Source organism: Mauremys mutica, chromosome 12 (genome assembly GCF_020497125.1).
Source record: "Mauremys mutica isolate MM-2020 ecotype Southern chromosome 12, ASM2049712v1, whole genome shotgun sequence".
Classification (NCBI taxonomy): domain Eukaryota; kingdom Metazoa; phylum Chordata; order Testudines; family Geoemydidae; genus Mauremys; species Mauremys mutica.
In genome coordinates, this window is record NC_059083.1 from 49,905,282 (window position 1) to 49,977,370 (window position 72,089).

Here is a 72,089-nt window from a genome sequence, read left to right on the forward strand (position 1 = left end):
CCTTTTTATTAAAACTGTCTTTTCTACAGTCAGACACTGTGCTTGTGAGAGGGGAACTGTTGCCTCTAGAGCTGCCCAAGGGGTCCCAGGTTACTGGGTTGGGGCTCAAGACGGTTTTATGTTGCATTGTTGGAAAGGAGCTCCTAGATATTGAACCCTGCCCCTGTTGCTGACGACTCCAACTGGAAGAAGGGTTCCATAAGGAATCAATACGTCACTTTGGGCAATGTTCACAATAAAGATTTGGAGACACAAAATTAGTCAGCTGAATGATAGGTTGAAGTGGGATCCTTTTTTAAAAGTTCACACACTATCACCTTAAAAACAAACCAACCAACCCAAAAATTGGTTGAGATTAATGTTTTCCCAATCTATTTTGCTACCAAACTAATAATAAATAAATCAAGTGGTTTGTTGCTGAAAAGCTGAAACAATAATTTTATTTGGGTTCATATGATAAAACTTGGGTTAAAAAAATGAGAACGTCATGCTTGTATACCAACTTCTCGAAAGCAGATATATGGAGATTTGTGTGATGCAGAAACGGAATGGATCTATAGACTATATCAAAATAATTTAAGGAAATGTAGCGGGGGACTGCCCTTTAGTGGATGGAGCTAGATCCTATAAAAAGTGCCCTCTTCGACTAGTATCTAATTCAAGTATTCCAGAACTCAGATACTGGTCTGTGCTTTGAGCAGAATGACCCCAGATTTACCTATTCTCTTTTCATAGGCCTGGTCTACACTAGGCGTTTAAATCGGTTTTAGGAGCGTAAAACCGATTTAACACCACAACCGTCCACACTAGGAGGCACCTTATATTGATTTTAATGGCTCTTTAAATCGGTTTCTGTACTCCTCCCCGACGAGAGGAGTAGCGCTAATATCGGGATTAACATATCGGAATAGGGTTAGTGTGGACGCAAATCGACGGTATTGGCCTCCGGGCGGTATCCCACAGTGCACCACTGTGACCGCTCTGGACAGCATTCTGAACTCTGATGCACTGGCCAGGTAGACAGGAAAAGCCCCGCGAACTTTTGAAATTCATTTCCTGCTTCCCCAGTGTGGAGAGCTCATCAGCACAGATGACCACGCACAGCTCATCTGCACAGGTAACAATGCAGTCTCCTGAGAATCGAAAAAGAGCCCCAGCATGGACTGCACGGGAGGTACTGGATCTGATCGCTATATGGGGAGAGGATTCAGTGCTAACAGAACTGCGTTCCAAAAGACGAAATGAAAAAGTATTTGAAAGAATTTCTAAGGCTATGACGGATAAAGGCCACAGCAGGGACTCAGTGCAGTGCAGAGTGAAAGTTAAGGAGCTCAGACAAGCCTACCAGAAAACCAAAGAAGCAAACGGAAGGTCCGGGGCAGGTCGAAAAACATGCCGCTTCTATGCTGAGCTGCATGCAATTTTAGGGGGCTGCGCCACAAGTACCCCACGCCTGACCGTGGATTCCGAGGTGGGGGTTGTAATCTCTGCCATGGCTGAGGATTATGCAGACGGGGAAGATGAAGATGAAGAAGAGGAGGACGACCTAGCAGAGAGCACACAGCACTCCGTGAGCCCCAGCAGCCAGGAGCTTTTTATCACCCTGACGGAATTACCCTCCTCCCAGCCCTCCCAAGCAACTATCCCAGACAATGACGCCATGGAAGGGACCTCTGGTGAGTGTACCTTTGTAAATAGCAAACATTGTTTTTTAAGCAAGCGTTTTTTAATGATTGATTTGCCCTGAGGACTTGGAATGCATTCGCAGACAGTATAGTTACTTAGAAAAGTTTGTTAACATGTCCTGGGATTGAGAGGAAATCCTCCAGGGACATCTCGATGAATCGCTCCTGTAGGTACTCCAGAAGCCTTTGCAGAAGGTTTCTGGGCAAGGCAGCCTTGTTCCGCCCACCATGGTAGGACACTTTACCATGCCATGCATGTAGCAAGTAATCAGGTATCATTGCATGGCAAAGCATAGCAGCGTATGGTCCCGGTGATTGCTGGCATTCAAGAAGCATCCGTTCTTTATCTTGTTGTGTTATCCTCAGCAAAGTGATATCGTTCAGGATAACCTGGTTAAAAATCAGGAATTTAAGTAAGGGGGATGGCCATTTTCCTACTGGGTTCGTGGACTGCAGCAGCTTAAAAAAAAATCCTTTCCTCCACGTAGCCAAGCGGGAGGAGGGGAGGAATGAAATGCCGATGATCTTTTTTGTGTTTGGTCAGCGGGGCTTCCCCAAGCTACCAGCCACGCAGTGGGTGGGGGGGGTGGGAAGGGTGTTGATTAGCAGGGAGCTAGCGTGGTATTAGCCATGCGTTGGGGGAGGGGTAAATCACTACAGAAGCCGAAAGACAGTGGCTTACCATGGCCGCATGCAAGCTGAATTCTGATGCCCGGACCTGTGTCTGTGAGATCTGTAACTCCAGAGCTGCAGGCACTCAGTATTAAGATGAAAAATGCGACCTTGTAGGGAAATCACATGTGCTATGTAAGGTGAATAGTGCTGTTCACTGTGAAAGAGTATAACCATTGTTCTGTAAAATGTATCTTTTCAAATATTTCTCTCCCTCATGCAGCTGCAAATTTTTCAAGTGTCCCTCCTCCATCCCAAAGGCTAGCACAGATAAGGCGGAGGAAAAAGTAGATGCGAGATGAAATATTCTCGGATATTATGGAAGTTACACGCAATGAAAGAGCTCATCTGAATGAGTGGAAGGACGTGGTATCAAATTACAGGAAAGAGTCCAGTGAACGTGAGGACAGGAGGGACACCCGAGATGAGAGGTGGCGGCAGGAAGACCGGCAGGAAAATCAGAGGTGGCGGGATGAAACTCTGGGGCTACTGCGTGATCAAACTGACATGCTCCGGCGTCGGGTGGAGCTTCAGGAACGGCAGCAGGATCACAGAGTGCCACTGCAGCCCTTGTATAACCACCCTCAACCCTCACCATGTTCCATATCCTCCTCACCCAGACGTGTAAGAACGCGTGGCGGGAGGCTCCGTGCACCCGCCCACTCCTCCCCCGTGGACAGCCCAACCAGAAGGCTGTCGTTAAAGTGAAATTTTTTTAATGGCCTTCTCCATCCTTCCTATCCTCCTCCCAAACCATACCCTTACTTCTCTCCCTCTTTTTATAATGAATTAATAAAGAATTCATGATTTTTAAACGAGAGTGACTTTATTTGCATAAGTAAGCTGTACTCGAAGGGGGAGGGGGAGTTGCTTACAGGGAATGAGTCAATCAAGGGGGTTGGGTGTTCATCAACAAACACAGCAGTCACACTGTACCCTGACCATTGATGAAGCTCGTTTTCAAAGCTTCTCTGATGCGCACCGCTTCCTGATGTGCTCTTCTAATCTCCCTGGTGTCTGGCTGCGCGTAATCAGCGGCCAGGTGATTTGCCTCAGCCTCCCACCCCGCCATAAAGGTCTCCCCCTTACTCTCACAGAGATTGTGGAGAATACAGCAAGCAGCAATAACATAGGGGACATTGGTTTGGCTGAGGTCTGAGCGAGTCAGTAATGTCTGCCAGCGCGCCTTTAAACGGCCAAATGCACATTCCACCACCATTCTGCACTTGCTCAGCCTGTAATTGAACAGATCCTGACCACTGTCCAGGCTGCCTGTGTATGGCTTCATGAGCCATGGCATCAAGGGGTAGGCTGGGTCCCCCAGGATAATGACAGGCATTTCAACATCCCCAACTGTTATTTTCTGGTCTGGGAAGTAATTCCCTTGCTGCAGCCGTTTAAACAGAGTAGTGCTTCTGAAGACGCGAGCGTCATGAACCCTCTCTGGCCATCCCACGTGGATGTTTGTGAAACGTCCCTTGTGATCCACCAGTGCTTGCAGCACCATTGAAAAGTACCCCTTGCGGTTTACGTACTGGGTGCCCTGGCGCTGCGGTGCCAAGATAGGGATATGGGTTCCATCTATCGCCCCACCACAGTTAGGGAATCCCAGTGCAGCAAAGCCATCCACTATGGCCTGCACTTTTCCCAGAGTCACAACCTTTCATAGCAGCAGCTTAGTGATTGCTTTGGCTACTTGCATCACAGCAGCCCCCACAGTAGATTTTCCAACTCCAAATTGATTCCCGACTGACCGGTAGCTGTCTGGGGTTGCAAGCTTTCACAGGGCTATCGCCATTCGCTTCTCTACTGTGAGGGCTGCTCTCATCTTGGTATTATGGCGTTTCAGGGCAGGGGCAAGCAAGTCACAAAGTTCCATGAAAGTGCCCTTACGCATGCGAAAGTTTCGCAGCCACTGGGAATCGTCCCACACCTGCAACACAATGCGGTCCCACCAGTCAGTGCTTGTTTCCCGGGCCCAAAATCGGCGTTCAATGGATAGAATCTGCCCCATTACCATCAGGATCTCCAAAGCGCAGATTGAGAGAATTATGTGTCTACGTCCTCATCACTGTCATCGCCGCGCTGCCGTATCCGCCTCCTCCTCACCTCGGTTTGAAGGTCCTGGTTCAGCATATACTGCACGAGAGTGCGCGAGGTGTTTAAAACATCCACGATTGCGGTATTGAGCTGAGCAGAGTCCATGCTTGCTGTGTTATGGCGTCCGCACAGTTCACCAAGCAAAAAAGGCACGAAACGGTTGTCTGCTGCTTTCAGGGAGGGAGGGGTGAGGCTGTACCCAGAACCACCCGCGACAATGATTTTTGCCCCATCAGGCACTGGGATCTCAACCCGGAAATTCCAAGGGGCGGGGGAGGCTGCGGGAACTATGGGATAGCTACGGGATAGCTACCCACAGTGCAACGCTCCAGAAATCGACGCTAGCCTCGGACCGTGGACACACACCACCGATTTAATGTGTTTAGTGTGGCCGCGCGCAATCGATTTTATACAATCTGTTTTGCTAAACCGGTTTATGTAAATTCGGAATAATCCCGTAGTGTAGACGTACCAAACTAATAATAAATAAATCAAGTGGTTTGTTGCTGAAAAGCTGAAACAATAATTTTATTTGGGTTCATATGATAAAACTTGGGTTAAAAAAATGAGAACATCATGCTTGTATACCAACTTCTCGAAAGCAGATATATGGAGATTTGTGTGATGCAGAAACGGAATGGATCTATAGACTATATTAAAATAATTTAAGGAAATGTAGGGGGGGACTGCCCTCTAGTGTATGGAGCTAGATCCTATAAAAAGTGCCCTCTTCAACTAGTATCTAATTCAAGTATTCCAGAACTCAGATACTGGTCTGTGCTTTGAGCAGAATGACCCCAGATTTACCTATTCTCTTTTCATAGGAACATAGGAATTGCCAGACTGGATCAGACACTAGGTCCATCTAGTCTAATATCCTGCCTGACAGAGGCCATACCCAGATGTTTAAGAGGAAGGTGGAAGAATCCCATAGGAGGTAGAGGTGGGTTAATCTGCTCCCCATATAGCTCTCACCTTGGTCTCTGTTACATAGAGATTGGATCAAGCCCTGAAACATGATGTTTAATATCCCTTTCAGAATGTTGGTTGTCATTAATTATGATAACTTTGGACATTACTTATATCCATGTAAATATCCAATCCCTGACATTCCATAAGTGATCTCTCTCCTGCCATCCATCTCCACCCTCTGACAAACAGAGGCCAGGGACACCATTCCTTACCCATCCCGGCTAGTCCATTAATTACCCATTAATGGACTTAACCTCCATGAATTTATCCAGTTCTCTTTTAAACCCTGTGATAGTCCTAGCCTTCATAACATCCTCAGGCAAGGAGTTTCATACGTTGACTGTGCACTGTGTGAAGAACTTCCTTTTATTTGTTTTAAATCTGCTGCCCATTAATTTCATTTGGTGGCCTCTAGTTCTTATATTATGGGAACAACTAAATAACTTTTCCTTATTTATTTTCTCCACATCACTCATGATTTTATATACTTCTATCATATCCCCCCTTAGTCTCCTCTTTTCCAACGTGAAATGTCCTAGCCTCTTTAATCTCTCCTCATACAGGACCCATTCCAAACTCCGAATCATTTTAGTTGCCCTTCTCTGAACCTTTTCTAATGCCAGTATATCTTTTTTGAGATGAGGAGACCACATCTGTACACAGTATTCGAAATGTGGGCGTAGCATCAATTTATATAAGGGCAATGAGATATTCTCCATCTTATTCTCTATGCCCTTTTTAATGATCCTTAACATCCTGTTTGCTTTTTTGACCACCGCTGTACACTGCGTAGACGTCTTCAGGGAACTATCCACGATGACTCCAAGATCTTTTTCCTGATTCGTTGTAGCTAAATTAGCCCCCATCATGTTGTAGGTATATTTAGGGTTATTTTTTTAGAATGTGCATTACTTTACATTTATCCACATTACATTTCATTTGCCATTTTGTTGCCCTATCACTTAGTTTTGTGAGAAATTTTGAAGTTCTTCACAGTCTGCTTTGGTCTTAACTATCCTGAGTAGTTTAGTATCATCTGCAAACTTTGCCACTTCACTGTTTACCGCTTTCTCCAGATCATTTATAAATAAGTTGAATAGGATTGGTCCTAGGAATGATCCTTGGGGAACACCACTAGTTACTCCTCTCCATTCTGAGAATTTACCATTTATACCTACCCTTTGTTCCCTGTCTTTTAACCAGTTCTCAATCCATGGAAGGACCTTCCCTCTTATCCCATGACTATGTAATTTATCCCTTTGGTGAGGGATCTTGTCAAAGGTTTTCTGGAAATCAAAGAACACTACATCCACTGGATCCCCCTTGTCCACATGTTTGTTGACCCCTTCAAAGAACTCTAATAGATTAGTACGACATGATTTCCCATTAGAGAAACCATGTTGACTTTTGCCCAACAATTTATGTTTTTCTATGTATCTGACAATTTTATTCTTTACTATTTTTTCAACTAATTTACCCGGTACTGACATTAGACTTACTGGTCTGTAATTGACGGTATCAACTCTAGAGCTCTTTTTAAATATTGGCGTTACATTAGCTAACTTCCAGTCATTGGGTACAGAAACCGATTTAAAGGACAGGTTAGAAACCATAGTTAATAGTTCTGCAACTTCTCATTTGAGTTCTTTCAGAACTTTTGGGTGAATGCCACCTGGTCCCGGTGACTTATTACTGTTAAGTTTATCAATTAATTCCAAAACCTCCTCTAGTGACACCTCAATCTGTGACAATTCCTCAGAGTTGCTGCTTACAAAAGCCGGCTCTGGTTTGGAAATCTCGCTAACATCCTCAGCCATGAAGATTGAAGCAAAGAATTCATTGAGTTTCTCCGCAATGACTTTATCATCTTTAAGTGCTCCTTTTGTATCTCGATTGTCTAGGGGCCCCACTGGTTGCTTAGCAGGCTTCCTGCTTCTGATGTACTTAAAAAACATTTTGTTATTACCTTTTGAATTTTTGGCTCAAATGGTGATGCTTTGAAGTTTAATAATAACCATGACATGCCAACAGGTTAGTTACCTTAGAACAAACGATATGCAGTGACTCGGTATTTAGTGCTGCTTTTCAGTTAAAATGTGAGTTTGAATACACTGTCTCTCTCCATCTCTCTTGAATCAGTAAGACCAGGGATTGGGGAGACTAGTTAGGCAGCCTCCAAATGTCCAGGTTCCATTCTGTCACCAGGAAAGGGCTCAAAAAGAACTGTTTATGAAAAAGGATACATTTATGGAAAACCCTTTCCAAACTGTCATCTCTACAATCTCCCTGGCACTTTTGCAGGTACAGTTTTGAGAACTCCTCAGTGCCGCTTGGGATGAACATTATCCAAATCTAAGAAGTTTATTTTAAAACAGGGTTGCCCCAAAAAGTGGGCACCGTGCATCACCCCAGTAGCTTCAGGACAGAGAAGACTGGACATTTCCTTTCCCATTTCAAACTATTTATTTTCTGTTCCTTTGGGAGATGCAGGAACCTCTCAGAAATGAGAATCCAACACACAGAATGGTCAGGCAACCCATAGGGCAAATATTAGGAAAGATAATGGATCTATAGGGAAGTTATTGCAATAGTTATTAGGACACAGAGCAGAGGGATGTTGCACCAAAAATATGTAAACACATGATGCAACAGCATTAGAAAGAAGCACAGCAACACTCGTCAGAGAGGTCATAGATAGAAGTACCCTGCCTTGCCCAGCTCCCATTCACTGGTAATGACCCAGCTTTCACCCTTAGTGTCCTAGACTGAAAGTATTGTGGGGGGAAAGGTCCTTGCACACTAGTCCTCCTCCTAGCTTACGGTCTGACATCCCTAAAAGAGGGGAGACATTGCTTGTTGTCTGTGGCCACCTGTTTTTCCAGGATTGGTGTATATAGTGTAAACAAATGAGTTACACTAAGAGGCCACATCACTGGAATCTCCTCCAGTGGGAAACTGTTACGGTCTAGGTGATTTCCCCAGGTACAACTGGAACTGTGAGACCTGCTCTGCCCCCTGAACACACTAACCTGGGGTGTCTGTCACAATGCGCTGCTAGTGACAAGCAGCAAACCCCTCCAGGTGCTGTTATCACTCAGTCCAGCAGCAGGTGGAGCCCTACACCCAACTAGATTGCATGAATGCTCCCACAGACACTCATGAATCTCACAGAGATCCCGGATCCCACCAGCTCCCAGCCTTGTACCTCAGGGTTATACCGTCTTGGACAGAATAATGCCAATTTATTAAGTGATTCATCACTTACTTCAAAGGAAAGTAGACATGCACAGCCTTTGCCACCTGAGCAGGTTTACCAAACTCTTCAGACAAACTCACTGGTGAGGATAAACATAAAAGTAAGTTTACTGGCCACAAAAGATAGATTTTAAGTGGTTATAGATTCATAGATTCTAGGACTGAAAGGAACCTCGAGAGGTCATCGAGTCCAGTCCCCTGCCCTCATGGCAGGTCTAAATAACGTCTACACCATCCGTGATAGACATTTATCTAACCTACTCTTAAATATCTCCAGAGATGGAGATTCCACAACCTCTCTAGGCAATTTATTCCAGTGTTTAACCACCCTGACAGTTAGGAACTTTTTCCTAATGTCTAACCTAAACCTCCATTGCTGCTTCTTGTTCTATCCTTAGAGACTAAGATGACAAGTTTTCTCCCTCCTCCTTATGACACCCTTTTAGATACCTGAAAACTGCTTTCATGTCCCCTCTCAGTCTTCTCTTTTCCAAACTAAACAAACCCAGTTCTTTCAGCCTTCCTTCATAGGTCATGTTCTCTAGAACTTTAATCATTCTTGTTGCTCTTCTCTGGACCCTCTCCAATTTCTCCACATCTTTCTTGAAGTGAGGTGCCCAGAACTGGACACAATACTACAGTTGAGGTCTAACCAGCACAGAGTAGAGCGGAAGAATGACTTCTTGTCTCTTGCTCACAACACACCTGTTAATGCATTCCAGAATCATGTTTGCTTTTTTTGCAACAGCATCACATTGTTGACTCATATTTAGCTTGTGGTCCACTATAACACCTATATCCTTTTCTGCCGTACTCCTTCCTAGACAATGTCTTCCCATTCTGTATGTGTGAAACTGATTGTTCCTTCCTAAGTGGAGCACTTTACATTTGTCTTTATTAAACTTCATCCTGTTTACCTCAGACCATTTCTCCAATTTGTCCAGATCATTTTGAATTATGACCCTATCCTCCAAAGCAGTTGCAATCCCTCCCAGTTTGGTATTGTCTGCAAACTTTCTATGCCAATATCTAAGTCGTTGATGAAGATATTGAACAGAGCCGGTCCCAAAACAGAACCCAGGGGAACCCCACTTGTACCTTTCCAACAGGATTGTAAACCATTTATAACTACTCTCTGAGAGCAGTTATCCATCCAGTTATGCAGCCACCTTATAGTAGCCCCATCTAAGCTGTATTTGCCTAGTTTATTGATAAGAATATCATGTGAGACTGTATCAAATGCCTTACTAAAGTCTAGCTATACCACATCCACCACTTCTCCCTTATCCACAAGACTTGTTATCCTATCAAAGAAAGCTACCAGATTGGTTTGACATGATTTGTTCTTTACAAATCCATGCTGGCTATTCCCTATCACCTTTCCACCTTCCAAGTGTTTGCAGGTGATTTCCTTAACCACTTGCTCCATTATCTTCCCAGGCACATAAGTTAAACTAACTGTTCTGTAGTTTCCTGGGTTGTTTTTATTTCCCTTTTTATAGATGGGCATTATATTTGTCCTTTTCCAGTCTTCTGGAATCTCTCTTTTCTCCCATGATTTTCCAAAGATAATAACTAGAGGCTCAGATACCTCCTCTATTTTCTCCTTGAGTATTCTAGGATACATTTCATCAGGCCCTGGTGACTTCCAGGCATCTAACTTTTCTAAGTGATTTTTAACTTGTTCTTTTTTTACTTTATCTTCTAAACCTACCCCCTTCCCATTAGCATTCACTATGTTAGGCATTCCTTCAGACTTCTCTGTGAATACCGAAACAAAGAAGTCATTAAGCATCTCTGCCATTTCCAAGTTTCCTGTTACTGTTTCTCCCTCCTCACTGAACAGTGGGCCCACCCTGTCCTTGGTCTTCCTCTTGCTTCTAATGTATTGATTAAAAAGTCTTCTTGTTTCCCTTTATTCCTGTGGCTAGTTTGAGCTCATTTTGTTCCTCTGTCTTTCTAATCTTTCCTCTGCATTCCTGTGTTGTTTACCTATATTCATCTTTCGTAATTTGTCCTAGTTTCCATTTTGTATATTACTCCTTTTAATTTTTTAGATCGTGCAAGATGTCGTGGTTAAGCCAAGGTGGTCTTTTGCCACATTTTCTATCTTTCCTACCCAGTGGAATAGCTTGCTTTCAGGCCCTTAATCGTGTCCCTTTGAAAAACTGCCAACTCTCCTCAGTTGTTTTTCCTCTCAGTCCTGATTCCCATGGGACCTTACCTATCAGCTCTCTGAGCTTACCAAAATCCGCCTTCCAAAAATCCATTGTCTCTATTTTGCTGTAGTCCTTCTACCCTTCCTTAGAATTGTGAACTCTATCATTTCATGATCACTTTCACCCAAGAGGCCTTCCACTTTCAAATTCTCAACAAGTTCCTCCCCATTTGTTAAAATCAAATCTAGAACAGCTTCCCTGCAGTAGCTTTTTCAACCTTCTGAAATAAAAAATTGTCTGCAATGCAGTCCAAGATCTTATTGGATAGTCTGTGCCCCACTGTGTTATTTTCCCAACATATATCTGGATAGTTGAAGTCCCCCATCACCACCAAATCTTGGGCTTTGGATGATTTTGTTAGTTGTTTAAAAAAAAGCCTCATCCACCTCCTTAGGTGGCCTGTAGTAGACTCCTAGCATGACATCGCCCTTGTTTTTTTCCCCTTTTAGCCTAACCCAGAGACTCCCAACACCTCTGTCTCCTATGTCCATTTCTATCTCAACCCAAGTTTGTACAATTTTAATATGTAAGGTAACACCTCCTCCCTTTTTCCCCTGTCTGTCCTTCCTGAGCAAGCTGTACCCATCCACCCCAACATTCCAATCATGTGTATTATCCCACCAAGTTTCGGTGATGCCAATAATGTCATAGTTGTATTTATTTATTAGTACTTCCAGTTCTTCCTGCTTATTACCCATACTTCTCACATTTGTATATGTGCATCTAAGATACTGGTTTGATCTTGCCTCCCAGTTTTGCCCTGACCCTCCTTTCTCTCTGCCATTATAGCCCACGCTCACTCCTATTTCTGACCCATCTCCCAGGTCTCCATGTTCTCCGCTGACCTGTGGGCTTTGCTCACCTGTCCCCGTCAAACCTAGTTTAAAGCCCTCCTCACTAGGTTAGCCAGTCTGTGTCCAAATAGGGTCTTTCCCCTCCTCGAAAGGTGAATGCCATCTCTGCGTAGCAGTCCTTCCTGGAATATCATCCAGTGAGCGAGGAACCCAAAGCCCCACTGGCGACACCATCTTCGCAGCCAGTCATTCACCTCCACGATGCACCTGTCTCTGCTTAAGCCCGTACCTTTGACATGAAGGATCAAAGAGAACACCACCTGTGCTCCAAACTCCTTCACCCGTACTCCCAGAGCCCTGTAGTCACTCTTGATCCACTCAGTGTCACACCTCGCAATATTGTTTGTGCCCACATGGATGAGTAGCATAGGGTAGCAAGATGCTGAGTTCCACTACTGCTCAGAAGAAGGGTGAGAGTATTGTCAAATAAGCATTTGTAATTAAGAATAACAAAAGTTCCTTGGGAGAAATATGTCCATGGGGAGGGGGGAGAGCCTTTCATCCAAATCTTTCATTTGCAAACGATGGATTAAATCTACTTTACATTTTGTTTCCTATGTGTTTGTTAAACTGCATGGCTTCAGCACCCAGTCTGGCAGGCCTGACCTTCTTAGCCATTGTTACTCATGTAGTTGCCTTCAATGGAACTGACATGACTAAAGATGACGGAGTAGAGTCAGTCTCTGCACAGTCATGCCCTCCAAGGACGCTGCATTAGATTTCAGCCATGCAGAGTAATGATCTCATACAGCAGAAAGGCTGGGTGGAGGAGGTTGGTTGCAACAGGACAACTGTTTGCACTGTCTGCACACAAAAAAAACACTAATTCCCCAGGCTCAGCCTCTCCAGAGGATGAATCAAGGGAGAGGCAGCTTTCCATGGAGAAGGATACAAGTATCAGCAGACATCTGCACTTTGTAAATAGAGCAGGAAGAGTATGTTCTAAGACAAAGTGCGGCAGCTGCTCGTCCATTCAAGGAGATGCAGTTCTCTCTACTGAGAAAATCCAGCTTCTGCAGAAAGACAAAAGAGAAGAACCTCAGTTGAGGATCCTGAGTCCTGGCGGCCAAACACTGAAAAATAACTCATCGCTTCAAGCTTGGGCTGTGCTGTGGTTACAGGTGAGCACCATCTTCCTGACTGCATTTCTATACCAACAGCAAACAGGGGCATCAATGTGCTTTGTGAATATTAGAGGGACAAGATGGGTGAGGTAATATCTTTTATTGGATAAACTTCTGTTGGTGAACAAGAGAAGCTTTTGAGCTACACAGAGCTCTTCTTCAGGTGAATGTTTCCAGTCTTAGCCACTCCTTCCCACAGCAGTGCCAGTCAGTGTTTATAGCACCATTTAATAGAGATGGAGCTTGAGATCCATGTCTTGTGACAGGTCCTCAGTTGGGGATCTGCCCCACTGATACAAATGGAGATACCTTGATTTACACCAGTTGAGGATCTGGCTTAGTGTGTTCTCAAATGGGGTGCCAAGTGGTGACAGAGTCTTACTAGCCTGGATCACACATGCCAGATTGTTTCTAGACTCTGAGTTCAGGGTCAGCATCCTTTTTCTCCAACCCGTCAGTGCAGTTCTTTTTCTTATGTTATCATCCCACAATCAGTATGGAGTGGGGTGGGGTCACTCCCCTGTTAGTGTTGCACGTGAGCCTGGTTTTGACCCTTCCTAAGATCCACCCTCCAAAGAGTTGTATTTTATTACTGCTATATAATCCATATCAGGAAACAGAAAATGTGCTGCCAGTCTCTGACCACATCACCATCACCACCACAGAAACGAAGGGAGAATTTACTCCACTTCATAATTTACAACATAAACTGATCTCTTGTGAGGGGATAAAAATTGTTCCTTTTCCTACAGGGCATAGAAATGCTGAATATACCAGGATATATGTTGTGACGTTATTGACACGAAGTGTGACTGTATAAACCATTGTTGTAACCAAGATTCTGTAGTAGCACTAAATCTTGTACAAAGGAGATTAAGTGGGTGTCTATGAGGAGGTTAGATTTGCTCGTTATGATTATGCTACCTGTTTGCATGTATCATGTTTATATTTAAAGTTATAAGTATTGGCTCTGTACTGTCTGTATTTCAAACTTGTGCTATGATTCTGGGTGACACCTCACACAATTTGCATCATCCTGGCCTGCTTGATGACCCATTAAGGACCATCAGCTATACAACTGACCCATTCAGAGAAGGCAGATACAGCTTGTGACTCAGAAAGGCATACAGGGAAATGCCTATGGACAGAACTCTAAGGTTTTTCCATGCCAGGTGCTGGGTAGCTTGTATTTGAGACAAAGGAAGCACAAGCCACATATCAAAAGGTTTATAAAAGGCAGGCTCATCATCTCCATTTTGTCTTCATTCCTGCTTCTTACCTCTGGAAGAACTTTGCTACAAACTGAAGCTCTGAACGGAGGAATGAATGACGCATCCAAGCTGTGGATGTACTCCAGAGACTTGATTTGAATCTGCAGTTTATTCCATCACTGCTAAAATCCTGAACCAAGAACTTTGCCATTACTGTATGTAATTGATTCCACTTAACCAATTTTAGATCTCATCTATATTTCTTTCTTTTTTATGATTAAACCTTTAGATTTTAGATTCTAAAGGATTGGCAACAGTGTGATTTGTGGGTAAGAACTGATGTGTATATTGACCTGGGTCTGGGGCTTGGTCCTTTGGGGTCAGGAGAACCTTTCTTCTTTTACTGGGATATTGGTTTTCATAACCAGTCATCACCATACGGAGTGATGCTGGTGGGGAAACAGGAGTATCTAAGGGAATTCCTTTTTTGACTTCTGGTTTAGCCAGTGAGGTAAAACCAAAGTCCTCTCTGTTTGGCTGCTTTGGCATCCTTAATAGTAAAGGAACTCCAGCTTTGGGCTGTAACTGCCCTGCTCAAAGCAATCTTATCCTGAATTGATACTCTCAGTTGTGTCCTGCCAGAGGCTGCGTTATTCCATATACTTAGATTAATTTCCATTAAATCTAACAAGGGATCAGTGTATATCGACACTAGACTGCAATGAAAAATCTGAGTCCAAGATTTGAATTGATGTACTTATTGGTTTTGACTCCTAAGACCTGGCATGATTCTGGCTATTGACAGAAGTGAAATAAAGAACTTAAGCATCATTCGTAAGCTCTGATATGTCACAGGATGGGATATGATAGATAGCCAAGTTCTGATATGACAGATCAGACCAATTCTCTATCAGAGATATGGGCTGTTATATTATTCATTGCTCTCATATGGCAGAGGGAGGTCTACATGGGTACCAGTGATCTGTCCAGGGAATATACTGAATATTTATGGTATTAATTCACAAGATTTAATTAACATTTCATGCTATGTTTTTCCAATTCAATTGCCCAGCTTTTTATTTTTTTTTGTTCCTAGACTCAACCCATGGAAGGCACAGATTGGAGAAACCAAATGACCATCACAGAATTAATCCTCCTGGGATTCGGGGAGCTCCCTGACCTGAAAATTCTTCTCTTTCTAATGTTCCTAGTGATCTACATAGCAACCGTGGCTGGGAACACTCTCATTGTGGTGCTTGTTGTGACTGATCACCATCTTCACACCCCCATGTACCTGTTTCTGGTTAACTTGTCCTACATGGAGATCTGCTATACCTCGACCTTCCTCCCCAGGTTACTGGCCAGTCTGCTGACTGGGGACAGAACCATCTCAGTCAGTGGCTGCTTCACACAACTGTATTTCTCAGGCTCTCTGGCAGCTACGGAATGCTATCTCCTAGCAGCAATGTCCTATGATCGGTATTTAGTGATATGTAAACCTCTGCACTATGCAACTCTTATGAATAACCGGTTTTGCCTCCAGTTGGCTGCTGGGTCATGGTTAAATGGTTTCTTGGCTATTACAATCTTTGTCTTATTCCCATCACAGTTAATATTCTGTGACCCAAATGAAATTGACCATTTCTATTGTGATCCCATCCCACTGATAGAACTCTCCTGCAGTGACGCACACCTAAGCATATTGGTGGATTTCATACTAGCCTGTGTATTCACCTTGCCTCCATTCCTACTAACCCTGACGTCCTATGTGTTTATCCTTGACAGTATCCTGATAATCCCTTCCATTACCGGGAGACAAAAGATCTTTTCCACCTTCTCCTCTCACCTCACTGTGGTGACAATTTTCTATGGAACCATAATCATTGTCTACATGCTTCCAAAACGTGATACACTCAGAGATCTGAAGAAAGTGCTCTCTCTTTGCTTCACGGTCCTAACTGCCCTGGTAAACCCCCTCATCTACAGCCTGAGAAACAGAGAGGTCAAGGAAGCCTTAAGCAAAGCAGTCAGTAAATGTGGCTTTCACAAAAACATGCAAAGACTATGAGACAATAATTTAGCCTGAGGTTTGAAAGCTGCCTGGGTGATTGAAGAAATGAGCCTGTGATGCACTGTACCTCAAAGTAGCACCCTGTAACCCCTATATTCATCTTTTGTATTTGGTTGTGATATTTAATAAAAAGCATGCCTGCTGAAACTCAATCTTCTGTTAAAATAGGTATATCATTGTATATGGCGGTATGAGATTTTGCTATATGGTTGTTATTAAAATATGTTGGGAGTCTGTGAGTCCCCCACTGTTAGTTCTCTAGTGACAACAAAGGAGCTGACCCACACTCAGGTGGGCGTTAAACGACCATCAGCAGCCCACCAGGGGAATTGACCAGCAGGGGAATTGTAAACAAGACATTCACAAATCTGTAAGACAGTTGTGCAAGCATCACACAATGGGAATTGCTGAACTCTATGACTTAGCAAGGCCCACCAGGACATGTCTGGGCCAGTATTTTTCCAGAGTATAAAATAAGGGACAGTGGCATCATGAGACCACCTCTCTCCTCCCCCACCTATTCTGGAGGCAACAAGAATACTGGGAAGAGAAACACTTTGAACTGGGGAGGTTGATCCCAGGCTGAGAGGGGAACTCAGCCTGTGTATTAAAAACTGTAACTTGGCTGCAGCATCCAGCGGGGTGAGAAAAGCTGTTTGAATCAAATCCTACTGATTCTGATAAAGTTTAGGATTTATAATGTGTTTTTAATTTTTTCTTATTTATTTTAATATTTAATCTTAACCAATGAGCTTGCATTGTTCCGGAAAAGGTCTTGAGCAGTGTAAGATGGTACATTTCTGGGGTGCAAGGCTTGGGGCATTTGCTGGTGTCTCCCTCTGTATAGTTCATGAGTAGCTTGGAGAGCATTCATGCAACTCAATTGAGTGTGTCTGTGTATGCTTGTGTGAGTGATAAAGCAATGTGGGGGAGAGGTGGTTGCTGCTTCTCACTATTAAAGCATCATGACAGACAGCTGAGGCTGGAGAGATAAGGGGGCACAGCGGTCTCACAGCTCCAGGCTGTACACCGGCGATCCCATCACATAGCCCCATTAAAATTAAGTTGAAAACTCCCATTGTCCATCTAAGTGGAAGGGCCAGGGAGGGACGTGGCCAAAATCATGTTCTCATCATGAAGTTTTCAAATGGACACCAGGAGCAGTGGAGTCAATCTTAACCATTTTTTATATATCTGTAAAAAAGCCATTATTATCAAAATAAATGTTGGTATTTTTGTTGTCCAAACTCTTGGTGCAGCCTTTGTGGGGTCATAAGCTTAGGAAATCTGCCACCTCTGAAATTGTGCCTATTTCCATCCCCATCATACCCCCTGCAAACCAACCACCTTCATTACACTCACACAGGCCAGATACAAACATGTCAGTTCAGTGACATCTGAACACTTTGCCAGGAACAGCTTCATAGCTCTTACCTGGGCTACGCGTGGCTGTGACCAGCTCCAGCAAAGCAATAGCTCCAGGTTCACATTGCCCTTGGAGGGGGGGAGGTTGGGCAAACAAAGAGGTAGACTCACAGAGCAGGGCACCTCTAGAACTGAGGCCATTTCTGGGATCGAGTCTGTCAAATGGTTACTGACGAGGGACTCTGCATGCAGCTCTGCAGGGCACGAGCTGCTCTGCTGCCACCAATTGCACAGAGCAGTCGAAAGGGTGGGGACCTGTTACAATGAGTGTCCCCAAAACTCACTGCAACGAATGCATGTCCCAAAAGGGCTAGTTCTCAGGACATGGTGTCCAGCCAGCCCCAGATGTTTTGGACAGCTCTACTACATGCAGGGTCCGGTCTTTGGGCCATGACACAGCCTATGAAAAGAGGAAGCAGCTATCGCCTAGCAAGGAGCAGCACTGCCAAACACGGCAGTGCTGGCTCAGCTACTCTGAGCATGTCAGGGTTTGGCCAGGGGCAGGGTAGCTGGGCAGCTGCAGGACTTTAGCGCTGTGGAAAGGATTTTCCAAGTGACCTAACAGAGTTAAGCATTCATCTCCCATTGCAAAAGGCTTTAGGTGCATATCTCACTTGGATGTCTCTTAGAATCTCAACCTGGAGAACCACTGGGCTGCTGTCTCTGTATTTTCTATCTATGTATTTCCACTGGAAACAGGCTCCCCAGCAACAGAAACGCACTGAATTAATGGTAAACCCCGATAAACCTTTGAGATCCACTAATGTTGTATGTGTAGTTGTGGCCGCTATTGTTGCAAACATGCTGTTGTGTGATTTGGTTCCCAATGGTTAAAATTTTGAACTGGGCACACCTAGCAATAGGTAAGAAATGAGGGAAGATGCAGTTATGCTGCCTGGGACCACTAGAGGGAAGAAGAATGGGAAAGGTGCAGCCCAGTGGACAGCAGCTAAAGTGGAAGGGCAAGAAAGCAAAATTTATGTAGTCAAATGACCAAGGGAGGGAAGTGGAAAGGGAGGTGAAGCTGTATAACACTGTATAAGTGGTGAGCAAAGAGCACTGAAGAGAAAAGGAACTCTGTGCTTTGTAATGAACAGGGGACAGTAGGAGATGTTAGTGACTGAGAAATGAGCTGTTATATTCAGGGGCAGCTCTAGAAATCAGGCTGCCCCAAGCAGCGCGGTGCGCTGCGCCGCCCTTCCCCGGTCCTGCGGCGGGTCCCCTCTTCCCGCGGCTCCGGTTAAGCTCCCGCAGGCATGCCTGCGGGAGCTCAACCGGAGCCGTGGGAAGAAGGGACCCGGCGCAGTCATGCCTGCGGCAGGTCCGCTCGTCCCGGGCTCCGGTGGACCTGCTGCAGTCATGCCTGCGGGAGGTCCAGCCAAGCCGCGGGACGAGCGCCCCCTCCGCAGTCATGCCTGCGGCAGGTCCACTCGTCCCGGGGCTCCGGTGGACCTCCCGCAGGCATGACTGCGGCAGGTCCGCCGGCCCAGCCTCCCGCCCTCCCCGGCGGCAGGGGACGCCCCCTACATTTTGCCGCCCTAGGCACCAGCTTGTTTTGCTGGTGCCTAGAGCCGCCCCTGGTTATATTAAATAATGTCCACCAGGTAACAGAGTCAAAAATGGGAAAGAGGCAGCTATAGTAAGAAGAATCCACTAGAGGAGAGCAGAGTAACAGGCTGTCATGCTGGGAAATCGACATTAGATAGCAGCAGATTAGAAGAAATGAGGGGGTGGGGTGACTAGTGACCTATGGATTTCAGTAGCCAACAAAATCATGGGAAAGTTATACTGTAAAATGGCCAATAGGTGGCAGCATAGAATCATTGGGTTAGAAGGGACCTCAAGGGTCATTTAGTCTAACCCCCTGTGACGATGCGGTTCTGGCGGGACCCAACTGAGAGTGCCAAATTAGGACCAATTGCTTAAACAGGGCAGTCACAGCCCTAGGCTGGGGTTTTTCCACCTCTAAGGCAAACCAAACCAGCCAGACAAAAGGGACTTCGGTCTCACCCCACTGGCTAACCACAAGTCACACAAGCAATTTCCTTAGACACTCCAGTCTCCCAGTGTCACCACCAGTGCACTCGTCCTGGGGATGAATGGTTATGAAAACCAACACCCCAATAAAAGAAAAAGGTTCTCTCGATCCCAAAGGACCAAGCCCCAGACCCAGGTCAATATACACATCAGATCTTACCCACAAATCACGCTGTTGCCAATCCTTTAGAATCTAAAATCTAAAGGTTTATTTACAAAGGGAAAAAGGTAGAGATGAGAGGTAGAATTGGTTAAATGGAATCAATTACATACAGTAATGGCAAAGTTCTTAGTTCAGGCTTGCAGCAGTGATGGAGTAAACTGCAGGTTCAAATTAAGTCTCTGGAACATCCCCCGCTGGGATGGGTCCTCAGTCCTTTGTGCAGAGCTTCAGGTTGTAGCAAAGTCCCTCCAGAGGAAAGAAGCAGGATTGAAGACAAGATGGAGATGATGCATCAGCCTTATATAGGCTTTTCCAGGTGTAAGAATCTCTTTATTCTTACTGTGGAAAATCCCAGCAAAATGGAGTCTGCAGTCACATGGACAAGTCTCTGCATACCTTGCTGAGTCACAAGGCGTGTCTGCCTTCTCTCCATGGGTCAATTGTGTAGCTGATGGTCCTTAATGGGCCATCAAGCAGGCTAAGCAGAGCTAACACCAGCTTGTCTGGGATGCTTCCCGCAGAAGCACAGCACCAACTTGAAATACAGACAGCATAGAGCCAACATTCATAACTTCAACTAAAAATGATACAGACATACAGACAGCATAATTATAACCAGCAACCCATAACCTGGTCTTAGACACCTTATATGACCTCCTTTACCTAAGATTTGGTGCCACTACAGGACCTTGGTTGCAACCCATGTTCTATATGGTCCCAATTTATATCAATAACGTCACACCCCCTACCAAGATGCAGGACTTGTTGAGTCTCAGCCATCCAAGACTCATGGCTGTCCAGCCTCCTTTTGAAAACTTCCAGTGAAGAAGATTCCACAACTTCTCTAGGTGGTCTGTTACATTCTCCTACTGTTCTTACACCTAGGACGTTTTTCCTGAGATTTAATCTAAATCTGCTATGCTGCAGTTTGAACCCATTGCCTCTTGTCCTGCACTCTGCGGCAAGAGAGAACAACTTTTCTCCTCTTTTTTAGGGCAGCTTTTCAAGTATTTGAAGAGCGTTATCATGTCCCCCATTAATCTCTTCTTTTCCAAATTAAACATACCCAGTTCCTTCAACCTTTGCTCATATGGCTGCATTCCATCCCTTTGATCATCTTTGTCGCTCACCTCTGGATTCTTTCCAGTTTCTCTACATCCTTTCTATACACTGGTGACCAAAATTGGACATAGCCTCCAGCTGAGGCCTAACCAGAGCCAAGCAGATTGGTACTATCACCTCCTGAGACTTGCATGTTATGCCTCTGTCAATGAAACCTTAAATTGCATTTCCTTTTTTTTTTTTTGCAGCAGCAGTATCGCATTGCTGAAACATGTTGAACTTGTGATGTACCACAACTCCTAGATCCTTCTCAGGAGTGCTGCTGCCAAGCCATTTATCCCCCATTCTCTAGTTGTGCATTTAGTTTTTCTTCCCTAAGTGAAAGCATGTTGTAAGGGTGATATAATCTACTTACACCATTCCTTTAATAATAGTCAATATATGCTGCCATCTAGTGGGCATTTCTGAAAATAGCTGCACTTATAACAGGCCATCACCTTGGATAGGCATCTCCCAAAGATGAAAGCTGGTGTTTGTTCATTATTTTACACATAGATTCATTAGATTTTAAAACTGTTGCACTTATAGAAGTCATGCTGTACAAGTCCCATCGGGCATTGTTAGCTACAAACCTGTGGAGACACAAAATGAACCAAGTGGGAGAAATGCTGAAGTGGAACCATATTAAAAAGCGTGAAGACTGAATACAAATATGAGGCAGCATTTACCCTTAGTAAATCAAAGGGAAAAATCATTTTCTAAAGGTAGATAAAAATGCACCTGCTCATCCCTTCAGGTAATTGCAGGTGTCTTCAATGAGAAAATGCAATTTCTTCAAAAAGAGAAGAGACAAGAACCTTAGCCGATGAACCTACGTCCTGGTGGCAAGCCCTGAAAAATAAGAGCTCATTGCTTCAAGCCTGGGCTGTGCTGTGGTTACAGGTGAGCACCATTTTCCTGACTATATTCGTATACCACCACCAAACAGAGGCATGAATGTGGTTTGTGAATTTTAGATGGACAAGGTAGTGAGGTAATAACTTATATTGCCCTAACTCCTGTTGGTGGAGGAGAGAAGCTTTTGAGCTACACAGGGCTCTTCTTCAGGTGAATATTAGCAGTTTTAACCTCACTTTCCCATAGCAGTGTCAGTCAGCGTTCATAGCACCATTTCACAGAGATGGAGCGTGAGATCCATGTCTTGTGACAGGTCCTCAGTTGGGGATCTGCCCCAATGACACAAACAGAGCTACCTTGATTTACATGAGTTGAGAATCTGGCTCACAGTGTGTCCCAATGGGGTGGAAAATGCTGATAGAGTCTTACTAGCCCGGATGACACATGCCAGATTGTTTCTAGACAGGGACAGCATCTTCTCAGCCCCCAGTGCTTTTCTTGTTCTTGTGTTATCAACCCACAATCATTATGGCATGGGGAAGGTCACTCCCCAGTTAGGGTTTTACATCAGCCTAGTTTTGTCCCTTCGTTACATCCACCTTCCAAAGAGCTGTATTTTATTACTGCTACATAGTGAACGTCGGGGAACAGAAAAGGCATTGCCAGTTCCTGACCACGTCACCATCACCACCACAGGAACTAAGGGAGAATTTACTCCACTTCATAAATTTATGGCATAAACTGGTTTCTTGTCAGAGGGGCGGGAGTTATTCGTCTCTTACAGGACATTGAAATATTGAATATCCCAGGAAACATTGTTAATTTCCATTAATTAACAGAAAATCGATGCCTAAGGAAAATAGGCTGCACTGGAAATCTTAGAGATCTGGGGCAATAATCAGTACTTGGTCCTGCTAGTGAAGGCAGAGGCTGGACTCAATGACCTTTTAAGGTCCTTTCCAGTTCTAGGAGATTGGTATATCTCCTGTTATAAGTGAAATACTGCATTTAAGCATCATTGTTAATCTTCAGTATGTCACTAGATGGGATACAATAGTAGCTAAAGAAAGAGACTGACCTGTTTATCAGTATTCAGCTACCAGAGAAATGGAATGTTATATTAGTTATTGCTCTGATATGGCAGAGGGTGGTCTACATGGATACAAAAGACTTGTTGTTGAATTAAGACTCCTTGCACTTTGACTGAAGTCTGTGATTAGCCTTAAAATTTCAGCTGATAACCAGAAGAGGGAGGGGAGTTTCTGACTATTTATTGAATTACTTCACGACTCTTGATTACCTTTTAGCTCTGTGTTTTTCCAATTCAATTGCACAGTTTGCTTTATTGTTCCTAGACTCAACACATGGCAGACGCAGACCGGAGAAATCAAACAACGGTCACAGAATTTATCCTCCTGGGATTCAGGGATCTCCCTGACCTGAAAATTGTTCTCTTCCTGATGTTCCTAGTGATCTATGTGGCAACTGTGGCTGGGAACACCCTCATTGTGGTGCTTGTTGTGGCTGATCAACACCTTCACACCCCCATGTACTTTTTTCTGGGCAACTTGTCCTGCTTGGAGACATGCTACACTTCCACCATCCTGCCCAGGTTGCTGGCCAGTCTCCTGACTGGGGACAAAACCATCTCATTCATTGGCTGCTTCACACAAATGTATTTCTTTTGTGCTCTGGCAGCTACAGAATGCTGTCTCCTAGCAGCAATGTCTTATGATCGGTATTTAGCAATATGTAAACCCCTGCACTATTCAGCTCTTACAAATACCAGGTTTTGCCTCCACTTGGCTGCTGGGTCATGGTTTAATGGTTGTTTGGTTACTGATCTCTTTGTATTATTCATGTCACAGTTAATATTCTGTGGCCCAAATGAAATTGACCATTTCTATTGTGATATCATCCCATTGATAAAACTCTCCTGTGGGGACACACGCCTGATCGTATTGTTGAATTTCATACTAGCCTGTGTATTCACCCTGCCTCCATTTCTCCTAACCCTGACATCCTATGTTTGTATCATCACCACCATCCTGAGAATCCCTTCAATCACCGGGAGGCAAAAGGCATTTTCCACCTGCTCCTCTCACCTCATTGTGGTGACAATTTACTATGGAACCCTAATGATTGTGTACCTGCTACCGAAACGCGACACATTAAGTTTCCTAAACAAAGTGCTCTCTCTTTGCTATACAGTCCTGACTCCCCTGGTAAATCCCCTCATCTACAGCCTGAGAAACAGAGAGGTCAAGGAAGCCTTGAGCAAAGCAGTCAGTAAATATGTGGCTTTCACAAAAACATGCAGACACTCCTAGATAACAACTTTGCCTAAATCAGCCAGGCAGCTGTGAAAACCTCAGGCTATCAGCCCCATTGAAATTGAGTTGAAACCCCCCATGAAAAATCTCACCAGTAATGTGAAAAAAATGGAGATAATCTTTAGGGAGTTATTGAGACAGTGTTTACAGTCCCATGCTGTCTCCATGTAACACATCATATAGGAAAATGAAGTTGTGGACAGATCTGTTACTCTCTAATGTTCAGAACCGATACATGGAGTATGAAGGGTTTTTTTGTCCATGGTCTTGACTAAACATTCACCCTATGTGAGGAGTGTGTACGACGTTTGGAACTGCACAGAGCTGACATTGTGTAAGGCATAAAATCCACTAACGATCAAAGTAAATCCCTATGTATGTCCCCTGTTCATTGTTTCTCTATATTAGATAATAAAGATTTGTAATCTAATTCAGTCAAATAGAAATAAAACACAATGGGTGACATCATGTTTTTTGCTGCATTTCTTATGCCCCTAAGGACACAATGAACAATCCAGCCAGAACACGGGTCAGTGTTGTCCATCTAAGTGGAAAAACCAGGGAGGGAAGTGGCCATAACCATCTTTCCAATATGGAGTTTAATGGGCACCAGGCAGAATGGAGACAATTTTCACCAATTTTTTTATTTCCATAAATAAACCTGTTTTTGATCAAAATTACTTTTTGGACAATAAAAATACTAACTCCTGGTGCAGCATAGATGGGGACACAAGCATGGGAAATCTGCCACCCATGAAATTGTGATTATTGCCATCATATCCCTCTGCAACACCACCTTCACTGCAGTCACATAGGCCGGATGCAAACAGCCAGGCCCCAGTAGTGCCCTCTGGACACTTCACCAGAAACAGCTTCATAGCTCTTATCTGAGCTGGAAGGCTGGGCACACAAAGAGCTAGACTCACAAGTCAGGGGCACTAGGACTGTCCAGACACAGGTGGGTGTTTTCCAGGGCACATGTAGAACTGAGGCCATTCCTGGAGTTGTGTCTGTCAAACGGGCGCCGAGGAGGGATTTGGCATGTGACCCTGCAGGACAGAAGCTGCTTTGGTGCTGCCAGCTGCACAGAGCAGTTCAAAGGGAAGGGACCTGTTACAATGAGTGTCCCTAAAACTGATTGCAATGAGTACACGTCCCGAGAGGGCTAGTTCTCAGGGCACCGTGTCCAGCTGGCCCAGGTGCCTTAGACAGCTCTGCTCCATGGATAGCCCTCCCCTCAGGGTGTGAGACAACCTACGGTGAGAGGAAGTGGCTACAACCTACCAATGGGAAGAACTCCTGTGATGTCAAAATGGCAGTGCTGGCTCAGTCACTGGGAGCACGCCAGGGGTAGGGGAGCTGGGCACTAGTGAGAATGGTAGGATTTGACCCCTACAGAAACCATTTTCCAAGGGACCTAACAGAATTAGGCACCCAAATCCCTTTGAAATGGGAGTTGGATGCTTAACTCTCTTAGATGCCTCTGAGAATCTCAGCTTCAATAGTCACTGGGGTTCTGTCACGGTTGGTTCTCTCATCAAATGTTTTTTGGCTGTGTGTGTTGTGTTGTCTCTGCTCTGCACAGTCACAGACTCTCTCTAATACAGGTTCAATCTATGCATTTCCATTGGAAACAGACCCCACAGCAACAGAAATGCACTGGATGGATGGGAAACCCTGCTAAACCTTTGAGAGCCGCTGCTATTGTTAAAGCAGCAAAGAGTCCTATGGCACCTTATAGACTAACAGACGTATTGGAGCATGAGCTTTCGTGGGTGAATACCCACTTTGTTGGATGCACATCAGATACAACTGCTATTATTGTATGTGCTTTTGTAGCCACTAATGTTGCAATCATGCTGTTGTACGGTTCTGTTCCCAGTGGCTCTAATTTGGAGCAGCACACACCTAGCAGTAGGTAAGAAAGGAGGAAAGATGTGATTATGCTCTCTCGGGTCACTAGAAGGTACAGATATGGGAAAGCTGCAGCAGTGCTGCCTATTGGATAGCAGCCAAAGTGGAAGTCATGAAAGGAAAAGTGATGTTGCCAAATGACCGGCAAAGGGAAGTGGACAGAGGTAAAGCTGTATCATACAGATTAGATGGCATCAGTGCAAATGGTCAGGAAAGAATTGTGTGGATCATTGAGCCTCTATGCTATGCAATGAACTGGAAATATCTTTAGAAACCAAAGTGAGGAATGTGAGTGAGCAATGTATAAATGAAGAAATTGAGGAATTCTGAAGCCGTGTTAATAAAGGAATGTGAAACAGTGAGCCTAACTAGCGCTAGGTAACCAACACTACCTAAAGATGGGAAAAGTGCACCATTGTAGAACAATGGCCAACGGGGACACAAGAGCATCAAGGATGGAAAGAGGCAGCTACAACATCCACTGTAGTCAACTCCAGAAGAGAGCAGAGGCTAAGAACAAAGCAATAGACTGTCATGCTGTGTAATCGACCCTAGGGGCAGCAGACTGAAAGAAATGAGGAAAGGTCCACCTTATTGGCCAATATATTTCAAAAGAGGATAGAGTCCTGTATGTGAAAAGGAAAGGTCAGTGATGCTGCAAAGTGTCTACTAGAGGGCAGCACATTCAAAGCAGGAGAAATGGACAGCTATTTTCTGAAATGCCCAGTAGGTGGCAGCAGACATAGGCTTAATATTATGTATTATTCTATGGGCAGTAGGTTTTAACAGGCCTTCACCTAGAGTTTCATCAACTTGTGAAGTATTTCTTCCTGTGGGATCTTCTCCTTTTTATAATTCTAAGCAAGGTCTGCATGAATTCTCCCCTGACTTCTAGTGATGAACGCGGGAAGATGATTTCATGAATTGACCTTGTTTGCATAGACATGCCGGTTCTGCCTAGACGCAATGGAAATGCTTTGCCCAAATAATGACTTTTGGTGGTGTTGGATCACAAGTCACTTTGTTATTGGAGCAGAGGTCATAAAAGAGTTGTGTATCCTTATGTGGGGATCAAGGGCAGCAGAACTGTACTGGGCATACTCTGATGGAGGGACTCACCCTCAGCTAAACTGCATTCGGTAAGCAGGAGACAGGGGTGCCAAGCCCAGTGGAATTGAGAGAGGGCGGGGACAGGCAGTTTGTGGTGTGGCCTTTTTTTCATTACTGTTTAATGATAGAGTTTAGTAAGAATCACCTGAAAAGTCTTGTTACAAACCAACAGAATTGAAATCACCAATAACCAGCTCTAAGCATTAGACCTGTTTTGGGACAGTGTCTCTGATTCCAGAGACTGGCCAGCCTGCAATAGTAGTTGGGCTTGCTTGCTAACAGCTGAAATCACAGAGAGCTGTGTTAAGTTGTGGGCCCTCAAACCACTCCAGAGGGTACAGGGAATAGCTAGTGGAGCGGCAGATGTCAGGACAAGAACCTGGACAGTGGAGCGAGCAAGGTGATTTTTTTCTCCCCAACACCCCCCACCCCCCGCCCGGGGTGGGAGGTGAACTCATACAGATGCACTTCTGAAATCTGGGTCTTTACTGACCAAGGACAATAACTGTGAGTGGGGAGTGGTGAAGGGAGGGGCACCCTAAAGGAACTTTTGGTTGCTGGACTTAAGAACCTGAGGCACAAGGACACTGCCCAACATACTCTAGAGTCGGTGTTTTGCTCATGATTTTATGTTATGAATCCTGCTTGCAGTATTTTCCCAAAGTTATTGTCAGGTTACTTTCCCCCTTTTTATTAAAACTTTTTTTCTGCACTCAGACTCTGTGCTTGTGAGAGGGGAACTTTTGCCTCTGGGTTGGGGCTGTTGCCGGTTTTGTGTTGTATTGTTGGAAAGGAACCCTTAGATATTGAACCTGGCCCCTTTTGCTGCCGACTCCAATTGGAAGAAGGGTTACATAAGGAATCAATACGTCACATTGGGCAATGTTCGCAACAAAGATTTGGGGACACAAAATTATTCAGCTGAAAGATAGGTTGAAGTGGGACCCTTATTTAAAAGTTCAAACACCATCACCATAAAAACAAACCAACCAACCCAAAAATGGGTTGAGACTAATGTTTTCCCAGTCTATTTTGCTAACTAACTAATAATAAATAAATCAAGTGGTTTGTTGCCAAAAAGCTGAAACAGTAATGTTATTTGGGTTCATCTGAGAAAACTTGGGTTAAAAAAATGAGAACTTCATGCTTGTATACGAATTTCTCAAAAGCAGGTGTATGGAGATTTGTGTGATGCAGAAATGGAATGGATCTATAGACAATAGAAGTATGTTGTATGGAGACAATATCAAAATAATTTAAGGAAATGGGGGGATGGGGACTGCCCTCTAGTGGATGGAGATAGATCCTGTCAAATGTGCCCTCTTCAACTAGTATCTAACTCAAGTATTCCAGAACCCAGATACTGGTCTGTGCTTTGAGCGGAATGACCCCAGATTTACCTTTTCTCTTTTCATAGGAAAATAGGAACTGCCAGACTGGATCAGACACTAAGTCCATCTAGTCTAATATCCTATCTGACAGAGGCCATAACCAGATGTTTAAGAGGAAGGTGGAAGAATCCCATAGGAGGTAGAGGTGGGATAAGCTGCCCCCCATATAGCTCTCACCTTGGTCTCTGTTACATAGAGATTGGCTCAAGCCCTGAAACATGAGGTTTAATATCCCTTTCAGAATGTTGGTTGTCATTCATTATAACTCTGGACATTACTGATATCCATGTAAATATCCAGTCCCTGACATTGCAAATGGTGATGCTTTGCAGTTTAATAATAACCATGACATGCCCACAGGTTAGTTACCTTAGAACAACCCCTGTGCAGTTACTCTGTACTTAGGGCTGCTTTTCACCACCTCAGGTATTTCAATTAGGATGCAAGTTCGAATACATTGTCTCTCTCCTTGTCTCTTTACTCAGTAAGACCAGGGATAGGGGAGACTAGTTAGGCATCCTCCAAATGTCCAGGTTCCATTCTGTCACCAGGGAGGGGCTCAAAAAGTGCTGACTATAAAAGGACACATTTATGGAAAATCATTTCCAATTGTCATCTCTACAATCTCTCTGACACTTTTGCAGGTACAGTTTTGAGAACTCCTCACTGCCACTTGGGGTGAACATTTGCCAAATCAAAGAGATCAGGAAACCTAAGAAGTTTACTTTAAAGCAGGGTAGCCCCCAGAAGTGGTCACTTTGCATAATCCCAGTAGCTTCAGGACAGAGAAGGCTGGACATTTCCTTTCCCATTTCAAACAATATATTTTCTGTTCTTTTAGGAGAGGCAGGAACCTCTCAGAAATGAGCATCCAACACACAGAATGGTCAGGCAACCCATACAGCACATACTAGGAACGACAATGTATCTATAGGAAAGTTATTGCAATAGTTATTAGGATACAGACCAGAGGGCTGTTGCATCAAAAATATGTAAACACATGATGCAATAGCATTAGAAAAAAGCACAACAACACTCGTCAGAGAGGTCATATGGAGAAGTATCCTGCCTTGCCCAGCTACCACTCACTGATAATGACCCAGCCTTCACCCTCACTGTGCTAGGCTGAAAGTATTGTGTGGGGGAAAGGTCCTTGCACACTAGTCTTCCTCCTGGCTTATGGTCTGAGATCCCTAAAAGAGGGGAGACCCTGCGTGTTGTCTGTGGACACCTGTTTTTTCCAAGATTGGTATATATAGTGTAAACAAATGAGTTACACTAAGAGGCCACATCACTGGATTCTCCTCCAGTGGGAAACTGTTACGGTCTAGGTGATTTCCCCAGGTACAACTGGAACTGTGAGACCTGCTCTGCCCCCTGAACACACTAACCTGGAGTGTCTGTCACAATGCTCTGCTAGTGACAAGCAGCAAACTCCTCCAGGTGCTGTTATCACTCAGTCCAACAGCAGGTGGAGCCCCACACCCAGCTTGATTGCATGAATGCTCCCACAGCCACTCATGAATCTCACAGAGAAAGACACCAACTGGATCCCACCAGCTCCCAGCCTTGTACCTCAGTGTAAGGGTCCGGTGTAGGGGGCTCGTTCCTCTAAGGAGCGGCCGGGAACCAGGCCGCCTCACTACACGGTCTAAATCCGCAGTTCAGTCTCCGAAGGTCCAAGGGCTCAGACCCTCAGGCAGGGCTGAGCAAAAAAACCAGTCAATGAAGCCCAGCCCCTCAGTCGGGGTGGGGCAGAAAACAGCGGTTCTAGGCTCAGACCCTCAGGCAGGGGTTGAGCAAACAGAGTCAGTAATTTAAGCCCAGGCCCTCAGTCAGGGCGGGGCAGCAAAACAGCAGTTCTAGGCTCAGATCCTTGGGCAGGAGCTGAGCAAACAAAGTCAGTAATTTAAGCCCAGGCCCTCAGTCAGGGCAGGGCAGCAAAACAGCAGTTCTAGGCTCAGATCCTTGGGCAGGAGCTGAGCAACAGCAATAGTTCAGGGCTCAGGTCCTTGGCAGGAGCTGAGCAACCAGCCGGTAAGTCCAGACTTCTCTGTCTGAGCGCTGGGGTGAGGGGGAGACTGCCACCCATGAGTGGGGAGGCAGGGGGGACACAGGCCCACCCACTCCACTGTGTCCCAGCCCGGGGCCCTAACAGTGGCAGTTAGTCTGCTGCTGTGTCGGTGGGGTCCTGACCGCAACACACCGACATCGGCTCACAGTCTGCTGTAGCCAGACTGGGGTCAGCTACCCCCGGGCTACTTTCCATTTCCCCCTCCATGGGTACCTGCTCAGTACTGGTGTCCGGCGCTGGGTCCCACACCATGGGCTCCTCGCCATGCTGAGAGCTGGCTAGCTCGGGCTGCTCCTCAGGATGCGGGTCGGGGTTACACTCGGGCAGCTCCTCGGGGTACCGGGCTCGGGGAAGGCTCGGCCAGTCCTCCTCAGGGTACCGTGCTCGGGGAAGGCTTGGCCAGTCCACTTCAGGATACCGGGCTCAGGGAAGGCTCGGTCCAGCAGGAGCTCGGTCAGGAGCGTCTGTCCTCTCCGGCCGCCGGGCTTCAACTGAGCGCTGGGCCGGGGCTTTTATACTTTCTGTCCCGCCCCTTGACTTCCGGGGGGCGGGGACAGGCGGCAGTGGCTCCGCCCACTGGGGCAGCTGTTCTGGCTCCTCCCTCTCAGGAGCGGCCGGGAGCCAGGCCGCCTCACTACACTCAGGAATATAGCACCTTGGACAGAACAATGCCAATGTATTAATTGATTCACCACTTACTTCAAGGGAAAATGGGCATGCACAGCCTTTGCCACTTGAGCAGATTTACCAAACGCTTCAGTCAAACTCACGGGTGAGGATAAACATAAAAGTAAGTTTATTGGATACAAAAGATAGATTTTAAGTGATTACAAGTGAAAGGCAAAAAGTTCAGATAAGTTACCAAAAGAAATAAAAACAAAACACATTCTAGTTTAATGTTAACACCCAGTACCCTTACAACTTAGATGCTTCTCACCACAGCCTGGTTGTCCTTCACCCAGGCTCTGCCCTTTGATCAGCGCTTTAGTCACTTGGTGGTGGTGTTTGTAGATGGAGGTGGAAGAGAGAGAATATGGCAAATGTCTCTCACTTTTGTAAGGTTCTACAGGACAGCTGAGTAACAGGCTGTCATTCTGAGAAATTGACATTAGATGGCAGCAGAGTAGAGGAAATGAAAGGGGGGTCAAAAATACTGACTAGTGACCAATAGATTTCAGTGGCCAATAAAATAATTAGAAAGTCATACTGTTAAATGGCCACTAGTTGGCAGCATAGAACCATTGGGTTAGAAGGGACTCAAGGATCATTTAGTCTAACCCCCTGCCAAGGTGCAGGACTTGTTGATTCTCAGCCATCCAAGACTGATGGTTGTCCAGCACCTTTTGAAAACTTCCAGTGAAGGAGATTCCATGACTTCTCTAGGAGGTCTGTTCCATTGTCCTACTGTTCTTGCATTTAGGAAGTTTTTCCTGAGATTAATCTGCTATGCTGCAGTTTGAACCCATTGCTTCCTGTCCTGCTCTCTGTGCAAGAGAGAACAAAATTTCTCCTTTTTTTTTTTTCAATCTTCCAAGTATTTGAAAAAGCAGCAAAGAATCCTGTGGCACCTTATAGACCATTATCATGTCTCCCCTTAATCTCCTCTTTTCCAAACAAAACATAATCAATTCCTTCAGCCTTTCCTCATATGGCTCGCCTCTAGATCCTCCGGATCCTTTCCAGTTTCTCTACATCCTTTCTATACGTTGGTGATCAAAATTGGACACAGTCTCCAGCCGAGGCCTAACCAGAGCTGAGGAGAGCTGGACTATCACCTCCCATGACTTGCACGATATGCCTCTGTTAATGCAACCTAAAATTGCATTGGCTTTTTTTGAAACATCACCTTGCTGACCCATGTTGAGGTTGTGATCAACCACAAATTCCAGATCTTTCTCAGCAGTGCTGCTGCCAAGCTATTCATTCACCATTCTGTACTTGTGCATTTGGTTTTTCTTCCTTAAGTGAAAGCATATTGTAAGGGTGATATATGGGCAGCTATTTTCAGAAACCCAGTAGATTGCAGCATATATTGAATATTAATAAAGGTGCGGTGTAAGTACATTATAACAGGCCATCACCTTGGACAGGTATGTCCCAAAACTGTAAGCTGATGTTTGCTCATGATGTCAAATATTTTACACATAGGATCATTAGATTTAAAAGAAAGTTGCAATTATACAAGTCATGCTGTACAAGTCCCTTTGGGCATTGTTAGCTATAAAGCTTTGGAGACACAAAATGAACCAAGTGGGAGAAAGGTTGAAGTGGGATCATATTAAAAAGTATGAAGACCAAATGCATATATGATGCAGCATTTACACTTTGTAAATCGAAGGAGAAGCTCATTATACAAAGGTAGATCAAAGGCACCTGCTCAACCCTTCAGGTAACTGCATGTCTCTTTAGTGAGAAAATCCCGTTTCCGCAGAAAGAGGAGAGACAAGAACCTCAGCTGACGAACCTATGTCCTGGTGGCCAGGCCCTGAGAAATAAGAGCTCGTTACTTCAAGCTTGGGCTGTGTTGTGGTTACAGGTGAGCACCATTTTCCTGACTGTATTCCTATACCACCACCAAACTGAGGCATGAATGTGCTTTGTGAATAGTAGATAGACAAGGTTGTGAGATAATATCTTTTATTGCACTAACTCCTGTTGGTGGAGGAGAGAAGCTTTTTTGCTACACAGAGCTCTTCTTCAGGTGAATATTAGCAGTTTTAGCCTCACCTTCCCAACGCAGTGCCAGTCAGCATTCATAGCCCCATTTCACAGAGATGGAGCGTGAGATCCATGCCTTGTGACAGGTCCTCAGTTGTGGATCTGCCCCACTGAAACAAATGGAGCTACCTTGATTTACATCAGCTGAGAATCTGGCTCACCGTGTGCCCAATGGGGTGGCAAATGCTGATAGTCTTACCAGCCCAGATGACCCATGCCAGATTGTTTCTAGACTCTGAGTTCAAGGACAGCATCTCCCCGCTCCTTTCTCCCCATGCCTTTTTTGTTCTTATATTATCATCCCACAATCAGTGTGGGGTGGGGTCACTCCCCTGTTAGTGTTGCACGTGAGCCTGGTTTCACCCATTCCTAAGATCCACCCTCCAAAGAGCTGTATTTTATTACTGCTACATATTCCACATCAGGAAACAGAAAAGGTGCTGCCAGTCTCTGACCACATCACCATCACCACCACAGCAACTAAGGGAGCATTTACTCCACTTCATAATTTACAATGTAAACTGATCTCTTGTGAGGGGATGACATTTGTTCCTTTTCCTACAGGGCATTGAAATGTTGAATATACCAGGATATATGTTGTGACGTTATTGACACAAAGTGCGACTGTATAGACCATTGTTGCAACTAATATTCTGTAGTAGCACCAAATCTTGTACAAGGGAGATTAAGTAAGGTGTCTATGAGGAGGTTATGATTTGCTGGTTATGATTATGTTACCTGTTTGCATGTATCATGTTTATATTTAAAGTTAAAAGTATTGGCTCTGTACTGTCTGTATTTCAAACTTGTGCTATGATTCTGGGTGACACCTCACACAATTTGCATCATCCTGGCCTGCTTGATGACCCATTAAGGACCATCAGCTATACAACTGACCCATTCAGAGAAGGCAGATACAGCTTGTGACTCAGAAAGGCATACAGGGAAATGCCTATGGACAGAACTCTAAGGTTTTTCCATGCCAGGTGCTGGGTAGCTTGTATTTGAGACAAAGGAAGCACAAGCCACATATCAAAAGGTTTATAAAAGGCAGGCTCATCATCTCCATTTTGTCTTCATTCCTGCTTCTTACCTCTGGAAGAACTTTGCTACAAACTGAAGCTCTGAACGGAGGAATGAATGACGCATCCAAGCTGTGGATGTACTCCAGAGACTTGATTTGAATCTGCAGTTTATTCCATCACTGCTAAAATCCTGAACCAAGAACTTTGCCATTACTGTATGTAATTGATTCCACTTAACCAATTTTAGATCTCATCTATATTTCTTTCTTTTTTATGATTAAACCTTTAGATTTTAGATTCTAAAGGATTGGCAACAGTGTCATTTGTGGGTAAGATCTGATGTGTATATTGACCTGGGTCTGGGGCTTGGTCCTTTGGGGTCAGGAGAACCTTTCTTCTTTTACTGGGATATTGGTTTTCATAACCAGTCATCACCATAAGGAGTGATGCTGGTGGGGAAACAGGAGTATCTAAGGGAATTCCTTTTTTGACTTCTGGTTTAGCCAGTGAGGTAAAACCAAAGTCCTCTCTGTTTGGCTAGTTTGCCGTGCCTTAATAGTAAAGGAACTCCAGTGTGGGGCTGTAACTGCCCTGCTCAAAGCAATCTTATCCTGAACTGATACTCTCAGTAGTGTCCCGCCAGAGGCTGCATCGTTCCATATAGTTAGATTAATTTCCATTAATTCCAACAAGAGATCGGTGTATTTGGACACTAGACTGCAATGAAAAATCTGAGTCTAAGATTTTAGTTGATGTACATATTGGTTTTGACTCCTAAGACCTGGCATGATTCTGGCTATTGACAGAAGTGAAATACAGAACTTAAGCATCATTGTTAAGCTCTCGTATGTCATGGGATGGGATATGATAGATAGCCAAGTTCTAACATGACAGATCAGAACAATCTCTACCAGAGAAATAGGCTGTCATATTTGTCATTGCTCTGATATGGCAGAGGGAGGTCTACATGGGTACCAATGTTCTGTCATCGGACTGAGACTACTGACACTTTGCTCTGAAGTCTACATTTAGACTTTAGGAAGGGAATATTCTAAATATTTTTGGTATTCATTCACGAGATTTGATTAACTTTTCATGCTACATTCTTCCAATTCAATTGCTCACCTTGGTTTTTTTTTTTCCTAGACTCAAACCATGGAGGCACAGATTGGAGAAACCAAACAACCGTCACAGAATTTATCCTTCTGGGATTCGGGGATATCGCTAAGCAGAAAATTCTTCTCTTTCTAATGTTCCTAGTGATCTATATTGCAACCGTGGCTTGGAACACTCTCATTGTGGTGCTTGTTGTGACTGATCAGCACCTTCACACCCCCATGTACTTCTTCCTGGGCAACTTGTCCTACTTGGAGATCTGCTACACCTCCACCATCCTACCCAGGTTACTGGCCAGTCTGCTGACTGGGGACAAAACCATCTCAGTCGGCGGCTGCATCACGCAACTGTATTTCTCTGGCTATCTGGCAGCTACGGAATGCTGTCTCCTAGCAGCAATGTCTTATGATCGGTATCTAGCGATATGTAAACCTCTGCACTATTCAACTCTTATGAATAACAGGTTTTGCATCCAGTTGGCTACTGGGTCATGGTTAAGTGGTTGTTTGGCTATTACAATCCTTATCTCATTCCTATCACAGTTAGTATTCTGTGGCCCGAATGAAATTGACCATTTCTATTGTGATCCCGTCCCACTGATAGAACTGTCCTGCAGTGACACACACCTGAGCATATTGGGGGATTTCATAATAGTCTCCGTATTCACCCTGCCTCCATTCCTACTAACCCTGACATCCTATGTGTGTATCATCGCCACCATCCTGAAAATCCCTTCCAGCACCGGGAGACAAAAGGCCTTTTCCACGTGCTCCTCTCACCTCACTGTGGTGACAATTTTCTATAACACCATAATCATTGTCCACATACTACCGAAACGTAATACACTCAGAGATCTGAAGACAGTGCTCTCTCTTTGCTTCACGGTCCTAACTCCCCTGATAAACCCCCTTATCTACAGCCTGAGAAACAGAGAGGTCAAGGAAGCCTTGAGCAAAGCAGTCAGTAAATGTGGCTTTCACAAAAAACATGCAGAGACTATGAGATAATAATTTAGCTTGAGGTTTTGAAAGCTGCCTGAGTGATTGAAGCAATAAGCCTGTGATGCACTGTACCTCAAAGCAGCCCCCTGCAACCTCTATATTCATCTTTCGTATTTGGTTGTGATATTTTATAAAAAACATGCCTTGTGAGGTATCATATGTAAGGTCATGATCTGCTGAAACTTATTCTTCTGTTACAATATGTATATCATCATTGTATATGGCAGTATGAGATTTTGTTATGTGGTTATTATTGAAATATGTTGGGAGTCGGAGCCACCCACTGTTAGTTCTCCAGTGACAACAAAGGAGCTGGCCCACACCTAGGTGGGCGTTAAACGATCATCAGCAGCCATTGACCAGCAGGGGAATTGTAAACAAGAGATTCACAGTTCTATAAGATAGTTGTGCAAGCACCACACAATGGGAATTGCTGAACTCTGTGATTCAGCAAGGCCCACCAGGACATGTCTGGGCCAGTATTTTTCCAATGAATTTTCTCAATTTTTACATGAATTGAGAGTATAAAATAAGGGACAGTGGCATCATGAGACCACCTCTCTCCTCCCCCACATATTCTGGAGGCAACAAGAAAGCTGGGAAGACAAAGACTTTGAACTGGAGAGGTTCATCCGAGGCTGAGAGGGGAATTCAGCCTGTGTATTAAGAACTGTAACCTGCCTGTGACATTCAGTGTGGTGAGAAAAGCTGTTTGAATCAAGTATTACTGAGTCTGATAAAGTTTAGGATTTAGAATGCGTTTTTAATGTTTTTTTTCTTAGGCATAAAGGTCAGAGATAGTTACCTAACACTTGGATCACTTAATCTATCTTTGTGTAGTTAATAAACTTATTTTAATGTTTAATCTTAACCGGTGAGTTTGTCTAAATGCTTGGGGAATCTGCTCAGATTACAAGGGCTGGTGCATGTCCGCTCTCGTTTGATGAAAAGCCAGGTGCCAGCAATGACCTCTGGACACTTCACCAAAAATAGCTTTATACCTCTTATCTGAACTAAATCTGGCTGTGACCAGCTCCAGCAAAGCAACAGCATCAGGATCACAGGTCCCTTGGAGGCAAACAAAGAGGTAGACTCACAAGCCGGGGACGCTGGGACTGTACAGACCCAGCTAGGAGTTGGCCAGGGGACCCGTAGAACGGAGGCCATTTCTGGGGCCAGGTCTGTCAAACGATCACTGACGAGGGACTCTGCATGTGGCCCTGCAGAGCACCAGCTGCGCTGCTGCCACCAACTGCATAGAACAGTTCAAAGGGAGGAGACCTGTTACAATGATTGTCTCCAAAACTCACTGCAATGAGTGCATGTCCCGAGAGGGCTCGTTCTCAGAACACGGTGTCAAGCCAGCCCCATGGTTTTATGTTATGAATCCTGCTTGCAGCGTTTTCCCAAGTTAATGCCGGGTTACGTTCCCCCTTTTTATTAAAACTTTCTTTTCTACACTCAGACACTGTGCTTGTGAGAGGGGAACTGTTGCCTCTAGAGGTGCCCAAGGGGTAATGTGTAATTGTCTCAGGTTACTGGGTGGGAGCTCGAGCCCGTTTTGTGTTGTATTATGGGAAAGGAACCCTTAGATATTGAACCTGGCCCCTGTTGCTGCTGACTCCAACTGGAAGAAGGGTTATATAAGGAATCACTTTGGGCAATGTTCACAACTAAGATTTGGAGACACAAAGTTAGTCAGCTGAATGACAGGTTGAAGTGGGACCCTTTTTAGAAAGGTCACACACCATCACCATAAAAACAAACAAACCAACCAGCCCCCAAATGGGTTGAGAATAATGTTTTCCCAATCAATTTGGCAACCAAACTAATAATAAATAAATCAAGTGGTTTGTTGCCAAAAAGCTGAAACAATAATTTTATTTGGGTTCATCTGAGAAAACTTGGGTTAAAAAAATGAGAACTTCATGTTTGTATATGAATTTCTCAAAAGCAGGTGTATGGAGATTTGTGTGATGCAGAAATGGAATGGATCTATAGACAATAGAAATATATTGTATGGAGACAATATCAAAATAATTTAAGGAAATGTGTGTTGGAGGGAGGGGGAACTGCCCTCTAGTGGATGGAAATAGATCCTGTCAAATTTGCCAGAACTCAGATACTGGTCTGTGCTTTGAAGAGAATGATCCCAGATTTACCTATGCTCTTTTCATAGGAACATGGGAACTGCCAGACTGGATCAGACACTAGGTCCATCTAGTCTAATATCCTGTCTGACAGAGGCCATAACCAGATGTTTAAGAAGAAGGTGGAAGAATCCCATAGGAGGTAGAGGTGGGATAATCTGCCCCCCATATAGTTCTCACCTTGGTCTCTGTTACTTAGAGATTGGCTCAAGCCCTGAAGCATGAGGTTTAATATCCCTTCCAGAATCTTGATTTCCATTAATTATGATAGCTCTGGACATTACCGATATCCATGTAAATATCCAATCCCTGACATTCCATATGTTATCTCTCTCCTGCCATCCCTCTCCACCCACTGAAAAACAGAAGCTAATGACACCATTCCTTACCCATCCTGGCTAAAAGTCATTAATGCACTTAACCTCTATGAATTTATCCAGTTCTCTTTTAAATCCTGTGATCATAGAATCATAGAATATCAGGGTTAGAAGGGACCTCAGGAGGTTGTCTAGTCCAACCCCCTGCTCAAAGCAGGACCAATTCCCAACAAAATCATCCCAGCCAGGGTTTTTCAAGCCTAACCTTAAAAACCTCTAAGGAAGGAGATTCCACCACCTCCCTAGGTAACCCATTCCAGTGCATAGTCCTGGCCTTCACAACCTCCTCAGACAAGGAGTTCCATACGTTGACTGTGCACTGTGTGAAGAACTTCCTTTTATTTGTTTTAAACCTGCTGCCCATCAATTTCATTTGGTGGCCCCTAGTTCTTATATTATGGGAACAACTATATAACTTTTCCTTATTTACTTTCTCCACATCACTCATGATTTTATATACCTCTATCATAATCCGATTAGTCTCCTCCTTTCCAAACTGAAAAGTCCTAGTCTCTTTAATCTCTCCTCATACAGGACCCATTCCAAACTCCGAATCATTTTAGTTGCCCTTCTCTGAACCTTTTCTAATGAAAGTATATCTTTTTTGAGATGAGGAGACCACATCTGTACACAGTATTCGAGATGTGGGCGTACCATCGATTTATATAAGGGCAATAAGATATTATCCATCTTATTCTCTATCCCCTTTTTAATGATTCCTAACATCCTGTTTGCTTTTTTGATTGTCACTGCACACTGTGCGGATGTCTTCAGAGAACTATCCATGATGACTCCAAGATCTTTTTCCTGATTAGTTGTAGCTAAATTAGTCCTCATCATGTTTTATGTATATTTGGTGGGTTTTTTTCCAATGTGCGTTACTTTACATTTAGCCACATTAAATTTCATTTGCCATTTTTTTGCATAATCACTTAGTTTTGTGAGATCTTTTTTAAATTCTTCACAGTCTGCTTTGGTCTTAACTATCTTGAGCAGTTTAGTATCATCTACAAACTTTGCCACCTCACTTTTTACCCCTTTCTCCAGATCATTTATAAATAAGTTGAATAGGACTGGTCCTAGGACTGACCTTTGGGGAACACCACTAGTTACCCCTGTCCATTCTGAGAATTTACCATTTATTCCTACCCTTTGTTCCCTGTCTTTTAACCAGTTCTCATTCCATGCAAGGACCTTCCCTCTTATCCCATAACAATGTAATTTACGTAAGATCCTTTTTGTGAGGGACTTGTCAAAGGCTTTTTGGAAATCTCTTTTTAAACATGACTTTGATAAACCATTTCTGTTTTATACTGATACGACTTCTAACCCAATACTAGCCATAGTAAAACAGAACCAAGGATGGGGAGCTCTTGGGATGCAGTCAATGATGTTTGTGTCATTCCTTCCTGCATCAATTTTGCGTTGGGGGTGTGTCGTTATTGACACAAACTGTGACCGTATAGACCATTATTGTAACCAAGATCCTGTAATGGCACCAAATCTTCTCAAAATGAGATTAAGGAAGGTGTTTCTGAGGAGCTTATGATTTGCTAGTTATGATTATGCTATCTGTATGCATGTATCATTTTTTGTATTTAAAGTTATACGTACTGTCTCTATACTGTCTGTATTTCAAACTTATGCTATGCTTCTGGGTGACACCCCAGACAATTTCGCATCAGCACTGCCTAGCCTGCTTGATGGCCCATTAAAGACCATCCGCTGTACAATTGACTCACTGAGAGAAGGCAGATACAGCTTGTGACTCAGCAAGGCATGCAGGGACATGCCTATGAACAGAACTCTTAGGTTCTTCCATGCCAGGTGCTGGGTAGCTTGTATTTGAGACAAAGGAAGCACAAGCCAATAGCAAAAGGACTATAAAAGGCAGCTGCATCATCTACATTTTGTTTTCAATCCTGCTTCTAACCTCTGGAGCAGGAGTTGCAAACTCAATTTACCTTAGGGCCAGTGCCAGTCCTCAAATCCTTCCTTCTTCTCATAACGAGGCATCCCCATGATGAGCGATGCTGGGGTTGATACTGGGAAACTGGTGTAATATAATATAAAAGTTTTGTTTTCTGAACACCATCTTCAGTGACATTATTGGCCACAAATTATTCCAATATTTTTATATTATACTTTTATATTATAATTTTTATTTCAAATTTCTTAGAAATAATAAAACTGTTATACAACTTTATACAATTCTTCGCCTCCCAGAGTGTTTTCAGTGTTTGCCAGTCACTAGACAATGCTTCAGTTCTGTCAGTTTGTTGATGTTTGGCCTCAGTGACTGAGCAGTTGAAACCTTCAGGATTGCAGCAATGCGTGCATCAGATAGTTGTGTTCAGTATTTTTACTTGTATTCATTGTGGGAAAAAGGGATGCTGCCTCTATGCCAGGGGTTCTCAAACTGAGGGTCGGGACCCTCAGGGGGTCACAAGGTTATTACCTGGGGGGTTGCGAGCTGTCAGCCTCCACCCCAAACCCCGCTTTGCCTCCAGCATTTATAATGGTGTTAAATATATTAAAACATGTTTTTAATTTCTAGTGGGGGAGGGTCACACTCAGAGGCTTGCCGTATGAAAAAGGTCACCAGTACAAAAGTTTGAGAACCCCTGTTCTACGCTGACTCTGCCTGGTAACTAATGATGTTGCCTCCATGGCTGACCTTGCCTGGCAACTAGTGATGGTTTCTCTGTCCCTCTCCCCCAGAAAATGGGAGCTCCAGTGGGGGCAGCACCTGTAGTTGAGATTCCTGGCAACCTGTCTGCCTGCGTCTCTCCTCCGTCTCTCCTCTGCAGGCAGAAGTGGGGAGGTTCTCTAGCCACAGATAGCCAGTGGACCGGGACTTTGAGACCCCTGCTCTGGAGGAACTTTGCTACAAATTGAAGCTCTGAACAAAGGACTGAATGACCCATCCAAGCTGTGGATGTACTCGAGAGTCTTGATTTGAATCTGCAGTTTATTCCATCACTGCTAAAAGCCTGAACCAAGAAGTTTGCCATTAGATTTTAGATTCTAAAGGATTGGCAACAACGTGATTTGTGGGTAGGATCTAGTTTGTATATTGGCCTGGGTCTGGGGCTTGGTCCTTTGGGATTGGGAGAACCATTCTTCTTTTACTGGGATATTGATATTCTCATAACAAGGCATCCCCATGAGGAGCGATGCTGGTGTTGATACTGGGAAATTGGAGTGTCTAAGGGAATTGTTTGTGTGACTTATGGTTAGCCTGTGGGGTAAAACCAAAGTCTTCTCTCTTTGGCTGGTTTTCTGTGCCTTAGTAAAGGAACTCCAGTTTGGGGCTGTAATTGCCTTGCTCTAAGTAATTTATCATGAATTGATACTCTCAGTTGTGTCCCACCAGAGGACTCATCATTACATATGGTTAGGTTAATTTTCCTTAATTCAAACGAGACCAGAGCCTATTGACCCTAGACTGCATTGAAAAATTTGAGTAGAAGATTTTAGTTGTTAAGCTCTAGTATATTACAAGGTGGGATATAATAGATAACCCAATACTGATATGACAGATCAGACCAGTTCTCTACCAGAGATATGGGCTGTTATATTAGTCATTGCTCTGATATGGCAGAGGGAGGTCTACATGGGTACCAATCTTCTGTCCTTCGACTAAGACTCCTGGCACTTTCCTCTAAAGTCTACATCTAGCCTTAAAATGTCAACCTGTAACTGTGAGAGGAAGGGAATATTCTGAATATTTATGGTATTAATTCACAAGAATTGATTAACTTTTTATGCTGTGTTCTTCCAATCCAATAGCCCAGCTTGTTTTTTTGTTCCTAGACTCAACCCATGACAGACACCGAATGGAGAAACCAAACGACCATCACAGAATTTATCCTCCTGGGATTCGGAGATCTCTCTGACCTGCAAATTCTTCTTTTTCTAATGTTCCTAGTGATCTACATGGCAACCGTGGTTGGGAACACTCTCATCGTGGTGCTTGTTGTGACAGATCAGCACCTCCACACCCCCATGTACTTCTTCCTGGGGAACTTGTCCTACTTGGAAACCTGCTACACCTCAACCATCCTCCCCAGGTTACTGGCCAGTCTCCTGACTGGGGACAGAACCATCTCATTCAGTGGCTGCTTCACACAAATGTATTTCTTTGGGTTTCTGGTAGCTACGGAATGCTATCTCCTAGCAGCGATGTCTTATGATCGGTATTTAGCCATATGTAAACCCCTGCACTATTCAACTCTTATGAAAACCAGGTTTTGCCTCCAGTTGGCTGCTGGGTCATGGTTAAATGGTTGTTTGGTTACTGTCGTCTTTGTCTTATTCCTATCACAGTTAACTTTCTGTGGCCCAAATGAAATTGACTATTTCTATTGTGATGCCCTCCCATTTATGGAGCTCTCCTGCAGTGACACGCACTGGTTAGTATTGTTCAATTTCAGCCTATCCTGTGTATTCACCCTGCCTCCATTCCTACTAACTCTGACATCCTATGTGTGTATCATTGCCAGCATCCTGAGTATCCCTTCCACCGCTGGGAGACAAAAGGCCTTTTCCACCTGCTCCTCCCATCTCATTGTGGTGACAATTTACTATGGAACCCTAATGATTGTCCATATGCTTCCAAACCACAATACATTAAGCCTCCTGAACAAAGTGCTCTCTCTTTCCTACACAGTCATGACTCCCCTGGTAAATCCCCTCATCTACAGCCTGAAAAACAGAGAGGTTAAGGATGCCTTGAGCAAAGCAGTCAGTAAATATGGGGCTTTCACAAAAACATGCTGAGACTTTGTCTAAATCACCCAGGCAGCTTGAAAACCTCAGGCTATCAGCTCCCATTGAAATTAAGTTGAAAACTCCCATTGGAAATCTCAGCACTAATATGAAAAAAATGGAGATGATCTGTATGGAGTTACTGAGACAGTCTTTGTAGTCCAGTTCTGCCTCCATGTTACACAACATATAGCAAAGTGAGGTTGCGGACAGCTGTCACTCTCTCATGTTCAGCACTGAGACACACAGTATGATTATATTTTTCTCCATCGTGCTGGCTAAATGTTCACCCTATAGGATGAACTTGTACAGTGTTTGAAAATGCACAGAGCTGACATTGTATAAGGCGCTAAACCTGCTAATTATCCAAGTAAATCCCTGTGTATATCCCCTGTTCATTGTTTCGCTATGTTAGATAATAAAGTCTTGTCATCAAATTCAGACAGTCAAATACAAACAAAACACAATGGGTGACATCATGTTTGTTTCTGCAGATCATTTTTTATTCCCCTAAATATGAAACAGAGGATCCAGCAGGAGCTCAGGACAATGTTGTCCATCTAACTGGAAGGACCAGGGAGAAGAGTGGCCATAACCACCTTCCATCATGGAGTTTTTAACTGGGCACCAGGCAGAGTGATGACAATTTTAACCATTTTTTTTATTTCCATAAAAAGCAATCTTTGATCAAAATTAATGGTTGGACAATAAAAATACTAACTCCTGGTGCAGCAGAGATGGGGACGTAAGCCTGGGAAATCTGCCACCCCTGAAATTGTGCTTATTGTCATCATACCCCTCTGCAAACCAGCCACCTTCACTGTGTTCACACAGGCTGGATGCAAATAGCCAGGCCTCAGCAGTGACCTCTGGACACTTCACCAGGAACAGCTTCATAGCTCTTATCTTGGCTACGTGTGGCTATGACCAGCTCCAGCAAAGCACCAGCACCAGGCTCACGGGGCCCATGGAGGCTGGGATGTTGGGCAAACAGAGAGGTAGACTCACAAGCCAGGGGCACAGGGACTGCCCAGACCCAGCAGCGGATTTGCCAGGGCACACGTAGAACTGAGGCCATTCCTAGGGTCGGGTTTGTCAGTCACTGAGGAGGGACTTGGCATGTGGCCCTGCAGGGTAGAAGCTGCCCTGTTGCTGCCAACAGCACAGAGCAGTTCAAAGGGAGGGGAACTGTTGCAATGAGCATCCCCAAATCTGACTGCAACAAGCACCTGTCCCGAGAGGGCTAGTTCTCAGCGCACGATGCCTAGCCAGTCCTATACGCCTTAGCTCCGCTGCACTCAGGGCCCTCCCCTTGGGGCGTGAGGCAACCTATGGTGAGATGAAATGGCTACCAATGGGCAGAATTCCTGTGATGCCCAAATGGTAGTGCTGGCTCAATCTCTGGGAGCATGTCAGGGCTTGGCCAGAGGCAGGGGAGGTGGACACCGGTGAGAACAGAAGGACTTCAGCACTGCGGGAAGGATTTTCCAAGGGCCCTAATGGAGTTATGCACCCAAATCCCTGTGAAATGGGATTTGGGCATTTAACACCCTTAGGGTATGGCTACACTTGCAAGTTGGAGCGCTGGTGGAGGCTTTCCAGCGCTGCAATTAGTAAGTGTCCACACCTGCAGGGCACATCCAGTGCTGCAACTCCCTGGCTGCAGCGCTGGCCGTACACCTGGCTCAGCATGGGGAATAAGGATTGCAGCGCTGGTGATCCAGCGCTGGTCATCAAGTGTGGCCACACACCAGCGCTGTTATTGGCCTCCAGGGTATAAGGATGTCCCAGAATGCTTTTAACTAAATTACTCCCTTTGTTTTGTTATGCAGCCTCTCTTTGTTTTGTTGTGAACTCCCATTGCTACCGGAGCTGCTCTACCGGAGCTGCTTATGCTGTGATCAATCTGTATCCTCCTCCCTGCGTGATTCACAGGGGTTGAGTGTTTGCTTTTTGCTTGACCAGCAGCGAGAAAGCGAGTCAGCAACTGCTTATCTGGTCTGCAGGCTTTTGCAGTTAAAGAATAAGGGGTTGGGTTTTGTTGTCAACTCCTTGCACCAGGCTCCGTGCACCCGGAGCTGCTTCAAACACAGCTCCTGTTTGCTGTCATCAATCTGTAACTACTGTCAACAATGAAATGAGATAACCCCCTGCCTGTCTCATTCACAGGGGTTGAGTGTTTGCTTTGCTTGAGAGAAACGGGGGGAGGGGGCAGAGGGGGGGAAAGGGAGTATGTTGGATGCAGGCTGTTTGCAGTTATCAGTAACGGGGTGGGAAAATTTTCTGATTTTGCACAGTGTCGGTTCCAAAAATCCACTCTCTCTCTCCTCCCCCCGGTCCCTGTCACACTGCCCCACACCCCCCCTCTTTTGAAAAGCACTTGCTGCCACTTGAATGCTGGGATAGCTGCCCATAATTCATCACTCCCAACAGCGCTGCAAATGCTGCAAATATGGCCACACACCAGCGCTGGCCCTGCACAGCTGGACGACCAGCGCTGCAACTACCAGCGCTGCAGATTTGTAAGTAAAGCCATACCCTCAGTTGTGTCTCGCTAAAACCAGCATCGTTACATGGTCATGCTGGGAAATGACCACTAGATGGCAGCAGAGTAGAAGGAACGGCTGGGGGTGTCAGAAATATTGACTAATGACCAACAGATTTCAGTAGCCAACACAATAATGGGAAAGTTATACTGTTAAATGTCAGAGGGGTATCTGTGTTAGTCTGTTTGCACAAAAACAACAAGGAGTCCAGTGCCACCTTAAAAACTAACAGATTTATTTGGATATAAGCTTTTGTGGGTAAAAAACCACTTCTTCAGATGCATGGAGTGAAATGTATAGATACAAGCATGAATATACTGGCACATGAAGAGAAGGGAGTTACCTTACAAGCGGAGAACCAGTGTTGACAAGGCCAATTCAATCAGGATGGATGTGATCCACTCCCAATAATTGATGAGGAAGTGTCAATACCCGGAGACAGGAAATTGATTTTGTAATGAGCCAGCCACTCCTCGACCCTGTTCAAGCTCAAATTAATGGTGTTAAGTTTTCAAATGATTTGTAGCTCTGCAATTTCTCTTTGAAGTCTGTTTTTGAAGTTTTTTGTTGCAGGATGGCTACTTTTAAATCTCTTATTGAATATCCAGGGAGACTGAAGTGTTCTCCTACTGGTTTTTGTATGTTACCATTCCTGATGTCTGATCTCTGTCCATTTATTCTTTTACCTAGAGACTGAGCTGTTTGGCCAATGTACATGGCAGAGGGGCATTGCTGGCATGTAATGGCATATATTACATTAGTAAATGTGCAGGTGAATGAGCCCCTGATGGTGTGGCTCATCATGTGATTGCATCCTAAGAAGATGTCACTAGAGTAGATATGGAGACAGAGTAGGCAACAAGGTTTGCTACAGGGATTGGTTCCTGGGTTGGTGTTTCTGTGGTGTGGTGTGTAGTTGCTAGTGAGTATTTGCTTCAGGTTGGGGGGCTGTCTGTAAGCGAGGACTGGCCTGCCTCCCAAGGTTTGTGAGAGTGAGGGATCGGGTTTCCAGGATAGGTTGTAGATGGTTGATGATGTGCTGGAGAGGTTTTAGATGGGGCTGTACGTGATGGCCAGTGGTGTTCTATTATTTTCCTTGTTGAGCCTGTCTTGTAGTAGGTGACTTCTGGGTACCCATCTCACTCTGACAATTTGTTTCCTCACTTCCCCAGGTGAGTATTGTAGTTTTAAGATCGAGTAGGTGTTTGTCTCTGTTTGAGGGATTGGTGCAAATTTGGTTGTCTCTTAGGGCTTGGCTGTGGACAATGGATCATGTGATGTGTCCTGATGGAAGCTGGAGGCATTTAGGTAAGTATTGCAGCAAGTAGGTTTCCAGTATAGGGTGGTGTTTATGTGACTATCACTTATTTGTACAGTAGTGTCCGGGAAGTGGATCTCTTGTCTGGATTAGTCCAGGCTAAGGTTGATGGTGCCGTGGAAATTGTTGAAATCCAGGTGGAATTCTTCAAGGGCCTCCTTCCCGTGGGCCCATATGATGAAGATGTCATCAATGTAGCGCAAGTAGAGATGGGGCACTAGGGGACGAAAGCTGAGGAAGCGTTGTTCTAAGTCAGCCATAAAAATATTGGCATACTGTGGGGCCATGCGGGTACCCATAGCAGTGCCGCTGACTTTAAGGTATAAGTTGTCCCCAAATCTGAAATGATTGTGGGTGAGGACAAAGTTATGAAGCTCAGCCACCAGGTGTGCCATTGGCACATCAGGGATACTGTTCCTGACAGCTTGTACTCCGTCCTCATGATAAATATTGGTATGAAGAACTTCTACATCCATGGTGGCCGGGATGATGTTTTCATCCATGTCCTGTACAGGTCCTCAGGTGGGGAACTGCCCCACTAACACAAATGGAGATACCTTGAATTATATCAGCTGGGGATCAGGCTCAGTGTCCCCCAATAGGGTGGAGAGTGGTGAAGGAGTCTTACTAGCCCTGATCAATCATGCCAGATTGTTTCTAGACTCTGAGTTCAGGGACAACATCTTCCAAACCCACCCCACGTGAATTATCATTCCACAAATATTATGTAGTGCAGAGGGTCACTCCCTAGTTAGGGTTGTACATCAGCCTGGTTCTGTCCCATCCTAAGATCCACCCCACAAAGAGATGTATTTTATTACATCTACAGTTAACATCAGGAAAAAGAAAAGGCATTGCCAGTCCCTGACCCACATCACCATCATCACCACAGGAACTAAGGGAGAATTTACTCCATTTCTGAATTTATTGCATAAACTGATGTCTTGTGAGGGGGTGAAAATTATTCCTTCTCCTACATGGCACTGAAATGCTGAATATACCAGGATATATAGTTCTATTAATTTCCATTTATTATTACCGAAGATCAGTGCCTAAGGACACTAGACTGGGTTGGAAATCTCAGTCCAACATTTTAGACGATGTATTTATTAATTTTGACTCCTAAGTCATGGCATGATTCTGGCCATTGCCAGAAGTGAAAAACAGCATTTAAGCATCATTGTTAATCTCCTGTATGTCACTGGAAGGAATATGACACTAGATAAAGAAATGGTTTGATCTGTCATATCAGTACTCGGTTACCAGAGAAATAGTTTCTTTTATTAGTCATTGTTCTGACATGGCAGAGGGACATCTACCTGGACACCAATGTTCTGTGCTCAGGCTGAGACTCCTGGCACTTAGCTGTGAAATCTACATTTAGCCTTAAAATTTCAGCCTGTAACCAGGAGAGGAAGGGGAGTTTCTGAATATTTATGGAATTAAATCATGAACTTTTAACTATGTTTTTCCAATTCAATTGCCCAGTTTGTTTTATTGTTCCAAGACTAAACCCATGGAAGACAGAGACTGGAGAAATCAAACAGATGTCATGGAATTCATCCTCCTAGGAAGATCACCAATGCATTGTAGTTTTCTCAGGAAGTCGGTGGTGTCTCAAAGATAGCTAGGAGTGCTGGTAGCGTAGGGTCTGAGGAAAGAGTCCAAATAGTGAGATAATCCTGCTGTAAGAGGGCCAATGCCTGAGATGATGGGGTGTCCAGGGTTTCCAGGTTTATGGATCTTGGGTAGCAGATAGAATACTCCTGGTTGGGGCTCTAGGGGTGTGTCTGTGTAGATTTGTTCCCATGCTGTAGCAGGGAGTTTGTTGAGCAGATGGTGCTGTTTCTTTGATACTCCTCAGTGGGAACGGAGCATAGTGTCCTGTAGAATGTGGTGTTGGAGAGTTGCCTGGCAGCCTCCTGTTCATGATCCAACCTGTTCATGGTGACTACAGCACCTCCTTCATCAGCCCCTTTGATTATAATGTCAGAGTTGTTTCTGAGGCTGTGGATGGCCTTGCATTCTGTACGGCTGAGGTTATGCGGTAAGTGATGCTATTTGTTCACACTTTCAGTCTGTGCACATCTGCAGAAGCACTCTATGTAGAAGGCAAGTTTCTCATTACGACCATCAGGAGGAGTCCACGCAGAATTCTTCTTCTTGTAGTGTTGGTAGGAGAGTTCCTGTGGGTCAGTGCACTGTTCAGAGGTGTATTGACAATATTCCTAGAGTCGGAGACAGCGAAAGTAGCTTCCAGATCATCACAGAACTGTATCATGTGTGTTGGGTTGGTGGGGAAGAAAGTTAAATGGCCATTCCATTCGGTGGCAGCATGTTGTAAGGGTGATATGTGGGCAGCTATTTTCAGAAATGCCCACTAGATGGCAGCATATATTTAATATTAATAATGGGGTGGTGCAAGGACATTATAAGAGGCCATCATCTTGGACAGGCATCTCCCAAAAATGTAAGCTGCTGTTTAATCACAATCTCAAATATTTTCCGCAATGGATTATTAGACTTCGAAAAAGATGCAATTATACAAGGCACACTGTACAAGTCCCATTGGCATTGTTAGCTACAAAGCTTTGGAGACACAAAATGAACCAAGAAAGGTTGAAACAGGACCTTATAGAAAAGTTTGAAGACTGAATATAAATATGAGGCAGCATTTACACTTTTTAAATCAAAGGGGAAGTTCATTTTCCAAAGGTAGATCAAATGCACCTGCTCATCCCTTCAGTAACTGAAGGTCTTTTCACTGAGAAAATCCAGTTTCTGCAGAAAGACGAGAGACAAGAAACTCAGCTGAGGATCCTGAATCCTGGCGACTGAACCCTGAGAAATAGGAGCTCATTGCTTCAAGCTTGGGCTGTGCTGTGGTTACAGGTGAGCACCATCTTTCTGACTCTATTTCTATATCACCACCAGACACAGGCATGAATGTGCTTTGTGAATATTAGAGGGATGAGGTAGATGAGGTAATATCTTTTATTGGACCAGCTTCTGTTGGTGAACAAGAGAAGATTTTCAGCTACACAGAGCTCTTCTTCCAATGAATATAAGTAGTTTTATCCTCACCTTCCCACAGCAGGGCCAGTCAGGATTCATAGCATCATTTCATACAGAGATGGAGCATTAGATCCATGTCTTGTGACAGGTCCTCAGTTGGGGATCTGCTCCACTGACAGAAATGAAGATACCTTGATTTACACCAGCTGGGGATCTGACTCAGTGTGCCCCACATGGGTTGCGGAGTGGTGCTAGCGTCTTACTACCCAAGCTCACACAGGCCAGAGTGTTTCTAGACACTAAGTTCAGAGACAACATCTTACACACACACAGACACAGACACACACACACACACACCAGTGCTTTTCTCTATTAACATCTGTGGCAAAGTTCCTCCTCTCCCCTCGTAGGTCCTGCGCTTATTGGCAGATTTCCTCCCCTCAGTGGTCTTCCCCTTGGATGAAACCCACAGTCTGGATCAACTCCTCCTATGTCTGTTTAGGAGTAGCGAGACTTGGGGGGAACCTGGTCCCGCCCTCTACTCCGGGTTCCAGCCCAGGGCCCTGTGAATTGCAGCAGTCTCTATAGTGCTACTTGTAACCGCTGCTTGACTGCTACAGCTCCCTGGGCTACTTCCCCATAGCCTCCTTCAAACACCTTCTTTATCCTCACCATAGGATCCTCTTGGTGTCCGATACTGCTTGATTGTAGGGTGTTTCCTCAATCCTCCAGTAGTACACCCTCTCAGTTCTTAGTTCCTTGTGTCTCTGACTTCCAGCTCCTCATACGCACTTCCTTTCTCTGGCTCCTCCTCCTTTGACTGGAGTGAGCTCCCCTTTTTATACCAGGTGCCCTGATTAGCCTGTCCTGATTGGCTGCAGGTGCTCCAATCAATGTAGCTCTCTCCGGTGCCTTCTAGAAAGTTCTTAATTGGTCCCAGGTGCTCTGATTAACCTGCCCTGATTGGCTGCAGGTGCTCCAATCAATGTAGCTCTCTCTGGTGCCTCCTAGAAAGTTCTTAATTGGCCCCAAGTGCCTTAATTACCCTGGAGCAACTGCCATTTTGGTTCCCATGGTACTAGGGATTTGCTTAGCCTGGGGCTAACATACCTGTTCCTGAGTACTTTCCTGTAGCCATCCGGCCTTGCTCCATCACTCATCCCACAATCATATGGAGTGCAGAGGGTCATTCCCCACTTAGGGTTGCACATCAGCCTGGTTTTATTTCTTCCTAAGTGCCATCCTCTTAAGAGCTGTATTTTTTTACTGCTACGTAGTCAATGTCGGGAATCAGAAAAGGCATTGCCAGTCCCTGAGCACGTCAGCATCACCTCCACGGGAACTAAGGGAAAATTTACTCCACTACATGAACCTATGGCATAACTTGATCTCTTGTGAGGAGGGCGGAGAAATTATTCTTTCTCCTACAGGGAACTGAAATGCTGAATATACCAAGAAACACTGTGAGATTAATTTCCATTAATTCTAAGAGAAGATTGGTTCAACATTTTAGTTCAACATGCTGGTCAGTCTCCTGACTGGGGACAAATCCATCTCAGTCAGTGGCTGCCTCTCACAACTGTATTTCTTTTGTGCTCTAGCAGGTACGGAATGCTGTCTCCTAGCAGCAATGTCTTATGATCGGTATTTAGCGATATGTAAACCCCTGCACTATTCAACTCTTATGAATAACAGGTTTTGCCTCCAGTTGGCTGCTGGGTCATGGTTAAATGGTAGCTTGGCCACTACCATCTTTATATTATTCATATCACAGTTAATTTTCTGTGGCCCAAATGAAATTAACCATTTCTATTGTGATCCTATCCTACTGATGGAACTCTCCTGCAGTGACACACACCTGAGCATATTGGTGAATCTCATATTCGTCTCCGTATTCACCCTGCCTCCATTCCTACTAACCATGACGTCCTACGTGTGTATCAGTGCCACCATCCTAAGAATCCCTTCCATTACCGGGAGACAAAAGGCCTTTTCCACCTGCTCCTCTCACCTCACTGTGGTGACAATTTTCTATGGCACCATAATGATTTTCTACATGCTGCCGAAACATGATACACTCAGAGATCTGAAGAAAGTGCTCTCTCTTTGCTTCACCGTCCTAACTCCCCTGGTAAACCCCCTCATCTACAGCCTGAGAAACAGAGAGGTCAAGGAAGCCTTGAGCAAAGCAGTCAGTAAATGTGGCTTTCACAAAAATATGCAGAGACTATAAGATAATAATTTAGACTTAGTTTTGAAAGCTGCCTGGGTGATTGAAGCAAGGAGCCTGTGATGCACTGTACCTCAAAGTAGCACCCTGTAACCCCTATATTCATCTTTTGTATATTGTGATATTTCATAAAAAGCATGCCTTGTAAGGTATCATATGAAAGGTCATGATCTGCTGAAACACATTCCTCTGTCAAAACATGTATATCATCATTGTATAAAATGTTATGAGCTTTTGTTATATGGTTGTTATTGAATTATGTTGGGAGTCTGGAGTCGCCCACTGTTAGTTCTCCAGTGACAACATAGGAGCTGACCCACACTCAGGTGTTCATTAAATGACCATCACCAGCCATCGACCAGCAAGGGAATTGCAAACAAGAGATTCATAATTCTGTAAAAGACAGTTGCGCAAGCACTGCACAATGGGAATTTCTGAACTCTGTGTCTCAGCAAGGCCCACCAGGAATGTCTGCACCAGTATTTTTCCAGGGACATGAATTGAGAGTATAAAATAAGGGACAGTGGCATCATGAGACCACTTCTCTCCTCCCCCACATATTCTGGAGGCAACACAAAACTGGGAAGACAAAGACTTTGAACTGGGGAGGTTGGTCCCAGGCTAGGAGGGGAATTCAGCCTGTGTATTAAGAACTGTAACCTGCCTGTGACATTCAGTGTGGTGAGAAAAGCTGTTTGAATCAAATCTTACCGAGTCTGATAAAGTTTAGAATTTAGAATGTGTGTTTCCTTTTTATTTCTTAGGCATAAGGGTCAGAGACAGTTACCTAACACTTATAATCACTTCAAATCTATCTTTCTGTAGTTAATAAACTTATTTTAATGTTTAACGTTAACCAGTGAGTTTGTCTAAAATTCTTGGGGAATCTGCTCAGATTATAAAGGCTGGTGCCCACTATCCTTTGATGAAGTGGTGAACTAATTAATGAGCTTGCATTGTTCAAGAGAAGGTCTTGAGCAATGTAAGATGGTACATTTCTGGGGTGTGAGGCTGGGGGGATTTGGTGGTGTCTCCCTCTGTATAGTTCATGAGTAGCTTGGAGAGCATTCATGCAACTCAGTTGAGTGTGTCTCTGTATGCTGGTGACTGTGTGATAACAGCAACTGGGGAGGGCAGGGGATTCTGCTTCTCACTATTAAAGCATCATGACAGACAGCCCAGGCTGGAGATATAAGGGGGCACAGCAGTCCCACAGCTCCAGGTTGTACACCCGGGGTCCCGTTGCATAGTCCCATTAAAATTAAGTTGAAAACTCCCATTGTCCAACTAAGTGGAAGGACGAGGGAGGGAGGTGGCCAAAACCATGTTCCCATCACAAAGTTTTCAACTGGGCACCAGGAGCAGTGGAGACAATTTTAACCATTTTTATATATCTGTAAAAAAGCCATTATTATCAAAATAAATGTTGGTATTTTTGTTGTCCAGACTCTTGGTGCAGCCTTTGTGGGGTCATAAGCTTAGGAAATCTGCCACCTCTGAAATTGTGCCTAATTCCATCCTGACCATAACCCCCTGCAAACCAACCACTTTCATTACACTCACACAGGCCAGATGCAAACAGCCAGGCCCCAGCAGTAACCTCTGGATACTTCACCAGGAACAGCTCAATAGCGCTTATCTGACTGAAACCTGGCTGTGACCAGCTCCAGCAAAGCAACAGCGCCAGGCTCACTGGGCCCTTGGAGGCGGGGAGGTTGGGCAAACAAAGAGGTAGACTCACAAGCCAGGGGCACTGGGACTGTCCAGACCCAGCAGCGGGTTAGCCAGGGCACAGGTAGAACTGAGGCCATTTCTGGGATCGGGTCTGTCAAATGGTCACTGATGAGGGGCTCTGCATGAGGCCCTGAAGGGCACGAGCTGCTCTGCTGCCACCAATTGCACAGAGCAGTTCAAAGGGAGGGGACCTGTTACAATGAGTGTCCCCAAAACTCACAGCAATGAGTACAAGCCCCAAGAGGGCTAGTTCTCAGGACACGGTGTCCAGCCTCCCCAAGCTGTCTTGGACAGCTCTGCTGCATGCAAGTCCCTCTCCTAGGGCCATGACACAGCCTATGGTGAGAGAAAGTGGCTACCGCCTAACAACGAGCAGAACTCCTGTGGTGCCAAACACACCAGTGCTGGCTCAGCCACTGAGAGCACGTCAGGACTTAGCCAGAGGCAGGGGAGCTGGGAACCAATGAGAACTGTATGACTTCAGCACTGCAGAAAGGATATTCCAAGTGACCTAACAGAGTTAAGCATCCATCTCCCACTGCAAAAGGATTTGAGTGCCTATCTCGCTTAGACACCTCCTAGAATCTCAGCCTGGAGAACCACTGGGCTGCTGTCATTGTAGCTTCAGTCTATGTATTTCCACTGGAAACAGACTCCCCAGCAACAGAAATGCACTGAATTAATGGTAAACCCCGATAAACGTTTGAGACACGCTAATGTTGTATATGTAGTTGTGGCCACTATTGTTGCAAACATGGTGTTGTGTGATTTGGTTCCCAATGGTTAAAATTTTGAAATAGGCACACCTAGCAATAGGTAAGAAATGAGGAAAGATGCATTTATGCTGCATGGGACCACTAGAGGGAGGAGGAATGGGAAAGGTGCAGCCCAGTGGACAGCAGCCAAAGTGGAAGCACAAGAAAGCAGAACTTATGTTGCCAAATGACCAACAGTGGGAAGTGGAAAGGGAGGTGAAGCTGTATAACACTGTGTAAGTGGTGAGCAAAGAGCATTGAAGAGAAAAGGAACTTTGTGCTTTGTAATGAACGGTGGACAGTAGGAGATGTTGTGGATTGAGAAATGGGCTGTTATATTAAATAATGTTCAACAGGTGACATGAGAGTCAAAAATGGGAAAGAATCAGCTATAGCAAGAAGAATCCACTAGAGGAGAGCAGAGTAACAGGCTGACATGCTGGGAAATCGACATTAGATGGCAGCAGAGTAGAGGAAAGGAAAGGGGTGAAGGTCAGAAATACTGACCAGTAGATTTCAGTAGCCGAGAAACTAATGGGAAAGTTATACTGTAAAATGGCCAATAGGTGGCAGCATAGAAGCCTTGGGTTAGAAGAGACTGCAAGGCTCATGTAGTCTGACCCCCTGCCAAGATGCAGGATTTGTTGAGTCTAAGCCATCCAAGACCAGCCACCTTTTGAAAACTTCCAGTGAAAGAAATTCCTGAGATTTAATCTAAATCTGCTATGCTGCAGTTTGAACCCATTCCCTCTTGTCCTGCCTACTGTGGCAAGAGAGACCAACTTTTCTAGTTTTTTATGGCAGCCTTTCAAGTGTTTGAATATTGCTACCATGTCCCACATTAATCTGCTCTTTTCCAAACTAAACATACCCAGTTCCTTCAGCCTTTTGCTCACATGACTTGCATTCCATCCCTTTGATCATCTTTGTCGTTCGTCTCTGGATCCTTTCCAGTTTCTCTACATCCTTTCTATACATTGATGACCAAAATTGGACAGTGTCTTCGGCTCAGGCTCAGGCTAACCTCCCGAGACTTGCGTGTTATGCCTCTGTTCATACAACCTAAAATTGCATTTGCTTTTTTGAAACAGCATCGAATGTGCAATGATTGGTCAAGGTCAGGACAAATACACATGTGTTCCTCAGCTACGGTCCAGTGAGGCCACCCAGTCTCAGGCTTCCTGCTCCCCAGTCATTACCTCTCTTGGGTGGCTTGTTACCACTTTACCTTGTACCTGTTGGTTCGATCAGAACATCTCTATCCATCACCCTGTTATCCTGACCTTATCTTTAGGAGGCATCAGTGTGTCCCTGTTATCTTCGGGGAGTGTGTTTACACCATACTTGGTATCGGCGTGTTACGGTACTACCCTTCTGGAATGAGTTTACATGAGTGTCCTGTGCCTAGCACTTCTTAGGAATGTTTCTGTTTTTCCAACACCAGCCCTGTTCCTGCCAGGTTCTGTGAACTTGCAAGTAGGCATGTTTTGTAACAGGGCCTGACTTCTGCTCACAGTCTGATTTTCCTAACTTTGTTTTATATCAGCCGGGCCTGATTACTTTACTTCAGGCCTTAGATCTCATACCAGGCCCCTTATACCAGGCCTCATGTCTCAGGCTCTCTTCTTCTACTACAAAGGCAATGGGACAACTGACATGAGTAAAGATTGCCGAGGAGAGTCAGTCTCTGCATGGCCATACACTCCAGGGACACTACGTTACATTTCAGTCAAGCAGAGCAATGAGCTCATACAGCTGGTAGCAGAAAGGCAATTCCTCTGGGTGTTGGAGGTTGGTTGTATCAGGACAGTTGTTTGTACTGTCTGCACAGAAAACACAGGGCTAACTCTCCAGGCTCAGCCTCTTCAGAGGTGGAGTCAAGGGAGATGCAGCCTTCCATGGAGAAGGATACAAATATGAGGACTCTGCACTTTGTAAATAGAGTGGGAGGAGCATGTTCTAAGACAGATCACAGCAGCTGCTCGTCTATTCAGGTAGATGCAGGTGTCTTTGCTGAGAAGATCCAGTTTCTATTGAATGATGAGACCCAAAAACCTCAGTCCTAACTGGAAACCAAGTCCTAACTGCCAGTCCCTGAGAAATAAGAGCTCATTGCTTGAAGCTTGAGCCATCCTGTGGTTACAGGTGAGCACCCTCTTCCTGACTGTGTTTCTATACCACTTTCCAAACAGGGGCATGAAAGTGCTTTGTGAATATTTTATGCAGTGTTATTGTAGCTGTGTTGGTCCCACAATATTAGAGAGACGAGGTGGGTGAGGTAATATCTTTTATGGGACCAACTTCTGTTGGTGAGAGAGTCAAGCTTTCGAGCCAAACAGAGCTCATCTCGAAAGCTTGTCTCTCTCACCAGCAGAAGTTGGTCCAATAGAAGATATTATCTCACTCACCTTCTCAAAGAATCATAGAATCTCAGGGTTGGAAGGGACCTCAGGAGGTCATCTAGTCCAACCCCCAATATTCTCTCTGTGAATATTAGCAGTTTTAGCCTCACCTTCCCACAGCAGTGCCAGTCGGTGTTAATAGCACTATTTAACAATGGGGAAATTGAGATACATGTCTTGTGAAAGGTCCTCAGCTGGGGATCTGGCCCATCACTCCAACAGAACTACGACTGATTGATACCAGCTGGGGATCTGGCTCAGGATAACTAGGGTGAAGCGTGGAAGATAATAATGGAAATCAAAATTAAGTAAAGCTGATAGAAAGGAACATTCAAATGGCATTTAAGGTGGGTAAAGTGTAAGAACAAAATTAGGAGCATAAGAAGGAATTTGAAGAATATAGGGTCTTAGTTAAAAGTAAATAAGAAAACTGTTTCACTATATCTGAGTCAAGCAGGTTGCAAGAGAATCCACGGAATAAAGAAGATATAGATATTTCAGAAGATCTAAGACTGAGATTTGCAAAGCCACCTAGGAATTGGGTGTCCTTATCTCCTATTAGAATTAATGTCCAGAACCCCTAGTTTGACAACTTCACCTCAAATGATTTCTTTGTATTATCTTCTCCAAGAAGTGTTACAAAAAGTTATCTATGCCAGGTCAACTTTTTTCAGGTAACAGCCTATCAGAGGCTGAAGTATCTAAAGAGTAGCTTCTTGAACTAATTGGAATTTGGGGTTTCTCTGTATCACTTTAGGAGAACGTAGTAATATAGGAACTGCCAGATTACATCACACCCAAGGGCCATCCTGTCCAGTATCTTTCTCCGAGAGTGGCTAGTACTAGATGTTTCAGAGGGAAATGTCAGAACACCGCAGTAACAGTTCTGGGATGATCTCCCGCAACATGTGTCATGTTGTACTACAATAGTTAGAGACTGGCTTAACCCCCCAAAACATGAGGTTTAATATTTATTCCAAAACTGTTGTTGCCATTAATTTTGATAACTCTGGATATTTATATCTGGATATTGATCTCAATCTCTTCTGGAATCTAGTTAAGTCCTTCATATCAATGACTTCCTGTAGCAGTGAGTGTGATGCTCCCAATGAGGATGCAACAGGGTGAGTGCCATACTCAGGGCAGACAGTTACAAACCAGAGCACAAACCCTCGTTGGTTGTGAGTTCTAAACTTAGATTTCACCAACCAACTGCACCGAGTGCAAACGCCTCAGGCACTTTAAGAGCCCTGACAGTCACTCACAGTCCCCTTGGCTGCACCAGTCTCTCCTGCCACCCAGGTGACCGTATCTGTGGTACACGGCCTCTTACGCCAAGAATCGCAGCAATATTCAGGTTACTCATGACTTCCCTCAGGTGAATTGCGCTTTAGGTCTCACACCAAAGACGACACTTGTACCCAATGCTGTAGTGAACTATAGGAGGATTTATTAAATAGGAAAAGGAAATGAGAGTTATTTACAAGATTAAAGCAAGAAAACAGACCTGTGAGTGAGTCTCAGTCTCAGGTTTCAAAAGGTAATACAGGCTTCTCTCAACAGCAAGGGTGATTGCAGCTGTGACCCCTGGGAGAAGGAGACCTTGGCAGGAGCTGGTACCTGGTCTGCCAGCATCACCGTGAGTGCCACACTTTAACTACATGCTGTGTGAACAAGTATTTCATTTTATAGATTTTAAGTTTCCCACCTGTGGGAATGTATTGCTAACTTGGCGGATGGGAGTGTGGGAAGCTAAGGCATGTAGGCTTCAAGGACGGGCTAATTAGGCTGTGAGCTGTGTAGTGAGATGCTGGCCTTGGCTGGTTCTCACTGCTAGTAGGCCATAAACAGGATAATAAATCAGAAGGTTGTACAGGATGACAATTATCCAATGAAGTTATAGCTGTGCCTGTGTGTATTTTATTAACCAATTAGCAATTGCTTGATTGCTTGCCATAATTGTATATAAGAAGTATGCTGGAGAGAAATAAACGTCTCTGCTACCAATCACATTGGTTGTTGGGCTTTGTCCATGCCCGCATGAGATGCACTGAGATGCAACAAATGGTGACCCCGACGTGATCCGAATCGGATTGAGTCGTTGTCCTGAACCAGGCGGAAGAGCCGCGGCAGGAGTACTGGAAAAGGGCCAGCTCCTGGGCGTCCGAGAAGAGAGGCGCAACTGAGCTCAGAGGTGAGCGGCTAATATGGGTACCGCTGCATCAGCGGAAGAAAAAACGGTGCATGAGTATTTGATACGCATCGCGGAACGGCAGGGAGAAAAGCTCCCCTCTGATATGTTATCCCGCCTGCTACGGTGGGGACAGAGAAGGGGACTTTTCGTTAAACCGAGTACAATTTTTTATAAAACTGTTTGGGAGCGGCTAGGCTCCGAGCTTTGGGAGTCGGTGACTCAGGGCGATAAGGAAGCCTTCTCCCTGAGTCAAGTATGGAATAAAACAAGGAAGATAGTAGAAACTCTCGCAGCCGAGGCAGGAGTGCAGGCGGCCCTCCGAGAGAGGCGCGTTTGAGCTCACAGGTGTTTGAGCTCATAGGAAAATGGCTGGCTAAGTTAAGAGTACCGCTGTATCAGCTGAAGAAAAGATAACACAGAAGTTTTTATTGCACATCATGAACCGACAGGGGGAAAAGATCTCCCCTGCTGCACTGACTCACTTATTAAGGAAAGAGGGGGAGCTAGGAAGGCTCCTCCTAACCGCCCTTTGGGCACAGGATGAGGAGGTGCTCCGCTGGAAGCGAGCCCTGGACGGGAAGACGTTGGAATGCACGGCACAGGCAGAGGCTCGTGCCGTGGCCCCGGAGGTCGTTCGGACCTACAAGCAAGTAAGTTGTTTTGGCAGGAACCTGGAGAAGGCGTCCTACGCTGGCTGGTCTGAGCCTGGGACAGTGCCGGGAAAACCGTTATGCTTCTCCGGTATGAGCAGCAACAGCTGGGTGTTCTGACACAGGATGCACAGATTAAAAGAAGCCAAGCAGGGAAGGAAAAAGAACAGAATGAGTTAACCGAAGACAGCTCATTCTTTTCTGGCCCCGGTCAAGGACACATTGCTCACAGCTAAGACTTGGCGGACAGCCTAGACAAAGGGGGGCTTGACTGGGCCCAAAAAAGCTAATGAGAGCTGCAAAACCCTGCCAGGCACTAACGGAATGTGTTAGCTGTCTCTTCTCACAGGTATGGAAGAGCTGCCCACAGATCCTAGCAGCCCTGCAACCAGGAGTCTTGGAACCAGGAGACTGACTGCTTGGACCCATGATTCTCACTGCAAAAAGACCCCTCCACATCAGAAGAATTTGCCTACTGATGATTGGCCTATTTCTTTTCTAGCTTTACTGTGTTTCTGGACAGCAGGAAAAAGGACAAGGTGACGTGCTAGCTAACCTCTCCCTTGTCCGCTGGCAGCCCCCATTGTGTTATTGGATTTTTTTTGAAAGAAGCAAAACCACTACAGGGTGATGTGCTGGTGACCTTTCCCCCATAAAAGCTGAACCACGACGGTGGTGGAAAAGAAGAAAAAACACTCACATCACTGACATTGCCAAAGTCCAGAAATTCCTGACTAAAAGGACATTGAGAACTGACCCTGGTGAAGAAATAAAGAATTGTACACTGGCAGGAAGAAATTTGGGACTCCTGCTGAGAAATGTGGTATTAATTGGATTTTGGGGTTTATTTTACAGGCTGCGCCCTGTGTTCTGGAGAAATTTTTTTTTAGCATGTATTGCCCTCCCTAATTGGATTGTAAATGATATTGCCCTTATTTAGTTTTTTATTGTTGGAGCTCCGCTAACCCAAGTACAGGCTGGAGTTGGTGAGTTACATGTCATTTCCGCCATTGGTTTTAGGATCCAAAGGCTACTGGCGGAGATGGTATGGGCTATTACTGAGGCTGGGAAGGCATTGCTGTGGGAGCTAGTACGTTCAAAATCCTGAATGACCAGCGGATGGCCATTCGGAGTGATTTTGAGCACCAGGATGGCCCACTGCCCTTATTAATACATCAGAAGTACCATCTGATCTGGGGTTGTAGAGACATACTTGGACTCTTTCTGGGTGGAAGTGTGAATATTTGCAGTGCTCCTCCCCAGCATGGGACTGGTTAAGGTGGGTGAGGGCTCTCTCATACCAAATCCTGCCGGGTTCATGGGGAGGATGAATGTGGAATTAATTACCCCAGCTTTTTAGAGCTTGATTGCTTTTTGTTTTTAAAGTTTGAGAAAACGAAGCCAAAAGTTTGTTGAGTATTCTCAAAGGGGGGAGGAGTTGGTGTTACTAGGCAGAAATTTAGGTAATTTGGATGGATGGCTTTGGGCCTATGTGACCCAAAGTACCTTTGTAAGTGCTTTTGTTAGCCTTATTAGACCTTTGTAAATTTTGTGTTATGTGCTGATTATTGGCAGTTGTAAGACTGCTTGATACCAGATGTAGCCTATATTGAAATAGATAGATTGAAAGTAGATGCTGTAATTAAAGTTATATCCTTGAGAATGTAGCCCCCACGGTGGGAAAGTACAGATAACTGTTCACAGAAGAATATCAGAAGGGTGGGGGCTAGTTTAGAAGTGCACCCTTCTAGCTAAATTGGTAGTGGAATAAGTTTTTGCCCAGCAAAGAAACGGTTCAGTGAGAAAAAGGATCGGGCCCAGGCGGGCAGACAACAGATAGAGAGATTGGAAAACAGGTTGGAAACTTTTGAGGGTGTAGTGGGAAGAAAAGGTAATTAAGCACAAGCTTGGGAATTTCAAATATTCAGGAGGATATTTGGAATGGTGATTTAAGTTGAGAAAGGTGGTTGTTGGAGTTCAAGCAAGTAATTTAAGGCAGAATAATAAATTAATTTGTAGTTACCGGAGGGAACAGCAGTTGAATTTTGTAAAAATGCTAAAGAGAAAAGTTTTTGGTGTTTTTGAAATGTTTGTAAATAAGTTTAGGCAAAGAAATTAGCTTGCAATTGTTTGGCTATGAACAATTTTGTTAAATTAATTAAAGAATGTATACAGTGCTATGTTATTGATATTGTATTAGGCTTAAGGGCATATAAGTGGTGATGTTTTCCTTCAGTGTTTAAAAGCAGAAGTTAAAAGTAAGAAACTTTAAGCTGTGAATAGCTTTTAATCCAGAAGCAAGCCAGGAAGCAACTGTATTAATGTAAATGATTTAACTGATGAAGTAATTCCCCTGTTTTGCCTGAAATCAATAAGGGTATTTGTATATTTTAAGTACTGATTGACTGCCCAGAAGGGGTAGACCTTCGTTTTTGTCTTTTGGATAATTAGAGAAGACTAATGCCAGCTGCACAGTATTTGATATACCATGCATTTACTAATAGAGTTACAATTTATGTTTTGTGTTCTATGTTCTGTCTTGTGGTGTTTGTTTTGTGGCCAGAATTGTTGTTGTATTATTTTATGAAGATTTAAAATGTGGTTACATGGTGTGTTTTCTCTATTCCCCCCCCCTCAGTGTCAGTTTGATCACCTGACATATGAGGGATGAATTGGTAACAGAAATTTGTCACAGTTTGGTGCGCAATAGAGATTGGGGGAACCCTGCAGCATTTACACCATCTATTTGTTTTACCCTTGTTATTTTATGTTTGTTTTGTTTGGTGCTGTTGGTGTTATATGTTAAGAATTGCATGGTTATAGGTGAGCCCTATAGAATAAGGAAACACTATTTGGTTCTGGTTCTGTTCTGTTTAACCGGTTACTGTTGTTTTTTTTGCTCTGTTTATTTGGGCGTTAGGTGTGTGGGCGGAACTGAACTTCTCGTTCGTAATTCCTCGGAGTGGAAGCCATGTGTGCGATGGAGCTCTGAGGTTGTCCTGAGATTTTGCTGTCCCGCCCCCTGTGACGGACTATGTAATAGAAGTGGAAAAATCTGGCTTAAATTGCAGTTTTTTCTGCTCTTTGCGTAATTTTTTTTTGTTTAAGCGCCAGCAGACAAATGGGAATGCTAGTGCTTGTATTGCTAGATTAGCTTAAGGTTATGCTGCTGTTGTTGTACCGGAGTGCTTGAGAAAACGAGGGGAGGAATGTAGGAGGCTAGGGAACCACGGAAGATATTGTTACGGTTTATTTAGGCAGCTGGTGTTTTTATTTGCCTTTTAGTTTTGGTTTGTAATAGATTGTAGTAATGTGATGCTATGAGCTGGGAATGTTTTGCTAATGCCTTCCCCCTTTTTTTTGATTTTGAGAAAAGGGGGGAGATGTGGGAATGTATTGCTAACTTGGCGGATGGGAGTGTGGGAAGCTAAGGCATGTAGGCTTCAAGGACGGGCTAATTAGGCTGTGAGCTGTGTAGTGAGATGCTGGCCTTGGCTGGTTCTCACTGCTAGTAGGCCATAAACAGGATAATAAATCAGAAGGTTGTACAGGATGACAATTATCCAATGAAGTTATAGCTGTGCCTGTGTGTATTTTATTAACCAATTAGCAATTGCTTGATTGCTTGCCATAATTGTATATAAGAAGTATGCTGGAGAGAAATAAATGACTCTGCTACCAATCACATTGGTTGTTGGGCTTTGTCCATGCCCGCACGAGACACACTGAGATGCAACACCCACCTTTTAATTTCATTGTATGTTCCACTTGTTCTTGCAGTAAGGGGCAGGGAAAACAGAAGTTCCACATGCTGCCTTCTCCAGATCTTTGTCTATCATGTCAATCCTGACCTTTGCAATCTCTCTTCAGATGGTAGTTTTTCCTATCTCAATCATTCTTGCCACTCTTCTCTGAATACCTCACCACTACCCACCCCCTGACCTGAGAAGGCCTTTAGAGTGTAGATAACATTGAGGTTCATCAATGGGACATGTTAGTCCTTATGGAACACAGGACTGAGTCCCTTTCGGGTGGATCACAAGGAAACACAGATCACAGGGTAGCACATTCCAGATTGTTTCTACACTCTGACTTCAGGGGCATCTTTCTTCACCAGTCTCGTTCTCGTTCCTGTATTATCAGCCCACAACTATTCAGGAGTGATGAATCACTGCACAGGTAAAGGGCAAAACTAGGCAAATTTGCAACCCTCCTAACACCCACCGACAAAACGGTAGTTTAATACTGCTGCAATGTTAACACAGGGAATTCTTATCCAAAACAGAAAAGGGATTGACAGTCCCTCATCATGTCCTTCTCCTTCTCATTACATGAGCTAATAATTTATTTCACTTCATAATTTCTGACATAAACTGACCTTTTGTGAAGGGGTTGAAAATAATTATTCCTTTTAAAATTGGACACAAAAATGCTCAATATATCAACATATATTAATTTACATTAAATCATAAATTCCACTAATTAACAAGATCCATGCCTAAGGACACTAGACTGCACTGAAAAATCTCAGACCAAGATTTTAGTTGATGTGTTTATTGATTTTGACTCCTAAGACATGGCATGATTCTGGCCCTTGCAAGAAGTGGATGCTGCATTTAAGCATCATTGTTAAACTTCAGTCAGTCACTAGATGGGATATGATAGTAGATAAGGAAAGGGCCTGATCTGTCATATCAGTACTTGGTTACCAGAAAAATGGGCTGTTATAGTTGTCATTGTTGTGATATGGCAGAGGCTGGTCTACATGGATACCAATGTTCTGTTCTCAGACTGAGACTCCTGGCACTTTGCTCTGAAATCTACATTTAGTCTTAAAATTTCAGCCTGTAACCAGCAGAGGAAGGGGAGTTTGTGAATATTTATGGAATTAATTCAAAAGACTTGATTAACTTTAAATTCTATGTCCTTCTGATTCAGTTACAGTTTTATTATTCCTAGACTAAACCCATGGCAGACACAGCCAGGAGAAATCAAACGGCCATCATGGAATTCATCCTCCTGGGATTTGGGGATCTCCCTGACCTACAAATTCTTCTCTTCCTGATGTTCCTAGTGATCTACATCACAACCATGGCCGGGAACATCCTCATCATTGCACTAGTTGTGACTGATCAGCACCTTCACACCCCCATGTACTTCTTCCTGGGGAACTTGTCGTGCTTGGAGACCTGCTACATCTCAACCACTCTGCCCCAGATGCTGGCCAGTCTGCTGACTGGGGACAAAACCATCTCATTCAGTGGCTGCATCACACAACTGTATTTCTTTGCTTCTCTGGGATGTACAGAATGCTATCTCCTAGCAGCAATGTCTTATGATCGGTATTTAGCGATATGTAAAACCCTGCACTATTCAACTCTTATGAATACCAGGTTTTGCCTCCAGTTGGCTGCTGGGCCATGGTTAAATGGTTCTTTGGTTACTGCCATCTTTATATTATTCATGTCACCATTAATATTCTGTGGCCCGAATGAAATTGACCATTTCTATTGTGACTCCATCCCGTTGATAAAACTCTCCTGCAGTGACACACACCTGATCATATTGCTAGATTTCATTCTAGCCTGTGTATTCACTCTGCCTCCATTCCTACTAACCCTGACATCCTATGTGTGTGTCATTGCCACCATCCTGAGAATCCCTTCCACCACCGGGAGGCGGAAGGCATTTGTCACCTGCTCCTCTCACCTCATCATGGTGACAATTTTCTATGGCACAATAATGATTGTCTACATGCTACCGAAATATGAAACACTCAGAGACCTGAAAAAAGTGTTTTCTCTTTGCTACACAGTCCTGACTCCCCTGGTAAACCCCCTCATCTACAGCCTGAGAAACAGAGAGGTCAAGGAAGCCTTATGCAAAGCAGTCAGTAAATGTGGCTTTCACAAAAACATGCAGAGACTCCGAGATAACTTAGCCTGAGGTTTTCAAAGCTGCCTGGGCGATTTAAGCAATCAGCCCCCATTAAAATTAAGTTGAAAAGTCCCATTGAAAAATCTGAGCACTAAAACGAAAAAGAATTGGAGATGATCTGCATAGAGTTACTAAGACAGTTTTTGTGGTCCCTCACTGTGTCCATGTAACACAACTTATAGGAAATTGCCATTGTGGACAGCTCTGTCACTCTCTCATGTTCAGCACTGATACACACTGTATTATGGTATTTTTCTCCATGGAGTTGGCAGTTCACCCTATGTGAGAAGGGTGGACAGTGTCCAAAGCTGCACAGAGCAAACATTGTGTAAGGCACAAAATCCACTAAACATGAAAGTAAATCCCTGTGTACCTCCCCTGTTCATTGCTAATCTATGTTAGATAATAAAATCTTGTAATCAAATTCAGATAAAGTGGGAATTTTTCATAATGTTTCATATGAATATTGTGTGTTCCTCAGTTTGCTCTCTGGGGTGCATATTTAATTAGGTAGAGGAAAGGACTGTTTACTCTTTGCAGAGACTTAGAGACATAGGTCTGATCGATGCCTAGCTGCCTGGGGCCTGGGTACCCATGCCCATGGAGACTCCCAGAAGACAATGGCCACTACAATTGCCCGGACATTTGCCGCCTAGCAACAAATGACCATGGATGGCCCACCCGTAGCAGGAAGCCAGCTGGGTGTGACAAGATGGAGGACAGAGGACTGGGGAGTGGCCAGGTGGGATTCTTAAGTGTGGGCTGCTGGAGGCAGGGAGAAGCTTCTGGATTGGGACTACAGAGAGGTCGGAGAGTTCTGGGCTTTAAGATTGACCCAGATGTAACTTTCCGTTCTCTGTGTTAATGAAGGACTTTCTATGCTGTGCTCCAAACATCTCATAAACCCTCCTGCTTTTACAAGCCTGGGTGAAAGTCACTCCAGAGTCAGGAAGTCAGGGGTTCATTGCCCATTTTGGGTGTGCAAATCTTCCCCACGTGTCCAATTCGGGTCGACTCAATGAGGGGAGCTCACAGTGAGAAGCAGGGGTGCTGAAGGCTGCTACATTAGGTTCCAGGAGGCAGTGAAGCCAAGAGGCCTACCCTGGTGAGCGTGTGGCCCTAAGGGGGCTGACAACCTGTAGGGGTTCTCCAAGGGACTCTTCCAGAGCTGTTCAAGAGCACCGGACCTGTGGATCCATGACAGGATGACTTCATCATGCTTGTAGCTACAGGTCGTTTCTTATGCCCCTAAGGACACAATGGAGAATCCAAACAGAGTTCAGGTCAGTATTGTCCTTTTAACCAGGGAGTGAGGTGGCCGTAACCATGGTCCCATCATAGACTTTCTAACTGGGAACTAGGTGGAGTGGAGACAATTTTAACCAATTTTTTATTTCCATAAAAAAGCCATTTCTGATCAAAATGAATGCTTGGACAATAAAAATACGAACTCCTTGTGCAGCATAGATGGGGTCGCAAGCCTGGGAAATCTGCCACCCCTGAAATTGCGCTTATTGCTATCATATGCCTCTACAAATCCAACACCTTCACTGCGCTCACACAGGCCGGATGCAAACAGCCAGGCCTAGAAATGACCCATGGACACTTCACCAGGAACATCTTCATAGCTCTTACCTGGACTAAGCCCAGCTGTGAATAGCTCCAGCAAAGCCACAGCACCAGGATCACCAGGCCCTTGGAGGCGGGAAGTTGAGCAAACAAAGAAGTAGACTCACAAGCCAGGTCCACTGGGTCTGTCCAAACCCAGCAGGGGATTTGCCAGGGCACATGTAGAACTGAGGCCATTCCTGGGGTCGTGTCTGTCAAACAGTCACTGATGAAGGACTCTGCATGTGCCCCTGCAAGGCAGAAGCTGCTTTGCTGCCGCCAGCTGCACAGAGAAGTTCAAAGGGAGGAGAACTGTTGCAATGAGTGTCCCCAAAACTCACTGCAACAAGCGCCTGTCCCGAGAGGGGTAGTTCTCAGGGCACAGTGTCCAGCCAGCGCCAGGTGCCTTAGAAAGCTCTGCTATATGCAGGGCACTCTCCTTGGGGCGTGAGGCAACCTATGGCGAGAGGACGCGGCTACCGCATACCAATGGGCAGAACTCCTGTGATGTCAAAATGGCAGCGCTGGCTCAGTCACAGGGAGCATGTCAGGGCTTGGCCAGAGACAGGGGAGATGGGCTCCACTGAGAATGGTAGGACTTCAGCTCTGCAGAAATTACTTTCCAAGGGACCTAAGGAGTTAGGCACCCAAATCCTTAAGTTGGATGCTGAACTCCCTTAGACACCTGTGAAAAGCTCTGCCTGGAGAGCCACTGGTGTACTGACATGGTAGGTTCAATCTATGCATTTCCATCAGAAACAGACCCCACATCAACAGAAATGCACTGGATGAATGGGAAAGCCCTGCTAAACATTTGTGAGCCACTGCTGTTGTTTAAGGTGCTGTTGTAGCCGCTGTCATTAGATGTTTTGGCTGCATGTGTGTGTTCTCTCGTTTGCTGCACTAACTCTGGCCAGGTAGCCAGTACAGCAGACTTTGGTCGAACTGCCCAATAAAACTACCAGACTTGGTCTTCGGTTAGCGCAGGCACTTAGCCAGGTTTATTGCCGACGAAGACGGTCCTAGGTGCCCGGATCAATATCTATAGTTACACTAGTATATGTATGCCCATGACAATGGATATGGCTCAGTGAACAGCGGGTATTTTCTTTTCCCTCCTAGGCTGGACAAAGACACCCCCTCTGCTACTCTTCTTTTATATACTGATACAAACAAGTTTTGTTTTATCCCCCTGACATAGTTAGTAACTGCCCCCTGCTGTGTTTGTCACCACCCAATACCTTATCAAAGCATCTCTATCCTTCTTACTGTCATCCTGACCTTATCTTTAAGGGGTCAGCATGTTCCTCTTATCTTTGGGGAGTGTGATTCTGCCATTCTTGGTATTGGGTTTTCTGGTACCATCCCTCTGGAATGTGTTTACATGACTGCTAAGTGCCTAGGGCTGCTTCTGTTTTTCCAATAATGGGAAAATTTATATATCAGAGAGTGAACCTGCCAGCAGGCATGTTTTGTAACATCCTACTTCTGCTCACAGTCTGACTTTGCTTTATAGCAGACAGGCCTGACTTCTGCTCAGGCCTTAGGCCTTATGTCTCAGGCTCTCTACAGCCACTAATGTTGCAATCAGGCTGCTCTACGATTTGGTTCTCAGTGGCTATACTTTGGAATAGCGGACACTTAGCAGTAGGTAAGAAATGAGTAAAGGTGTGATTAAGCTCTCTAGGGTCATTAGGGGGCAGAGGAATGGAAAGATGTAGTGGTGTTGTCCAGTGGATAGCAGCCAAAGTGGAAGGGCAAGAAAGGAGATATTATGTTGCCAAATGACCACCTGAGGGAAGTAGAAAGGAAGGTGAAGTTGAATAAGGGTGTATAAATGGTGAGAACTGGGCCCTGAAGAGAAAAGGACATCTGCAATATGTAATGAACTGTGGATAGTAGCAGATGTTGTGGAGTGAGAAATGGGCTGTTATACTAAATAATGGCCAGCAGGTGACATGAGTCAAGCACTGGAAAGATGCAGCTGTGACAAGAAGAAGAATCCTCTAGAGGACAGCAAAGAAACAGGCTGCCATTCTGGGAAATAAACACTAGATGGCAGCAGAGCAGAAGAACTGAAGAGGGTGTCAGAAATACTGACTAGGGACCAATAGATTTTTGTAGCCAATAGACTAATACTAGGAAAAGGGCCACTAGGTGGCAGCATATATTTTATATTAATAACCGGGTCGGGTAAGTAGATTATAACAGGCGTCTCCCAAGAATGGAAGCTGGTGTTTGTCCATGATCTAAAATATATTCCACATGGACTCATTAGACTTAATAAAAGATACAATTATACAAGTCACATTGTACATGTCCCAGTGGGCATTCTTAGCTATAAAGCTTTGGAGACAAAAAAATCAATGACGCGGGAGAAAGGTTGAAGTGTGACCGTACTAAAAACCGTGAAGACTGAATACAAATATGACGCAGCATTTGTACTTTGTAGATCCAAGGGAAAGCTCATTGCTCAAATGTAGATCAAATGCACCTGCTCATCCCTTCAGGTAACTGCAGGTCTCTTCACTGAGAAAACCCAGTTACTGCAGAAAGAGGAGAGACAAGAACCTCACCTGAGGATCCTGAATCCTGGCGGCCGAACCCTGAGAAATAAGAGTTCATTGCTTCAAGCTTGGGCTGTGCTGTGGTTACAGGTGAGCACCATCTTTCTGACTGTATTTCTATACCACTGCCAAACAGAGGCATGAATGTGTTTTGTGAATAGTAGAGAGACAAGGTGGGTGAGATAATATCTTTTACTGGACCAACTTCTGTTGGTGAACGAGAAAAGCTTTTGAGCAACACAGAGCTCTTCTTCAGGTGAATATTAGCAGTTTTAGCCTCACTTTCCCTCAGCAGTCCCAGTCAGCATTCATAGCACCATTTCACAGAGATGGAGGCTGAGATCCATGTCCTGTACAGGTCCTCAGTTGGGGAACTGCCCCACTAATACAAATGGAGATACCTTGAATTATATCAGCTGGGGATCAGGCTCAGTGTCCCCCAATAGGGTGGGGAGTGGTGAAGGAATCTTACTAGCTCAGATCAAACATGCCAGATTGTTTCTAGACTCTGAGTTCAGGGACAACATCTTCCACCCCCACCCCCAAGTGAATTATCATTCCACAAATATTATGTAGTGCAGAGGGTCACTCCCCAGTTAGGGTTGCACATCAGCCTGGTTCTGTCCCATCCTAAGATCCACCCCCCAAAGAGATGTATTTTATTACAGCTACAGTTAACATCAGGAAAAAGAAAAGGCATTGCCAGTCCCTGACCCACATCACCATCACCACCACAGAAACTAAGGGAGAATTTACTCCACTTCAGAATTTATTGCATAAACTGATCTCTTGAAATGAAAATTATTCCTTCTCCTACAAGGCACTGAAATGCTGAATATACCAGGATATATAGTTATATTAATTTCCATTAATTGTAACCAGAGATCAGTGCCTAAGGACACTAGACTAGGTTGGAAATCTCAGTCCAACATTTTAGTTGATGTATTTATTAATTTTGACTCCCAAGTCATGGCATGATTCTGGCCATTGCAGAAGTGAAAAACAGCATTTAAGCATCATTGTTAATCTCCTGTATGTCACTGGAACGAATATGACACTAGATAAACAAATGGTTTGATCTGTCTTATCAGTACTCGGTTACCAGAGAAATAGTCTATTTTATTAGTCATTGTTCTGACATGGCAGAGGGAGATCTACCTGGACACCAATGTTATGTGCTCAGGCTGAGACTCCTGGCACTTATTTGTGAAATCTACATTTAGATTTAAAATTCCAGCCTGTAACCAGGAGAGGAAGGGGAGTTTCTGAATATTTATGGAATTAAATCATGAACTTTTAACTATGTTTTTCCAATTCAATTGCCCAGTTTGTTTTATTGTTCCGAGACTAAACCCATGGAAGACAGACTGCAGAAATCAAACTGATGTCATGGAATTCATCCTCTTA

The 72,089-nt window shown here is 44.5% G+C and overlaps 4 protein-coding genes and 1 pseudogene across 6 annotated transcripts; all 5 read left to right on the plus strand.

Annotated features, from left to right (window-relative positions):
• The first annotated feature begins 15,293 nt into the window (after positions 1–15,293).
• Positions 15,294–16,160, plus strand: LOC123346880 (olfactory receptor 6N1-like). Its single transcript, XM_044984326.1, has one exon. The coding sequence runs from the start codon at positions 15,294–15,296 to the stop codon at positions 16,158–16,160; it is 867 nt and encodes a 288-aa protein (XP_044840261.1).
• Positions 16,161–23,111: 6,951 nt separating this feature from the next.
• LOC123346881 (olfactory receptor 10A7-like) lies at positions 23,112–24,077 on the plus strand. The gene has a single exon (XM_044984327.1). The coding sequence runs from the start codon at positions 23,112–23,114 to the stop codon at positions 24,075–24,077; it is 966 nt and encodes a 321-aa protein (XP_044840262.1).
• An 11,485-nt stretch (positions 24,078–35,562) lies between these two features.
• On the plus strand, positions 35,563–36,345 carry LOC123345233 (olfactory receptor 6N1-like; the record flags this gene model as incomplete). Its single annotated transcript, XM_044981961.1, has 1 exon — positions 35,563–36,345. A coding segment is annotated over exon 1 (783 nt), but the record flags the coding sequence as incomplete, so codon positions are not given.
• Positions 36,346–38,615: 2,270 nt separating this feature from the next.
• LOC123346197 (olfactory receptor 2AP1-like) lies at positions 38,616–44,158 on the plus strand. 3 transcript variants are annotated; one of them, XM_044983461.1, is made up of 2 exons: positions 38,616–38,727; positions 42,773–44,158. In XM_044983461.1, exon 2 carries the CDS (start codon positions 42,782–42,784, stop codon positions 43,736–43,738), a length of 957 nt encoding a protein of 318 aa, XP_044839396.1. In that variant the 5' UTR covers positions 38,616–38,727; positions 42,773–42,781; the 3' UTR covers positions 43,739–44,158. The 3 variants fall into 3 exon arrangements, with proteins under 3 accessions (XP_044839396.1, XP_044839395.1, XP_044839394.1); XM_044983460.1 differs by lacking the exon at positions 38,616–38,727 and adding an exon at positions 41,950–42,009; XM_044983459.1 differs by lacking the exon at positions 38,616–38,727 and adding an exon at positions 41,993–42,013.
• A 21,380-nt stretch (positions 44,159–65,538) lies between these two features.
• Positions 65,539–72,089, plus strand: part of LOC123346882 — an 8,743-nt pseudogene continuing 2,192 nt past the window's right edge.

Excerpts from the sequence above, each read along its gene's own strand:
- LOC123346880 (XM_044984326.1), top strand. The coding sequence starts at position 15,294 with ATGTTCCTAGTGATCTACATAGCAACCGTGGCTGGGAACACTCTCATT.
- LOC123346881 (XM_044984327.1), top strand. The coding sequence starts at position 23,112 with ATGGCAGACGCAGACCGGAGAAATCAAACAACGGTCACAGAATTTATC.
- LOC123346197 (XM_044983461.1), top strand. The coding sequence starts at position 42,782 with ATGACAGACACCGAATGGAGAAACCAAACGACCATCACAGAATTTATC.